This window comes from Rattus norvegicus, chromosome 10, assembly GCF_036323735.1.
Source record: "Rattus norvegicus strain BN/NHsdMcwi chromosome 10, GRCr8, whole genome shotgun sequence".
Taxonomy (NCBI): Eukaryota; Metazoa; Chordata; class Mammalia; order Rodentia; family Muridae; genus Rattus; species Rattus norvegicus.
In genome coordinates, this window is record NC_086028.1 from 6,715,528 (window position 1) to 6,787,616 (window position 72,089).

At 42.6% G+C, this 72,089-nt stretch overlaps 1 long non-coding RNA gene across 4 annotated transcripts; it reads right to left on the bottom strand.

The window, feature by feature from the left end:
- Positions 1-10,314: 10,314 nt before the first annotated feature.
- On the bottom strand, positions 10,315-41,188 carry LOC497861 (similar to 60S ribosomal protein L23a). 4 transcript variants are annotated; one of them, XR_005490002.2, is made up of 4 exons: positions 40,958-41,183; positions 39,606-39,696; positions 30,394-35,802; positions 10,315-12,270 (listed from the first exon to the last, which is right to left on the bottom strand). It is a non-coding gene; the product is annotated as a similar to 60S ribosomal protein L23a (long non-coding RNA). The 4 variants fall into 4 exon arrangements; XR_010055293.1 differs by lacking the exon at positions 40,958-41,183 and adding an exon at positions 40,751-40,949 and having other exon boundaries at positions 39,515-39,696; XR_005489999.2 differs by having other exon boundaries at positions 30,394-39,696; positions 40,958-41,188.
- Positions 41,189-72,089: the final 30,901 nt, after the last annotated feature.

The following is a 72,089-nucleotide window of genomic DNA, read 5'->3' on the forward strand; positions in this document are numbered from 1 at the left end:
TCCAGTTGAACCAGCACCATTTGCTGAAAATGCTATCTTTTTTCCATTGGATGGTTTTGGCTCCTTTGTCAAAAATCAAGTGACCATAGGTGTGTGGGTTCATTTCTGGGTCTTCAATTCTGTTCCATTGGTCTATCTGTCTGTCTCTGTACCAATACCAGGCAGTTTTTATCACTATTGCTCTGTAATACTGCTTGAGTTCAGGGATAGTGATTCCCCCTGAAGTCCTTTTATTGTTGAGCATAGTTTTAGCTATCCTGGGTTTTGTGTTATTCCAGATGAATTTGCAAATTGTTCTGTCTAACTCTTTGAAGAATTGGATTGGTATTTTGATGGGGATCGCATTGAATCTGTAGATCGCTTTTGTTAAAATGGCCATTTTTACTATATTAATCCTGCCAATCCATGAGCATGGGAGATCTTTCCATCTTCTGAGGTCTTCTTCAATTTCTTTCTTCAGAGTCTTGAAGTTCTTATTGTACAAATCTTTTACTTGCTGGGTTAAAGTCACACCAAGGTACTTTATATTATTTGGGTCTATTGTGAAGGGTGTCGTTTCCCTAATTTCTTTCTCGGCTTGTTGCTCTTTTGTGTAGAGGAAGGCTACTGATTTATTTGAGTTAATTTTATACCCAGCCACTTTGCTGAAGTTGTTTATCAGCTTCAGTAGTTCTCTGGTGGAACTTTTGGGATCACTTACATATACTATCATATCATCTGCAAATAGTGATATTTTGACTTCTTCTTTTCCGATCTGTATCCCCTTGACCTCCTTTTGTTGTCTGATTGCTATGGCTAGAATTTCAAGAACTATATTGAATAAGTAGGGAGAGAGTGGGCAGCCTTGTCTAGTCCCTGATTTTAGTGGGATTGCTTCAAGTTTCTCTCCATTTAGTTTAATGTTAGCAACTGGTTTGCTGTATATGGCTTTTACTATGTTTAGGTATGGGCCTTGAATTCCTATTCTTTCCAGGACTTTTATCATGAAGGGGTGTTGAATTTTGTCAAATGCTTTCTCAGCATCTAATGAAATGATCATGTGGTTTTGTTCTTTCAGTTTGTTTATATAATGGATCATGTTGATGGTTTTCCGTATATTAAACCATCCCTGCATGCCTGGGATGAAGCCTACTTGATCATGGTGGATGATTGTTTTGATGTGCTCTTGGATTCGGTTTGCCAGAATTTTATTGAGTATTTTTGCGTCGATATTCATAAGGGAAATTGGTCTGAAGTTCTCTTTCTTTGTTGGGTCTTTGTGTGGTTTAGGTATAAGAGTAATTGTGGCTTCATAGAAGGAATTCGGTAGTGCTCCATCTGTTCTAATTTTGTGGAATAGTTTGGATAATATTGGTATGAGGTCTTCTATGAAGGTCTGCTAGAATTCTGCACTAAACCCGTCTGGACCTGGGCTCTTTTTGGTTGGGAGACCTTTAATGACTGCTTCTATTTCCTTAGGAGTTATCGGGTTGTTTAACTGGTTTATCTGTTCCTGATTTAACTTCGGTACCTGGTATCTGTCTAGGAAATTGTCCATTTCCTGCAGATTTTCAAGTTTTGTTGAACATAGGCTTTTATAGTAAGATCTGATGATTTTTTGAATTTCCTCTGAATCTGTAGTTATGTCTCCCTTTTCATTTCTGATTTTGTTAATTTGGACACACTCTCTGGGTCCTCTCGTTAGTCTGGCTAAGGGTTTATCTATCTTGTTGATTTTCTCAAAGAACCAACTTTTGGTTCTGTTGATTCTTTCTATGGTCCTTTTTGTTTCTACTTGGTTGATTTCAGCTCTGAGTTTGATTATTTCCTGCCTTCTACTCCTCCTGGGTGTATTTGCTTCTTTTTGTTCTAGAGCTTTTAGGTGTGCTGTCAAGCAGGTGACATATGCTCTTTCCTGTTTCTTTCTGCAGGCACTCAGAACTATGAGTTTTCCTCTTAGCACAGCTTTCATTGTGTCCCATAAGTTAGGGTAGGTTGTACCTTCATTTTCATTAAATTCTAAAAAGTCTTTAATTTCTTTCTTTATTTCTTCCTTGACCAGGTTATCGTTGAGTAGAGCATTGTTCAATTTCCACGTATATGTGGGCATTCTTCCCTTATTGTTATTGAAGACCAGTTTTAGGCCGTGGTGGTCTGATAGCACACATGGGATTATTTCTATCTTTCTGTACCTGTTGAGGCCCGTTTTTTCACCAATTATATAGTCAATTTTGGAGAAAGTACCATGAGGAGCTGAGAAGAAGGTATATCCTTTTGCTTTAGGATAGAATGTTCTATAAATATCTGTTAAGTCCATTTGGCTCATGACTTCTCTTAGTCTGTCTACATCTCTGTTTAATTTCTGTTTCCATGATCTGTCCATTGATGAGAGTGGGGTGTTGAAATCTCCTACTATCATTGTGTGAGGTGCAATTTGTGTTTTGAGCTTTAGTAACGTTTCTTTTACGTATGTAGGTGCCCTTGTATTTGGGGCATAGATATTTAGGATTGAGAGTTCATCTTGGTGGATTTTTCCTTTGATGAATATGAAGTGTCCTTCCTTATCTTTTTTGATGACTTTTAGTTGAAAATTGATTTTATTTGATATTAGAATGGCTACTCCAGCTTGCTTCTTCTGACCATTTGCTTGAAAAGTTGTTTTCCAGCCTTTCACTCTGAGGTAGTGTCTGTCTTTGTCTCTGAGGTGTGTTTCCTGTAGGCAGCAGAATGCAGGGTCCTCGTTGCGTATCCAGTTTGTTAATCTATGTCTTTTTATTGGGGAGTTGAGGCCATTGATGTTGAGAGATATTAAGGAATAGTGATTCTTGCTTCCTGTTATATTCATATTTGGATATGAGGTTATGTTTGTGTGCTTTTCTTCTCTTTGTTTTGTTGCCAAGACCAGTAGTTTCTTGCTTCTTCTAGGGTATAGCTCGCCTCCTTATGTTGGGCTTTACTATTTATTATCCTTTGTAGGGCTGGATTTGTAGAAAGATATTGTGTAAATTTGGTTTTGTCATGGAATACCTTGGTTTCTCCATCTATGTTAATTGAGAGTTTTGCAGGATACAGTAACCTGGGCTGGCATTTGTGTTCTCTTAGGGTCTGTATGACATCTGTCCAGGATCTTCTGGCTTTCATAGTTTCTGGCGTAAAGTCTTGTGTGATTCTCATAGGTCTGCCTTTATATGTTACTTGACCTTTTCCCCTTACTGCTTTTAATATTCTTTCTTTATTTTGTGCGTTTGGTGTTTTGACTATTATGTGACGGGAGGTGTTTCTTTTCTGGTCCAATCTATTTGGAGTTCTGTAGGCTTCTTGTATGCCTATGGGTATCTCTTTTTTTAGGTTAGGGAAGTTTTCTTCTATGATTTTGTTGAAGATATTTACTGGTCCTTTGAGCTGGGAGTCTTCACTCTCTTCTATACCTATTATCCTTAGGTTTGATTTTCTCATTGAGTCCTGGATTTCCTATATGTTTTGGACCAGTAGCTTTTTCTGCTTTACATTATCTTTGACAGTTGAGTCAATGATTTCTATGGAATCTTCTGCTCCTGAGATTCTCTCTTCTATCTCTTGTATTCTGTTGGTGAAGCTCCTATCTACAGCTCCTTGTCTCTTCTTTTGGTTTTCTATATCCAGGGTTGTTTCCATGTGTTCTTTCTTGATTGCTTTTATTTCCATTTTTAATTCCTTCAACTGTTTGATTGTGTTTTCCTGGAATTCTTTCAGGGATTTTTGTGATTCCTCTCTGAAGGCTTCTACTTCTTTATTTATGTTTTCCTGTGTTTCTCTAAGGGAGTTCTTCATGTCTTTCTTGAAGTCCTCCAGCATCATGATCAAATATGATTTTGAAACTAGATCTTGCTTTTCTGGTGTGTTTGGATATTCCGTGTTTGGTTTGGTGGGAGAATTGGGCTCCGATGTTGCCATATAGTCTTGGTTTCTGTTGCTTGGGTTCCTGCGTTTGCATTTTGCCATCAGATTATCTCTAGTGTTCCTTTGTTCTTCTTTTTCTGACAGTGGCTAGACTGTCCTATAAGCCTGTGTGTCAGGAGTGCTGTAGATCTGTTTTCCTGTTTTCTTTCAGCCAGTTATGGGGACAGAGTGTTCTGCTTTCAGGTGTGTAGTTTTTCCTATCTACAGGTCTTCAGCTGTTCCTGTGGGCCTGTGTCTGGAGGCGTGTCTGCCTCTCTGAAGGTTTAGCTCTCCCTCCCACGGGATTTGGGTCCAGAGAAGTGTTTATCCGGTAGGTCCCTTCAGGTTCTGGCGGTGTCTCAGACGCAGTGGTCCTGCTGCTCCTGGACCCTCCTCTACGGGAACCCAGAGGCCGTATACAGTTTCCTCTTGGGCCAGGGATGTGGGCAGGGGTGGGCAGTGTTGGTGGTCTCTTCAGCTCTGCAGCCTCAGGAGTGTCCACCTGAACAGGTGGTGAGGTCTCTCTCCCACGGGGTTTGGGAGCAAAGGACTGCTACGGGCCGGGATCCGCGGGTTTGGGACTCCTGGTAAACACCGGAAGTGTCCGGTCCTAGAGGAATTTTGCCTCTGTGTGTCCCGAGTTCACCAGGCAGGTCTCTTGCAGCAGAAAAGTTGGTCTTACCTGTGGTCCCGAGGCTCAAGTTTGCTCATGGGGTGCTGCCTACGAGCTCTCCGCAGCGGCAGCAACCAGGAAGATCTGCGCCGCCCTCAAGAAGGTATATTCTTATGTATTTGACTGAAACTTTCTTTAAATAACTGTTAGGTCCATTTGATTTACAATATCCTTTAAACCCAGTATTTCTCTGTTTATTTCTTGTCTGTAAATCGGTCCATTGGTGAGAGTAGAGTACTAAAGTCTCCCACTATCAGTGTGTGAGGGTCAGTATGTGATTTAAGCTGTAGTAGTGTTTATTTTTTAAAAATCTGGTTATCTTTGTGTTTGTGGCATAGATGTTAAGGATTGAAAAAGTGTCTTGGTTGATTTTTTCCTTGGATGAGCATATAGTGTCCTTCCCTATCTCTTTTGATTAGTTTTACTTTGAAGTCTATTTTGTTAGATATTAGGATGACTATGCAAGTTTGCTTCTTAGCTTCATTTGCTTGAAAGATCTTTTTCTGACCCTTTTATCTGAGGTAATATCTATCCTTAATGTTGAAGTGTGTTTCTTGCATGCAGCAAAATGATGGATACTTTTTTCATATCCATTCTCTTAATCTTATTTTTTTATTGGGGAATTTAAGTCCATTGACATTGAGAGATGTCAATGACTAGTGATTTCTGATTCCTGTTATTTTATTATTAATGGTGATGGTAGTTGTGTGTGTGTGTGTGTGTGTGTGTGTGTGTGTGTGTGTGTGCGCGCGCGCATGTGTGTATGTGTGCATGTGTGTGTCCTATTTGTCTTTCCTTTTATTTGGTTTTGCTTGTGTGGGATTCTTGATTTCATATATTTTCATAGGCATAGTTAACCTCCTTGGATTGGAGTTTTCCTTGGCATATCTTCTTTAGAAGTGGATTTGTGAATAAATTTGTTGATTGATGTTTAAATATTACTTTGTAAAGGAATATTTTGTTTTCTTTATCTACGGTGATTGAAAAGTTTTGCTGGGTATATTAGTATATTAGTCTGGTTTGGCATCTGTGGTCCCTTAGAGTCTGTAGAACATCTGTTCAGACCCTTCTGGCTTTTAAAGTAACTGTTGAAAAGTCAGGTGTAATTTTAATATGTCTGCCTTTATATGTTACTTGACTATTTTTCTTTGAAGCCTTTAATATTCTTTCTTTAGTCTGTATGTTTCATGTTTTGGTTATTATGTGGTGAGAGAACTCTCTTTTCTGGTTCTTTATTTGGTGTTCTGCCTGCCAAGTACCAGCATCAGCTTGGAGAGAGGTTCTGAGAGAAGGAGTGTCTGGGAGTGATAAAAACAAATTTCTCAAGGGCTGGAGAGATGGTTCAGTGGTTAAGAGCAATGACTGCTCTTCCAGAGGTCCTGAGTTCACATGGTGACTCATAACTATCCATAATGGAATCCAATGTCCTTTTCTGGTGTGTCTGAAGACGGTTACACTGTACTCATAAATATAAAATAAATGTACTACAAAAACAAATGACTCAAAATCAAAATCATGGGTTACAAGCTAGCAGCCTATGTTCTGCTTGAAACACCTTTCCAGAATTCTTGAACCTTTATAGACATGTGATTCTTTATGCTAGAAAATTTTTCTTCTATAATTTTTATTAAAAATATTTTTGGGCCTGTGAGCTGGGATTCTTCTTCTATTCCTATTATTCTTAGGTTTGATTTTCTCATAGTGTCTTGGATTTCCTTTTTTGTGTCAGGAATGTTTTAGATTTAACATTTTCTTTGACCAATGTTTCAGTTTCTCCTATTATATCTTTTAAGCCTGAGAGCCTCTCTTTCATCTGTTGTTGATGCTTGTGTCTGTAGTTCCAATTCTCTTGCCTAAACTTTTTGTGGGGGGTTTTGTTTGTTTGGTTTTTTTGTTTGTTTGTTTTTATTGATTCTATCACTATTTTCAGGTCTTGAAGAGTTTTATTCATTTTCTTTACCTGTTTTTTTGTTTTTGTTTTTGTTTTTGTTTTTTTTTTGAATTGGCTTACTGTAAGAAATTTATCCATTTCTTCTTTGAGGACTTCTATCATATTCATCAATGTTGTTTTAAGATTTGTTTTTGTTTTTGTTTTTGTTTTTTTTTTTGTGCTTCTGCTATATTGAAATATTCAGAACCTGCTGTGTTAGGATAGCTGGGCTTTAGTGGAGACATATTACCTAAACTGTTATTTCTTGTGTTTTGATGCTGGCATCTGAGTTTGGAATAATTATAAGTCTATGTGCTAGTTTCTGGATTTGTCTTTGTTAGGTGAGTGTTTTGCTCTTTGACTTCTTTTTCCTCTCTGGACTTTTACAAAGTGGCATAGCTGTCTGTTTCCTGTTTTTCTGGTCTATTCAGCTGATTTGTTCACAAAGAATGCCTGCTGGTGCTCTCTGTGGTACTGGGATGAATTGGAGAAGAGATGTTTGTGATCCATTGTGGATGAAGTCAGAGAGGAAAGGGAAACCAAAGTGGGTTTCCAGCTACAGGGCTGGGAATAGGGCTAGAGGGATTCATCTTCAAACAGTAAGAGAGGTGTGGGTCCACCTTCAGCCTATTAGTTGTCCTGGGAGGAGCTGCCCCTGAGTTAGCAAATAGTGCCTGATATAGTTAGAGTCTGAGACAAAGAAACAAATCAGGGGTGTGGGAGAGGATGGTTAGAAGAGGGAAGATCTGTGGGATCCACAAGGGGGATGGAGCACAGAGTAGGGAGCAGGGAAGACTGCCACAGATATTTTGTCGCAGTGTTGAGTATAAGACTAGGGGATTGGATCTGGAGGAACAGAGAGAGAGAGAGGAGGTCTGTAGGTAGCTTACCTGTTTTTCTGGTATGTGTGACCTATGGTTTAGCAGGGGTGCCTGCTAGAGTTGGAGCTTTGAAACAGTGAAGAGTAGAGAGAGGGAATTTAGGAGGGAAAGGTCTGTGGGATCCATAGGAGATATGGGCATCAGGGAAGAAAAGCTACAGCTGATGTTCTGTTGCAGTTCTAGGGACAAAACTGGAGAATTTTGGTCTAGGGAACAAAAGAGTTTGTTTGCTTGTTTGTTTGTTTCAAACAATATGTGAATTAGAAATAAGGGAGTGGGGAGAATGAGGAAGAACAAATAACTAATATAAAACATCATGAAAGATCCACTGTATTTACTGACTGTGGTGGTTTGAATACACTTGGCACCAGGGAATGACACCATTGGGAGGTGTGGCCTTGTTGGAGCAAGTGTATCACTGTGGAGGTGGACTTTGAGACCTTTCTCCGGACTTCCTGGAAGACAGTCTTCTCCTGTTTGCCTTTGGAACAAGAACTCTCAGCTCCTCCAGTGCCTTGCCTGCCTGGTCAATGCCATGCTTCCTGCCATGATGATAATGGACTGATAATGGACACTTAGTCATAGTGTCTCTTTATAGCACTAAAACCCTAACTAATGTTCAATGTTCTTCATATACATATATATGAAGAATATATATATGAAGAATGTTATATATATGAATATTTTGCCTGAAATTACAGATCGTTAGTTGCCATGTAGGTGCATTGGTGCTGGTAACAGAGCAGGAAGCACTCTTAACTACTGAGTCATCTCTCCATCCTCTGTTAAGTATTTTTACCATACAAGGAAAAAGAACAAAGCAAGCAAGCAAGCTCCTCATGAAAGAGGGAACATGAAGGAAGACCAGGAAGACACATTTGGAGACAGTAGACATGTTATTCCGATTATAATGATGTTTCATGAGTATCTATGGATCTTCAAATATAGCAAGTCATACACCATGAACATTTAAATATGTCCAGTTACTTGCATGCCAACCATAACCACATCAAATGATTTTAAAAGAAAGAAAGTGTTGATTTGCCTCTGAGTAAAAGACCATGGTTCCCACAAAACTTTTCTGGAAACTTCAGGGACTGCTTTCTCAGGCAACATGTGGCTCACCTGCCCACTGCCTTCATTTTATCAATGAAGTGTTTCTCTATCTTCCAGTATCCTATACTATTATATAAATAAAGGTTTGGGGAAAACACGCAGGGTATGCTGGAGGTAACATGCATGCTATATAAGGAGAGTATGAAATTACACAAAGTACACACATCTTCTAGGGTAGCCATGGCTGTGTTAAAAAGCTGTAGGAGACTACATTGTCTACAAATGGGCATACCAATGGACATATTTAAACCCTACATTTTTCTGTATTGGTTAGTTCATTTTATTTCTTGAGACATGTAATGACTATGTCACCCAGGCTGACCTCAAACTCATAATCCCCTTTACTCAGACTCCACAGTGCTAGGATGAGAGACACATGCCACCATACCCAGCTACATGTTCTTATGATGGAATAGCAACATGCTTTCTTCAAGCAATAGAATCTGTATTTCATTTCTGTGAAATTTGCAAAGCTAATTTATCAAAGACAAAATGTTCCCCAACTGGTATGGGAAATAACTCAAATATGTAATTTCCTGGCAGGCTCCTGTGTTGAATGCTTGATCCCCAGCTGTTGACCTTATTCGGAAAAGTTCAGGAGGGACCTTCCTGGAAGAAATAGATCACTTGGGGAAGGTGCTTATTACCAAGTCTTTTCTGCTCTCTTTGCTCTTGGCAAACATGAAGTGATCAACTTAACCCCATCATGATGCTTGGCCTCATCATAGGCCAGAAGGCATGGGGGCCATAGTGGGATAAAATCTCTAAAATTGTGGGTCAAAATTAATAACTCCTCCGTTAAAGAAGTAATTTTCTATGTAAGTCACTCTTTTCAAATGTTTACCACAATGACAGAAAGTAACTATCGAATGGTGTGCATCTCCCCTTTCTGAACAAATGCGTGCACATACGCACACGTGCATACACACACACAAACACTCACTTCCTTTTTTCTATCTCTCCCTCTCTGTCTTTGGAAGACTATGACAACTAAGGATCCCATTTTTCCTGAATGTTGAAAAGCATCTAGATTGGTTATTTGCAATCTTCCTAATGCTAGAACCCTTTAATAAAGTGTTGCGCTAGCCACACAATCATAAAATTATTTCATTGCTACTTAATAACTATAATTAGTTACTGTTATGAATAGTAATATAAATATCTGATATGCAGGTGTTGTAGTCGGGGTTTCTATTCCTGCACAAACATCGTGACCAAGAAGCAAGTTGGGGAGGAAAGGGTTTACTCAGCTTACACTTCCACATTGCTGTTCATCACCAAAGGAAGTCAGGACTGGAACTCCAGCAGGTCAGGAAGCAGAAACTGATACAAAGGCCATGGAGGGATGTTACTTACTGGCTTGCTTCCCCTGGCTTGCTCAGCTTGCTCTCTTATAGAACCCAAGACCACCAGCCCAGGGATGACACCACCCACAATGGGCTGGGTCCTCCCAACTTGGTCGATAGTTGAGAAAATGCATTATAGCTCGTTCTCATGGAGGCATTTCTTCAACCAAGACTCCTTTCTCTATGATAACTCCAGCTTGTGTCAAGTTGACACACAAACCCAGTCAGCACAGTAGGATATCTGGTATGTAACCTCCAAATGGGTCACAACCCAGAGGTTGAGAACCACTGTTCTAGAAACAGAAAGTGATAACCAAGGAGCCTTAGTTGTGGAGAGCTTCCACCCATCAGCATAAGTTACTAGACATGAAGGGAATAGTCCCATGTCACTCACCCACTGACTCCAACTTCATGACAAAGCCAACCCATCTTGCACATCCAAACTGCCTCAAATTCCCAATCCACAGAAACCATGAGAATAATAAATTTAATCCACTAAAGTTTATATCAATTTGCTGTCCAGTCATAGGAATTAATACATGGTGATATGCCTAAGGATCACAAACGTTTGTTAAAAGCAAAGTAGGCTGTGGGTTTAATTATGAAGAAGCTGATTTTGATAGTTTTCCTGGGTTTTCTCCAATGTTCAGATGCTACATCTGAGGGAGGGTGAATGAATGAATGAGTGAATGAATGAATGAGTGAATGAATGAATGAGTCAATCAATCAACCAAGCAATCGGCACTCGATACTTACAGCCAAGCATGAGGAAGGGAATTACATCTGTTATCAGATAAATGAATCTAAGAATTGTTCAATCCCTTACTCACTCGCCACCTTTCAAGTGCTTGACAGCTTCCTGCGACTGATAGGAACAAGGCTGGAAAATGTCAGTTGACCACGTTGTGATCATCACAGAAGGACCTATTGGATAGAGCAAGCATAGGGTATTCTTGATCATCAGAACTTTTCAGTGTTCGCTGTACTGTGTATCTCCAAGGAGAACATGTTCAATGTACCATCTTCCTCATGATGGTTGGATTTAATTGTGCACTTGACAGAGTCTAGAATCACAGGGAGGAGAGTTTCAATGAGGGGTTGCCTAGATCAAGTTGGCCTGATGCATGTCTGTGGGAGATTGCCTTAACTGATGTGGGAAAATGCAGCCTGAAAGTAGGTGGTTCCAGTTTTCCCAGGTTTTGAACTTAGACTGCCTAAGAGTACAGAAATCTGGCTGCGAGCTAAGTATGCATTAAATCTATTTCTTTTTGCTCTTGTCTATGGGTGTGATGTGGCTAGTTGCTTCATGCTTCCACTGTTGTGACCTTGCTATAATGATAGAACTATAAGCAAAAATAACTCCTCCCTTTCTCCTCTAACTAGCTTTTTGTTTGGGTATGGTATCACATCAAGAAATGAAACTTGAATGTCCCTTGGTCCTCAAAATTCTGAAGGTAAGAATGACCACTACCCTAGAGGTGACCATCTTTAAGGTGAGCTTTGAAAAGACCAAGAGTTCCCCAATTCTTGGATGCTAAAATGTGGTCTGTAAGGGCTGAGATCTGAGACCCAGACTTTTAGACTCAACTCCCCAAGCTGCTTCTACTACCTTCATTTTCAAGTCTCTGAAGCAATGTCCCAAATAGATGAAACCATCCATAGCCATCTGAACTCTTCATGACAAAGGGGTGTTGTGTAGCTCCTTTCTCTACCTAAATTGAGCCAGTCACTCTTGGAAGGAGATCCCTTAAGACTAAAGAAGAAACTCCAACAAGTCTCAGGAAGCTCCTGGAGGTTACAAGATTCACAAGGTCCCTCCCAGAGAATACAAACAGTAAAAGTTGCTAGGGAGAGGAGAGTTTCCAGGCAGCTGAGCCACATGCAGGTGGCACAGGGAATTCCACAGATGCAGTTTCTGGGAGTCATCCCCCCCAGTGGGGTAATATTCTTGGCAATGCAGCTGCCTTTGAGTCATCCATCGTCCACTAGACTCATTGGGTCACTAAGGACTTCAATGAAATTCTTTCGTTAGTTCATTACTAGTGACTTCCCTGGGGTAAAGAGACCTTTACTCGCAACTCCCCAAAGAAAGTCACACAACAGGGGTCTTTGAGGTTGGACCTTGCCCTGGCATTTTGGTCTTCTAGGCTACATCTCAGATGAGAAGTGAGATATAGGAAAAGCCTCGCATACCGTGTGCCATTCTAAGACTTGGGTGCACCCCATATCTACAGATTAGTCTGCAAATGAGTTTTTCAATGCAAGAGATGGCAAAACGCTGTTTGTCTTCCAGACTACATCATGCGTCTAACTCACGAAGATACATAACACAAACGGAAGCAGACAGCTGTTAAATCTACACACAGCGAAGTCTGTTAGAGCGGGAACACTGACTGAGGAATCACAGCTTTTGGAAGACACCGAAATCTGCAAAGAGAAAAAAATTAACCGGAGGAAAAAATTAGATGTGGTAGAATAATTAGCAGAAAGTAAAAGTGACAGTAGCTAAAACTGTACGTGGTAACTTCCTGTTGGGCAACCATTGTTAGAGGAATAAATATTCTTGACAAACTTTAGGCCTACAAAATTTGATATGAGTTAAAAGAAAGATTTGGCGAAGGCCTTTAAATAACTCATACTAATTGGTTTCTATGAAGCAGCCAATATAGAATATTAATAAACATGTTTATTTTATTTGATTGTCAAATAATATTGGAATATTGGTATATTACCTTGAGAAGTGGTGTTTGTGGCCATGTGTGAATGTGTGCTTGTACATGCCTGTGGAAGCCAGAGACTGAATTCAGGTTTCTTCCTGAACCAATCTCTTCCTTATTTTCAGACAAGGTCTCTCACTGAACCTGGAGTTTGCTGATGTAGGTAGACTGGTTGACCAGCAAGCCCAGAGGTCCCCCCTCTTCCATCTTCCCAGTGCCAAGATTGCAGGGACATTTTATTGTTCCTGGCTTTTTTGTGGGTACTAGAATCAAGTGCCTGCATATCTAAGCACTTCACCAAGTGGCCAGCTTTTTACCCGGGGTTATAGCAGAGCAAGACCAAGGGATCTGTCAGATAGATCCTACATCCAGTAAAGACAAACGGTAGATCTGCACCCCCAAGGCAACATCAATATCAAAGCCCTTCTGGTTCACTTTATTTTTCTATGAGATCATATGCTTATTTTTATATGTTTATGATTTTCCTATAAAAGTATTTTCTATACTCTCTCACTAGTTATGTAATACTATAGGTAATATAAATTCTGAAGTTTTGTTTTATAGTAATTTCAAAGATGGAAAAATTAAAAAAATAAAATCAATATACTTGTGAATCCTTTGTGAATTAGATGGAGACAGGCTCTTAGCCAGCTCAGCACTTCCCACATGAATGCCTTCTTCTAAGTAGCTAAGCAGAGGAACCACAGTGACAGAAAACTGACACCAACAGCAGCCTGCTGTCCAGCCAACAAGGCAGGTCCAAGCTGTGCCAACTGTGGCAGCCATGGCTGTGGCCAGCATCCTGCCAGCCCTGTCTCCCATCAGCACTCTGAGCCTAGGAGGCTGCTGCTGCTGCCTCTTTCCTCCCGCACGTCTTCCTTGTCCTTTCCAGACTTCTGTCATAGGAAGGGTGAAAAGAGAGGTGCAAAGGAGGAGGAAAAACAACAGAAGAGGAAAGTAGGGCAGGAAGAAAGGAAGGAGAGAGAAAATATAATGCACAGAAAACTGACAGTGTATACTGACGTGCTGGGATGATGTCATCTCAAAAATGCTTTCCACATAACTGTCACTTAGAAATAATATTTTTGTAGATCTAGTTTTAAAATATGAAGTTAAACTTGGCTAAAGAGATTGCTCAGTGATGTGGAGCCCTTGCTGCTCTTTCGGAAGGCCCGAGTTTATTTTCCACCACTCAAATCAGGCTGTTCATAACCACCTGTAACTCCAGCTCCAGTGAAATGTTTACAGGATTTACAAATAGGAAAGGTGAATTTAAATATTTACTAGCTCAGAAATTTTCCTTTTGATGGACATTTTAAAGCAATGTGTATGCGAGGAAAAAAAGTGAATCTCAGTGGAAAGAAGCCTGGTAAAATTAAACTGAAATTGGAAGTGGAACTACTTAGAATAGGGCTGTAGGTGTGCAATTATAGCAACAAAACCATTACTGGTGATAGTTGTTGGTGGAAAGAGTTCAGGGTGTGTATTACTCTTCATGGCATGCCCCAAGAGTTCATCAGAGATGTAGAAGTTAACTTGAAGTAGCCTTGGACATGCAGAGGCAATTCTGACAATGGCTCCAGGTATTAGGGTGAAATCAGAACAGAATTTCAAGCACTCATTCTCCTGGGAGGGTGTGTTCCAATAGTCAGCCACTGTTGGGAGCCATAGGACCCTCTACAGAGGCAAATACCAGAGGCATCGTTTCACTTGAAGTGGAGAGGTGGTTGGGAGTGAATGGGCTATGACTAAATGATCTAAGCTGTCTAGTAATGAAAGTAAAGAAAGTGAGCACAGGCCTCACGTGGTCTGCGTTCAAGTCTTCTGCATGGATGACAAGCTTTGATGACATTTCTCCACCTGGAGGAGGAAAACTTCAGACCCATCACAGCAATTTCCAGAACAGGGTGTTTCAAGTGGAGATTATCAATGCATAAAGAATTTCTTGTGTGAGTGTGAGTGTGTGTGTGTGTGTGTGTGTGTTTCTCAATGAGGAAAGGCAATAACACAGAAATGACTCAAGAATACTAATGGTTGTATCAAGTCTGGAAAACAAAAATGCGAAAAATAAGACAGACAGACAGACTAGCAGAGAACTCCGAAATAATACATGGAAAAGTGCCCAAATGTAGATCACCTATTGATATTTGGAACGTTGTATCATGGAATAGGAGCTTAATATGTATTGGAATAAAAAGATAAGCAAATGTTCTCAGATGCTAAAATGGTTGTCTTTTCTTGGTACCTCTCCTATCTGTGGTCTAATTAAGTCATGCATGAGAAATAAATGATCCATAGCTAGGTAGAGACCATCACCAGTAAGGTCAAAGTAAGTTGGAGGAAAACAAAGCCATTTATGAATGAGACTGTGTTTCCTGTTTTTCCCCGGGAGTTGCTGAAGTTCATACCTGTAGTGTGGTTACTGGGTTGGGGACTTTAAAGACATCCTGCCCTCAGAAAGGGGATGAAGGGTATTTGCCAATCCACATAATAAAATATATGCATTGCTATATTTCAGAGGATAAGCACATGAACACAGTAAAGTGGCAGTCTATTGGGTGTTTGTGGTTTGCTTGCCAAAATGAAGAGAGACTTTTAAGTCATTGCAGCGAATGCTGAGCTATAAGGAGCAAGACAGGGCTGCCTCAAGCCCACAGGGATGGGGAAGTCAAGTAGGAAGCAAGAGAGGAAGATGAGTTACAGCTACTGGAGACTTCGCTTGGCAGATCCCTTCAAGGTAGGTCCTCCTCTATTTTTCCCAAACAGCTAACCAGCATTGTTCTGAATAATTCTTGGGCTCCAGAATGATTTGAAATTTACCATGCTCCATACTTTCATGGTATATTTGTCTTGCTCTCTGTGTGTAGTGTGTTTACATGTTATGGGTCCCTATATTCTGTTTTACTTACCTCTCTTTATTGTTTGAAAATATAATAGACACATAGCATGAGTTTAGGTTATATCCACTTGCCATCCCTCCCCTCCAACCTCTCCAGTGTCCCCCCATCACATTTCCCTCTCAACTTCATGTACTCTTTAAACCCACTTAATTCCATCTATGTGTACAAGGGCTATCTTGGTTAACACGCTTTCTAGGTCACATCCCTAAAGAAAATGAACTCTTCTCCTTGCATCAGCCATCAACTGCCAATAGGTCTCAGAAGGGGTTGGGGGACTTCATGACCCCCACACACTCCCATACTGAAATTCTCACTAGCTCAACCTATACCACACGTTCGGATTGGTTACAACTCTAGCACTCATGGATACTAGACACGTTACAACCTCACTTGGTTAACATCTCTACATTTTCTTCCCTTGGCTCTTTTCATTCATTTATTTGTCCAAAGGCATCTTAAAAACCACCCTGTCAAATTTCCCACAAAATGCTCTGCTGAGATTTATATTGTAATTGCATTAAGCCAGTAAATTAATTAAGGAGGGTGTCTGGCCCTTTTGGAACATGATATGTTTCTACATTAAATCAGGGGATTTCACAGTCATTTTCTTCAATGACTTACGTTGATTCCTTAAGGATTTTTTAAAAGTGTTTTTGCTGCCGTGAGGGAACAGGGTTGTCTTCCATTGCACATTCCGTTTGTTGCTAATGTATTAGGAGACTATTGATTTTTGTGTGTATTTTTTTCTCTTGTTGTTCTCTTACTGCCTTCCTCGATATTTCTGAGGCTTTTCCAGATAGCTATCCACAGTTTGATAATTATATTATCTGTAAACAATGGTACTTCTGTGTCTTTCTTCTTTCCAAATAATAGGATCCATCAAAATCATGAAACTAATGGTTTCCACTCCCTGCCCCCTCTGTCTGCAGCACAAGACCTAAACCTCACAAGAGAGGACCGGAAGCTTTGCAATCGCTCCCTGAGTATCTCCTGCACCCACATAGCATCCATCATGCTGTAATCTTCTCCCAGATCCGGCCACAGCCCAAACATGGGCTGCTCTACTGTGCTGTGTGTGATTTCAATGTTTGCCTCTCTAGCCTGGGTCACCTTCAAGACTCAGTTGAGATGTTTGGAACATCGTTTTAACAGCTTTCTCAAGCCCCATTTACCCCTGCTCCCAATGTGTCCAGTGGAAACAACCCATCACTGTTTATTTGGTTCACACTTCTGGGCCACGGTTCATTATCATGAAGAAGTTAAGGTGACAGGAACTCAGGGCAGCTAGTTGGAATGCATCCACAGTCGAGATCAGAAAGAAAACAATGCATGTGTGCTTGTTACTGCTTATACTGTCTCACAGGTGTACAGTTCAGGATCCACTGCCCAGGGGATGTCCATGGTACCCAGGGATACCCACACCAATAAGCGTAATCAAGACAGTAGCCCACAGATATGTTCCCAGGTCATTCTGGTCTAGACAACTCCTTGTGAAAACTCTCCTCCCAAGTGATTTTATGTTGTGTCAAGTTGACAATAAAAACTAGTCATCTTGGCCTCTGTATTGTATCCACAGTACAGGCTGCTGAAGTAGTTAAGGGCATAATGTTTGGTTCTAGAAACCTTGAGTTTGTGATGAGGTGCAACAGACATCAACAATGTCCCATAGGTATATTAAATTATTCTTCGTTTCTTAAATGGGAATAGTAACACCTAACTCAGAGAACATCTGCAAGGACTACATGGGATAATTAAAGTGTTTTGTGTAATCCCTGGTCTGTAGTAAGTCTTAAAGAGCATCATCATTTTATTAAATGTTTTCTGAATAGAGTTGTTTATATGACCCTCTAGAAGTGCTTGGAGGGAAGGTTCTGCTGTGTTGTTGACATTGTTTGTCAGCTGACTCAGTGTACTTTCTCAAGTGCACCTCAAGGCGACCTGTTGACCTGAGTCCTTGTTGAAAAGTGTGGTTCTTGTGGGTGTGGACAGCTGGGGACTAGGCTGTACTCATGTTCTGATGTCAATATCACGCTGTTTTGACCACTACAGCTTTGGAGTCCACTTTCAAGTCAGGCCACGTGATGTCTTCTCACTTTTGTGGCTTGTTTTTCATTCTGCTAAAGATGGTTTTGGCTATCCAGAGATTCCGTGAATCCATATAAAACTTGACCCTTCTTTTCTGATTCTCTGAGGAATGCCATTGGTATAGTGATGGGAATTGTATTAAATGTATGGATTGCTTTGGGCAGTATGAGCATTTAAACAACACTGATGCTTCCAATCCATGTGCATAGGATACTGTGTCCTCTTCAATTTTTAAAGTTTACCTTTCATTATAAAATTATTCATCTCAGGCCACGTGTGATTGTACATATCTTTAATCCTAGTATTCATGAGCCAAAACAGGTGGATTTCTGTGAGTGAGAAGCCAGTCTGATCTACTATGAGCTTCATGGCTGCCAGAACTACATTGAAAGACTTGGTTCCACCCCTCCCATAAAAAATATCATTCACCTTTTTCATCAAATTTATTCCTGAATTACTGAGGTCCGCCCAACCATTGTAAATAGCATTGCTTCTCAAGTTATTTTACTTTTTAAATTTTTTTATTAATTTATTTTCTCATATATTTCACTCCAAATACAGTTTCCCTCTGTATTAGTGTTTCATTGTTATGAAGAGACACCATGACCATGGCAATTCTTTTTATTTTTTCACTTTTTTATTGGATATTTTTTATTTACATTTCAAATGTTATCCCCTTTTCTGGTTTCCTGTTCATAAATTCCCTATCCCATTCCTACTCCCCCTTCTTCTATGAGGGTGATCCCCCACCCAACCACCCACCCCTTCCCGCCTCCCCACCCTAATATTTCCCTACACTGGGGGGGGTCCAGCCTTGGCAGGGTCAAGGGCTTCTCCACCCATTGGTGCTCAACAAGGCCATCCTCTGCTACATATGCAGCTGGAGACATGGGTCTGTCCATGTGTACTCTTTGGATAGTGGTTTAGTCCCTGAAAACTCTGTTTGGTTGATATTGTTGTTCTTAAAGGGTTACAAACCCCTTAGCTCCTTCAATCCTTTCTCTAACTCCTCCAATGGGGACCACATTTTTACTTCAATGTTTGGCTATGAGCATTCACCTCTGTATTTGTAAGGCTCTGGCAGAGCCTCTCAGGAGACAGCTATATCAGGCTCCTGTCAAAATGCACTTCTTCACATCAACAGTATGGTTTGGGTTTGGTGGCTGTATGTATATGGGCTGGATTCCCAGGTAGGACAGGCTCTGAATGGCCATCCTTCAGTCTCTGCTCTAAAGTTTGTCTCTATATCTCTTCCTATGAATCTTTATCTTCCCCCTTCTAAGAAAGACTGAAGTATCCACACTTCGGTCATCCTTCTTCTTGAGCTTCATAAGGTCTGTGGATTGTATCTTGGGTAATCCAAACATTTGGACTAATATCCACTTATCAGTAAGTACATACCATGGGTGATTTTTGTGATTGGGTTACATCTTCAGGGTGATATTTTTTAGCTCCATCCATTTACCTCTGAATTTCATGAAGTCATTGTTTTTGATAGCTGAGTAGTACTCTATTGTGAAGATGTACCACATTTTCTGTATCCATTCCTCTGTTGAAAGACATCTGGGTTCTTTCCAGCTTCTACCTATTATAAATAAGGCTGCTATGAACATAATGGAGCATGTGTCCTTGTTATATATTGGAGCATCAGTTGGGTTTATGCCCAGGAGAGGTATAGCTGAGTCCTCAGGTATGTCCAATTTTCTGAGAAACCTCCAGACTGATTTCCAGAGTGGCTGTACCAGCTTACAATTTCACGAACAGTGGAGAAGTGTTCCTCTTTTCCACATCTTCACCAGCATCTGTTGTCACCTGAGATTTTTATCTTAGGCATTCTGACTGGTGTGAGGTAGAATCTCAGTGTTGTTTTGATTTGCATTTCCCTGATGACTAAGGATGTTGAACATTTCTTTAGGTACTTCTCAGCCATTCAATATTCTTCAGCTGAGAATTCTTTGTTTAGCTCTGTACCCCATTTTTAATAGGGTTATTTGATTCTCCGGAGTCAAACTTATTGAGTTCTTTGTATATATTAAATAATAGTCCTCTATCGGATGTAAGATCTTTTCCCAATCTGTTGGTTGCTGTTTTGTCCTAATAACAGTGTCCTTTGCCTTACAGAAACTTTGCATTTTTATGAGGTACCATTTGTCGATTCTTGATCTTAGAGGATAAGCCATTGGTGTTCTGTTCAGGAAATTTTTCCCAGTGCTCATGTGTTCAAGGCTCTTCCCAACTTTTTCTTCTACCAGTTTGAGTGTATCTGGTTTTATGTGGAGGTCATTGATCCACTTGGACTTGAGCTATGGGGCAATAAGAATGGATCAACTTTGCATTCTTCTACATGCTGACCTCCAGTTGAACCAACACCATTTGGTGAAAATGCTATCTTTTTTCCATTGGATGGTTTCCGCTCCTTTGTCAAAGATCAAGTGACCATAGGTATGTGGGTTCATTTCTGGGTCTTCAGTTCTATTCCATTGATCTACCTGCCTGCCCATACAGTTTTTATCACTATTGCTCTGTAATACATCTTGAGGTCAGGAATAGTGATTCCCCCAGAAGTTCTTTTATTGTGAAGAATAGTTTCTGCTTTCCTGTGTTTTTGGTTATTCCAAATGAATTTACAAATTGCTCTTTTTAACTCTCTGAAGAATTGAGTTGGGATTTTGATGGGGATTGCATTGAATCTGTAGATTTCTTTCAGCAAGATGGTTATTTGTACTATATTAATCCTGCCAATCCATGAGCATAGAAGATCTTTCCATCATCTGAGATTTTTTTCAATTTCTTTCTTCAGAGACTTGAAGTTCTTGTCATACAGATCATTCACCTGCTTCATTAGAGTCACATTGAGGTATTTTATATTATTTATGACTATTGTGAAGGATGTAATTTCCCTAATTTATTTCTTTCTCAGCCTCTTTATTCTTTGAGTAGAGGAAGGCTACTGATTTGTTTGAGTTAATTTTATACCCAGCCACTTTGCTGAAGGTGTTTATCAGGCTTAGTAGTTCTCTGGTGAACTTTCGTGGTCAATTAAGTATACTATCATATCATCTGCAAATAGTGATGTTTTGACTTTTTCCTTTCCGATCTGTATCCCCTTGACCTCCTTTTGTTGTCTGATTGCTCTGGCTAGGATTTCGAGTATTATATTGAAGAAGTATGGAGAGACTGGGCAGCCTTGTCTAGACCCTGATTTTAGTGGGATTGCTTCAAGTTTCTCTCAATTTAGTTTGATGTTGGCTACTGGTTTTGCTATATATGGCTTCTACTATGTTTAGGTATGAGCCTTGAATTCCTGATCTTTCCAAGACTTAACATGAAGGGGTATTGAATTTTGTCAAATGTATTCTCAGCATCTAATAAGACAATCATGTGGTTTTTTTTCTTTGAGTTTGTTTATATAGTGGATTACGTTGGTAGATTTCCATATATTGAACCATCTCTGCATCACTGGAATGAAGCCTACTTGATCATGATGGATGATTGTTTTGATATATTCTTGGATTCAGTTTGCGAGAATTTTATTGAGTATTTTTGCATTGATATTTATAAGGAAAATTGGTCTGAAGTTTTCTTTCTTTGTTGGGTCTTTGTGTGGTTTAGGTATAAGTGTAATTGTGGCTTCATAGAAGGAATTTAGTAGATCTTCCTGGTTGCTGCCCCCACAGAGAGCTCATAAGCAACACCTCACGAGCAAACTTGAACCTTGGGACCACAGGTAAGACAAACCTTCCTGCTCCAATCGACCTGCCTAGTGAACTCAGGACACAGGCCCACAGGAACAGCTGAAGACCTGTAGGTAGGAAAAACTACACTCCCGAAAGCAGAACACTCTGTCCCCATAACTGACTGAAAGAAAACAGAAAAACAGGTCTACAGCACCCCTGACACACAGGCTTATAGGACAGTCTAGCCACTGTCAGCAATAGCAGAACAAAGTAACACTAGAGATAATCTGATGGCGAGAGGCAAGCACAGGAACCTAAGCAACAGAAACCAAGACTACATGGCATCATCGGAGCCCAATTCTCCCGCCAAAGCATACACGGAATATCCAAACACACCAGAAAAGCAAGATCTAGTTTCAAAATCATACTTGATCATGATGCTGGAGGACTTCAAGAAAGACATGAAGAACTCCCTTAGAGAAACACAGGAAAACATAAATAAACAAGTAGAAGCCTACAGAGAGGAATCACAAAAATCCCTGAAAGAATTCCAGGAAAACACAATCAAACAGTTGAAGGAATTAAAAATGGAAATAGAAGCAATCAAGAAAGAACACATGGAAACAACCCTGGATATAGAAAACCAAAAGAAGAGACAAGGAGCCGTAGATACAAGCTTCACCAACAGAATACAAGAGATAGAAGAGAGAATCTCAGGAGCAGAAGATGTCATAGAAATCATCGACTGAACAGTCAAAGATAATGTAAACCAGAAAAAGCTACTGGACCAAAACATACAGGAAATCCAGGACTGAATGAGAAGATCAAACCTAAGAGAGTTCAAACTTCAAAGAGAGTGAAGACTCCCAGCTCAAAGGAGCAGTAAATATCTTCAACAAAATCATAGAAGAGAACTTCCCTAACCTAAAGAAAGAGATACCCATAAGCATACAAGAAGCCTACAGAACTCCAAATAGATTGGACCAGAAAAGAAACTCCTCCTGTCACATAATAGTCAAAACACCAAATGCACAAAATAAAGACAGAATATTAAAAGCAGTAAGCGAAAAAGGTCAAGTAACATATAAAGGCAGACCTATGAGAATCACACCAGACTTTGCGCCAGAGACTACGAAAGCCAGAAGATCCTGGACAGATGTCATACAGACCCTAAGAGAACACAAATGCCAGCCCAGGTTACTGTATCCTGCAAAACTCTCAATTAACATAGATGGAGAAACCAAGATATTCCATGACAAAACCAAATTTACACAATATCTTTCTACAAATCCAGCACTACAAAGGATAATAAATGGTAAAGCCCAACATAAGGAGGCGAGCTATACCCTAGAAGAAGCAAAAAACTACTGGTCTTGGCAACAAAACAAAGAGAAGAAAAGCACACAAACATAACCTCATACCCAAATATGAATATAACAGGAAGCAAGAATCACTATTCCTTAATATCTCTCAACATCAATGGCCTCAACTCCCCAATAAAAAGACATAGATTAACAAACTGGATACGCAACGAGGACCCTGCATTCTGCTGCCTACAGGAAACACACCTCAGAGACAAAGACAGACACTACCTCAGAGTGAAAGGCTGGAAAACAACTTTTCAAGCAAATGGTCAGAAGAAGCAAGCTGGAGTAGCCATTGTAATATCAAATAAAATCAATTTTCAACTAAAAGTCATCAAAAAAGATAAGGAAGGACACTTCATATTCATCAAAGGAAAAATCCACCAAGATGAACTCTCAATCCTAAATATCTATGCCCCAAATACAAGGGCACCTACATACGTAAAAGAAGCTTTACTAAAGCTCAAAACACACATTGCACCTCACACAATAATAGTGGGAGATTTCAACACCCCACTCTCATCAATGGACAGATCATGGAAACAGAAATTAAACTGATGTAGACAGACTAAGAGAAGTCATGAACCAAATGGACTTAACAGATATTTATAGAACATTCTATCCTAAAGCAAAAGGATATGCCTTCTTCTCAGCTCCTCATAGTACTTTCTCCAAAATTGACCATATAATTGGTCAAAAAATGGGCCTCAACAGGTACAGAAAGATAGAAATAATCCCATGCATGCTATCGGACCATCACGGCCTAAAACTCGTCTTCAATAACAAGAAGGGAAGAATGCCCACATATACGTGGAAATTGAACAATGCTCTACTCAACGATAACCTGGTCAAGGAAGAAATAAAGAAAGAAATTGAAGACTTTTTAGAATTTAATGAAAATGAAGGTACAACCTACCCAAACTTATGGGACACAATGAAAGCTGTGCTAAGAGGAAAACTCATAGTTCTGAGTGCCTGCAGAAAGAAACAGGAAAGAGCATATGTCACCAGCTTGACAGCACACCTAAAAGCTCTAGAACAAAAAGAAGCAAATACACCCAGGAGGAGTAGAAGGCAGGAAATAATCAAACTCAGAGCTGAAATCAACCAAGTAGAAACAAAAAGGACCATAGAAAGAATCAACAGAACCAAAAGTTGGTTCTTTGAGAAAATCAACAAGATAGATAAACCCTTAGCCAGACTAACGAGAGGACACAGAGAGTGTGTCCAAATTAACAAAATCAGAAATGAAAAGGGAGACATAACTACAGATTCAGAGGAAATTCAAAAAATCATCAGATCTTACTATAAAAGCCTATATTCAACAAAACTTGAAAATCTGAAGGAAATGGACAATTTCCTAGACAGATACCAGGTACCGAAGTTAAATCAGGAACAGATAAACCAGTTAAACAACCCGATAACTCCTAAGGAAATAGAAGCAGTTATTAAAGGTCTCCCAACCAAAAAGAGCCCAGGTCCAGACAGGTTTAGTGCAGAATTCTAGCAGACCTTCATAGAAGACCTCATACCAATATTATCCAAACTATTCCACAAAATTGAAACAGATGGAGCACTACCGAATTCCTTCTATGAAGCCACAATTACTCTTATACCTAAACCACACAAAGACCCAACAAAGAAAGAGAACTTCAGACCAATTTCCCTTATGAATATCGACGCAAAAATACTCAATAAAATTCTGGCAAACCGAATCCAAGACCACATCAAAGCAATCATCCACCATGATCAAGTAGGCTTCATCCCAGGCATGCAGGGATGGTTTAATATACGGAAAACCATCAACGTGTTCCATTATATAAACAAACTGAAAGAACAAAACCACATGATCATTTCATTAGATGCTGAGAAAGCATTTGACCAAATTCAACACCCCTTCATGATAAAAGTCCTGGAAAGAATAGGAATTCAAGGCCTATACCTAAACATAGTAAAAGCCATATACAGCAAACCAGTTGCTAACATTAAACTAAATGGAGAGAAACTTGAAGCAATCCCATTAAAATCAGGGACTAGACAAGGCTACCCACTCTCTCCCTACTTATTCAATATAGTTCTTGACGTTCTAGCCAGAGCAATCAGACAACAAAAGGAGGTCAAGGGGATACAGATCGGAAAAGAAGAAGTAAAAATATCACTATTTGCTGATGATATGATAGTATATTTAAGTGATCCCAAAAGTTCCACCAGAGAACTACTAAAGCTGATAAACACCTTCAGCAAAGTGGCTGGGTATAAAATTAACTCAAATAAATCAGTAGCCTTCCTCTACACAAAAGAGAAACAAGCCGAGAAAGAAATTAGGGAAACGACACCCTTCATAATAGACCCAAATAATATAAAGTACCTTGGTGTGACTTTAACCAAGCAAGTAAAAGATTTGTACAATAAGAACTTCAAGACTCTGAAGAAAGAAATTGAAGAAGACCTCAGAAGATGGAAAGATCTCCCATGCTCATGGATTGGCAGGATTAATATAGTAAAAATGGCCATTTACCAAAAGCGATCTACAGATTCAATGCGATCCCCATCAAAATACCAATCCAATTCTTCAAAGAGTTAGACAGAACAATTTGCAAACTCATCCGGAATAACAAAAAACCCAGGAGAGCTAAAACTATGCTCAACAATAAAAGGACTTCAGGGGGAATTACTATCCCTGAACTCAAGCAGTATTACAGAACAATAGTGATAAAAGCTGCATGGTATTGGTACAGAGACAGACAGATAGACCAATGGAACAGAATTGAAGACCCAGAAATGAACCCACACACCCATGGGTACTTGATTTTTGACAAAGGAGCCAAAACCATCCAATGGAAAAAAGATAGCATTTTCAGCAAATGGTGCTGGTTCAACTGGAGGTCAACATGTAGAAGAATGCAGATCGATCCATCCTTATCACCCTGTACAAAGCTTAAGTCTAAGTGGATCAAGGACCTCCACATCAAACCAGACACACTCAAACTAATAGAAGAAAAAGTAGGGCAGCATCTCGAACACATGGGCACTGGAAAAAATTTCCTGAACAAAACACCAATGGCTTATCCTCTAAGATCAAGAATCGACAAATGGGATCTCATAAAACTGCAAAGCTTCTGTAAGGCAAAGGACACTGTGGTTAGGACAAAACGGCAACCAACAGATTGGGAAAAGATCTTTACCAATCCTACAACAGATAGAGGCCTTATATCCAAAATATACAAAGAACTCAAGAAGTTAGACCACAGGGAGACAAATAACCCTATTAAAAATGGGGTTCAGTAGGGCTGGGGATTTAGCTCAGTGGTAGAGCGCTTACCTAGGAAGAGCAAGGTCCTGGGTTCGGGACCCAGCTCCAAAAAAAAGAACCAAAAAAAAATGGGGTTCAGAGCTAAACAAAGAATTCACAGCTGAGGAATGCCGAATGGCTGAGAAACACCTAAAGAAATGTTCAACATCTTTAGTCATAAGGGAAATGCAAATCAAAACAACCCTGAGATTTCACCTCACACCAGTGAGAATGGCTAAGTTCAAAAACTCAGGTGACAGCAAATGCTGGCAAGGATGTGGAGAAAGAGGAACACTCCTCCATTGTTGGTGGGATTGCAGACTGGTACAACCATTCTGGAAATCAGTCTGGACGTTCCTCAGAAAATTGGACATTGAACTGCCTGAGGATCCAGCTATACCTCTCTTGGGCATATACCCAAAAGATGCCCCAACATATAAAAAAGACACGTGCTCCACTATGTTCATAGCAGCCTTATTTATAATAGCCAGAAGCTGGAAAGAACCCAGATGCCCTTCAACAGAGGAATGGATACAGAAAATGTGGTACATCTACACAATGGAATATTACTCAGCTATCAAAAACAATGACTTTATGAAATTCATAGGCAAATGGTTGGAACTGGAAAATATCATCCTGAGTGAGGTAACCCAATAACAGAAAAACACACATGGTATGCACTCATTGATAAGTGACTATTAGCCCAAATGCTTGAATTACCCTGGATGCCTAGAACACTTGAAACTCAAGACGGATGATCAAAATGTGAATGCTTCACTCCTTCTTTAAAAGGGGAACAAGAATATCCTTGGCAGGGAATAGAGAGGCAAAGATTAAAACAGAGACAGAAGGAACACCCATTCAGAGCCTGCCCCACATGTGGCCCATACATATACAGCCACCAAAGTAGACAAGATGGATGAAGCAAAGAAGTGCAGGCCAACAGGAACCGGATGTCGATCTCTCCTGAGAGACACAGCCAGAATACAGCAAATACATAGACGAATGCCAGCAGCAAACCACTGAACTGAGAACAGGACCCCTGTTGAAGGAATCAGAGAAAAAACTGGAAAGCTTGAAGGGACTCGAGATCCCATATGAACAACAATGCCAAGCAACCAGAGCTTCCAGGGACTAAGCCACTACCTAAAGACTATACATGGACTGACCCTGGACTCTGACCTCATAGGTAGCATTGAATATCCTAGTAAGAGCACCAGTGGAAGGGGAAGCCCTGGATCCTGCTAAGACTGAACCCCCAGTGAACGTGATTGTTGGGGGGAGGGTGGCAATGGGGGGAGGATGGGGAGGGGAACACCCATAAAAGAAGGGGAGGGGGGGTTAGGGGGATGTTGGCCCATAACCCAGGAAAGGGTATAACACTTGAAATGTAAATAAGAAATACTCAAGTTAATAAAAAAAAAAAGGAATTTAGTAGTCTTCCTTCTATTTCTATTTTGTGGAACAGTTTGGAGAGTATAGATATTAAGTCTTCTATGAAAGTCTGATAGAATTCTCCACTAGCACATCTGGTCCTGAGCTTTTCTTGGTTGAGAGACTTTTAATAACTGCTTCTATTTATTTAGGAGTTATGGGACTATTTAGATGGTTTATATGATCCTGATTTAACTTTTGTACCTGGTGTCTGTCTAGAAAATTTTCTGTTTCATCCAGATTTTCCAGTTTTGTTGAATATAGGCTTTTGTAGTAGGATCTGATGGTTTTTTTTTTTTTTTTTAATTTCCTCAGTTCTGTTCTTATGCCTCCCTTTTCATTTCTGATTTGTTAATTTGAATACTCTCTCTGTGCCTTCTGGTTAGTCTGGCTAAGGTTTTAACTATCCTGTTGATTTTCTCAAAGAACCACCTCCTGGTTTTGTTGATTCTTTGTATAGCTCTTTTTGTTTCTACTTGGTTGATTTCAGCCCTGAGTTTGATTATTCCTGCCATCTACTCTTGGGTGTACTTGCTTCTTTTTGTTCTAGAGTTTTCAGGCGTGCTGTTAAGCTGTTAGTGTATGCTCTCTCCAGTTTCTTTTTGGAGGCACTCAGAGCTATGCGTTTTTCTCTTAGCACTGCTTTCATTGTGTTCCATAAGTTTGGGTATGTTGGGCCTTCATTTTCATTAAATTCTAAAAAGTCTTTAATTTCTTTATTTCTTCTTTGACCAAGTTATCATTGAGTAGAGAACTGTTCAACTTTCATGTGTATGTGGGCTTTCTGTTGTTTTTGTTGTTAATGAAGACCAGTCTTATTCCGTGGTGATCTGATAGGATGCACGGGATTATTTCAGTCTTCTTGTATCTGTTGAGGCCTGATTTGTGGCCAATTATATGGTCAATTTTGGAGAGGGTACCATGAGGTGCTGAGAAGGTATATTCTTTTGTTTTAGGATGAAATATTCTATAGATATCGGTTAAATTCATTTGGTTCATAACGTCTGTTCGTTTCTCTATGTTTGTTTAGTTTCTGTTTCTGTGATCTGCTCATTGCTGAGAGTTGGGTGTTGAAGTCTATTATTGTGTGAGGTGCAATGTGTACTTTGAGCTTTAGTAAGGTTTCTTTTATGAATGGAGGTGCCCTTGCATTTGGAGCAGATATTCAGGATTAAGAGTTCATCTTGGTGGATTTTTCCTTTGATGAATATGAAGTGTCCTTCCTTATCTTTTTTGACAACTTTTGGTTGAAAGTAAATTTTGTTCAATATTAGAATGGCTACTCCAGCCTCTTTCTTTGGACCATTTGCTTGGAAAATTGTTTTCCAGCCTTTTACTCTGAGGTAGTAACTGTCTTTGTTACTGATGTGTGTTTCCTGTATGCAGCAAAATGCTGGGTCCTCTTTACATATCCAGTTTGTTAGTCAATGTCTTTTTATTAGGGAAATGAGTCCATTGTTATTAAGAGATATCAAGGAATAATGATTTTTGTTTCCTCTTATTTTTGTTGTTAGAGGCAGAATTAAGTTTGTGTGGCTATCTTCTTTTGTATTTGTTGCAAGAAGATTACTTTCCTGCTTTTTCTAGGGTTTAGTTTTCCTCCTTGTGTTGGAATTTTCCATCTATTACCCTTTGTAGGGCTGGATTTGTAGAAAGATATTGTGTAAATTTAGTTTTGTCATGGAATATCTTGGTTTTTCCATCTATGCTAATTGAGAGTTTTGCTGGATACAGTAGCCTGGGCTGGCATTTGTGTTCTCTTAGGGTCTGTATGACATCTGCCCAGGATCTTCTGGCTGTCATAGTCTCTGGTGAGAAGTTTGGTGTGATTCTCATAGGTCTGCCTTTATGTTACTTGACCTTTTCCCCTACTGCTTTTAGTATTCTTATTTTGTTTTGTGCATTTGGTGTTTTGACTATTATATGATAGGAGGAATTCCTTTTCTGATCCAATCTATTTGAAGTTCTGTAGGCTTCTTGTATGTTTATGGGCTTATTTTCCTTTAGGTTAGGTAAGTTTTCTTCTATAATTTTGTTGAGGATATTGGCCCTTTAAGTTGGGAATCTTCACTCTCTTCTATACCTATTATTCATAGGTTTGATCTTTTCATTGTGTCCTGGATTTCCTGGATGCTTTGTGGTTTGCATTTTACATTTTCTTTGATGGTTGCATCAATATTTTTATGGTATTTTCTGCCCCTGAAATTCTCTCGTCTATCTCTTGTATTTGGTTGGCGATGCTTGCATCTATGACTCCTGATCTCCTTCCTAGGTTTTCTATCTCTGGGGCTGTCTCCCTTTGTGCTTGCTTTATTATTTATATTTCCATTTTTAGATCCTGGATGGTTTCGTTCAATTCCTTCACCTGTTTGGTTGTGTTTTCCTGTAATCCTTTAAGGGATTTTGTGTTCCCTCTTTAAGGGCTTCTACTTGTTTTCCTTTGTTGTCCTGTATTTCTTTAGGGACTTACTTATGTCCTACTTGAAGTCCTCTATCATCATCATGAGATGTGATTTTAAATCCAAATCTTGCCTTCTGGTGTGTTGGGGTATCCAGTATTTGCTTTGGTGGGAGAACTGGGCTCTGATGATGCCAAGTAGCCTAGGTTTCTGTTGCTTAGGTTCCTGTGTTTGCCTCTTGCCATCTGATTGTCTCCAGTATTAGCTGGACTTGCTGTCTCTGACAGTGGCTTGACCTTTCTGTAAGCCTATGTGTCAGCACTCCTAGAGACCAGCTTTCTCCCAGCATGATCCAGGTGCAGAGAGCTGTTTCAGAGGGTCAGCTCCGGGCACAGGCAGAAACTGGAAGGATCCTATCCCAGACTGCTCCTCGGTTCTTGTGTCCAGAAGGCTCTAGGTGGTTCCTCTTGGGCCAGGAATGTGAGCAGAAGTGGTGGTCTCCCCTGAGCTCTCAGGATTATCTGCACTTCTGAGAGTCCAGCTCTGTCCCCCACAGGATTTAGGTACAGAGATCTGTATGCCCGGATTAGCTCTGGGCACAGGCAGAAACTGAAAGGATCCTGTCCCAGTGACCATGGTAATTCTTATTATAAAGGAAAATATTTCATTGGGGCTGACTTACTGTTTCAGAAGTTCAGTCCATTATCCTCATGATGGGAAACATGGATGTCTATAGGCAGACATGTTGCTGGAGAAGTTGCTGAGAGTTCTATATCTTGATCCATCTGCAGGCAGCAAGGAGAGACAGTGACACAATAGCCAGACTTCAGCTTATAATACCTCAAAGCCTGCCCCCAATGACACACCTCATTCAACAAGGACACACCTCCTAATAGTGCCATTCCCTATGGCCAAGCATTCATGCACATAAGTGTTTGGAGGTCATTTCTAAATAAACTACCACATTCCACTTCATTGCCCTCATAGGCTTGTAGCCGTACCACATTTTAGAAATGCATTCAGTCCAACTTCAAAAGAATCCATATTCTTTAGTAGTCTCAACCCTGTTTAAAAGTCTAAAGTTCAAAGTCTCTTCTGAGATTATATAATCTCTTAACTGTAATCTTCTGTAAAGTAAAAATGAAAAAGCAGATCATATATTTCCAACATACAGTGGTACAGGATATACATGACCATTCCAAAAGGGAGTAGAGTGAGAAATACTGAAAAAGCAAGACTAAAGACGACTGAGCAAACTCTAAACTATTTATCTCCGTGTCTGGTGTCAAAATGCTCTTCGGATCTCCAACTCTTTTCAGGTTTGTTGATTGCAACACACTTCTTTCTCTTCAACTGGCTCCACTTCATGTCAGCAGCTTTCCTCAATAGGTATCCCATGGCTCTGGCATCTCCAATATCTTGGGGTCACTAAGTCAATCCAGGCTTCACCTTCTCAGCTTCACACAATGGTTTCTCTGGGTCTCCATAAAAGGATACCCCTAACATATGCTTGGGCTCACTAGCTTTCCTCAGTTGTGAAGAGAGATCCCATAACTCTTTTCTTCTATCCTTGAGTCTAAAGCCAGAACCATGTGGCTGAAACTGTCAAGTTCTGCTGCTTGCCCAGGATGGAACATGGGCCCCTTGTTCAATTACATCATCACCAGCTTTCAGTTTTTGATGGTTTCTTACACTGTATAAGCTTAGGTACTCTGGAACTTGCTCTGTAGACCCTCAACTGAAGCCTTGCTCTGTAGGCTCTGTGGGCCTTGAACTCAGAGATCTGCTTGCCTCTGTCACCTGAGTGCTGGGATTAAAGATGTACACCACCATACCTGGACCAAAGCTTTTCATAAGTTGTAAGCTTAGTTGAGAAGGGTCTTTCCCTGAGGTCATCACTCCCCTTTTTCCATTTCTTAATCTGTTTTTCTACTTGAACACAGGACTTAACTCTGTTCTACTTTTTGGTATCCCTTTTCTCTTCAATCTGTATCTTTTGTGTTTTTACTTGTTCAACTTGCTCCTTTTCATTATAAATCTTCATAAGGCCAAACACAAATAACCACACAACAGAGTCAATACTAGGCTGTTTTGAAATTTCCTCTGCTAACAGAATTATTCCAAAACTCTTCACTTAAGCCTAAGACAGACTTTTTACACAGGAGCAAAAAGCAGTTACATTCTTTATCAAAATATCATGAAAATAGTCTCTAGGCAACATACTCAGATCCTTCTCTGAAACCATTTGAGTCAGGCCCCCACAGTTCAATCACCTTCAGCATTAATGTCTTCCATATTTCTACTAGGAAGTCCCATTAAGTCCCATTTAAAGCATCCATGGCTTTCCTAATCCAGAATTCCAAAATTCACATTGCTCCAAACAAAAACATGGTCAGGTCTATCACTGCAACCAATACCCCACTCCTGGTACTGGGCCAAGCATTCACACACATGAGTCTATAGGGCCATTCCTATTCAAACCACTAAATCCTTCCTCCTTAGGTTCCCCACCTCCTCCATCCCTTCTACCTTCTTTCTTCCCTCCATTCCTCCTCAATTTCTCCTCAAAAAAAGAACACGCCTCCCAGGGATATCAACCAAAGGTGGGGTATCAGGTTGCAATTAGATTAGGCACTACCCCTCATATTAAAGCTGCATGAGGTGACCGACCAAGAAGGAGGACAATGGTTGCAAAAGTAGACAAAAACACCATAAACAGTCCTTACTCCCACTATTAGGAGTCCTACCAAAACATCAAGGTTCACTACTATAACATATAAATAAAGAGGACATAGTTTAGACCTAGGTAGGCTCCCTAATTCAGTATCAGTGGGGTTTTTGCCTACTATGTAGTAGAGTAGTTGCCTACAATGTTCCATGGCCAGCATTTCAACAAAAGAAATAGAATTTGTCTTTTCAAGTTAAATATGTATTTTTAAGGTAGTATTAATTTTTGAGAATCTCAACATATACACCATATATTTGATCATATTGACGCCCTCTCCAGCCCTATGCCCTCAACTCTGTCCTCTTTTTCTTTATAGCCCATTAATTCAAATTTATACTACCAATATAAACCTGTATCAGGCATGTGCTGAAGCACTGTCAACCAAGCATGTGTCACACCCATAAATTAAACTGTCTCCCTCTTCCCCAGAAGCCATCAACTGCCAGTAGCTCCTCAGTTAGGAGTGGGGGCTCATGGGCTCCTTCCCCACACAAACTGGGGTGCTGACAGGCTTGAACTGATGCAGGTAGCCACAGCTGCTGTGCGTTCATGAATGTTTTGGTCCTGTTATAACCTTCACCTCTCAGTCTTCCTATCCCACCTCTCACTCTTCCTATCCCTGGGCCTTGGAGGGCGGAGATAGGTGCCATCTCAGTGGCTGAACAATGCAGATTCTTATTCTTTGCCCTTTGACTAGTAGTGAGCTACAGAGTTAATCACCTTCCACTGCACAAAGAAAGTTCCTGGCTGAGGCCTTTCAGATGTAATCTAGGCATGCAAATGTTGTGGTTTGCCCTGGAGTTATCTGTATTTTGATGCTAATTCCACTGCCCCAAGGATAGTTGCCTAGTCAGTACCCAGGAATCAGGTGACTTCACCAGAAACTTCTCCCCATTGAATTTGTAAAACACAGGTGAGGGGCAGGTACAGGATAGAAGGAGGCCTGTCATTAGAGGAAAAGGAAGGATGGGCAGGAGAGAAGTTTGAAGGAAGGGAGGAGACTGGAACAGAAAGGAGGAAGAGACAGGAGGAGAAGGAGAGAAGCCGTGGCCTGACAATATGGCAGGTCATGTTAAGATTCCACACTGTAGGGGTTGGGGATTTAGCTCAGCAGTAGAGTGCTTGCCTAGCATGCGCAAGGCCCTGGGTTCGGTCCCCAGCTCCGAAAAAAAGAAAAAAAAAGATTCCACACTGTACCTTTATAGGTTGTTACAAATGTTCTTAAGGGATGGATGGTACTTGGTTTTGTATATTTAGGTGGGCAATTATATCTTACCAATTGAGTCAAAGATTATTGTGTTGTGTGTTCTTTTATGTGACGGTTTGAGTGTAGGAAAGTATGTATCGGCAAGAGACACTGGGCCACCACGGAGTTGGGATGCGTTTCCAAGATGTCTAGCAGATATCTTGAGGCACTGCGGTGCGGACCTAAGGTAAAAGACAACTATACTTTTTTTATTTTTATATTTTTACAACAACATGCAAAGACACCTCCAAATAGGTATGGTTCTAACTTGCTCTTTGGTAAATTAGAAAAACAATATAGGCATATTGAAGAAAGCATTAATGACAAGGAATATATAAAGATATAAACACCAAGAGTAATCCTTCCAGTTTATTATGGTTTGAATGCTATTGTCACCGTATAGCATGTGTCTCTTTTACATAGCTCATAAGCTGCAGAGCTCAGCCAGCCTTGCCTGCTTCACAAAAAGGATCCAAAGCATTATTTTAACTAGCTGAATAGTATTGTCATATGGTTATACCATAATCACCTTTTTATTCTCCTATTGAACGTGTAGATTATTGCCAGAGTCTCATTATAACAAATAATGCCTTCTTGAGATTCCTTGTATATGTCTAATTTGTTCTCAGTGTGACTATTTCCTTGGGATAAATTTCTGAAGTGGAATTACTGCATCTATAGGAGAAGAATATTTCTTAATCTAGGAAAATACATTTCGAGCAGCTTTCTGGAAAGTTTGAAAAGTTACTGCCCTCTGGAGGTTACACTAGTATCTCAAATGGCGTTCTCTTATTTCCCCTTTCTTTTAATTTGAACCATTCAGAAATAAGGAAAGTTCTGAGAAATTAAAAAGGCAAAGGCGTTGTCAGTCTCCAGACAGAGAAAGCCCAGCTGGCATGTGTCCGTGTTCTTTGAAGACCAAGTCACCCGAAAGGGTTTTTAGAGGTTTCTTTGGTCCTTGTTCAAACTTCCAGAATTAAACTTTCTTTTTAATCACGTAGTTTCTCCCAATCCTGAAGGACACTTTCAGCTTCAGATAGGTTCTTTTGAATGAGGTGCCTACCCAAGTACAGGGTGGCCAGTCACTGATGACCGTGGGCTGAGCAGAGGGACATTCCCGTCTTCCAAACAGATTATGAAAAGAATCAAAATCCTTCTAGTTCCCAAAATGAGTGAGCAGTCGTCACTGATCTTAATTCCCGACAGATGCTTTTACCTCTCTGTCCATTTCCAAACTCAGTTTCTTACTCTGGCTCTCACTGTCCCAAGAGTTCTCAGAGATGAACTGAATGGTGCGTAGGGCAGAGAGGCATGCTTCAGTGACTCAGTCTGAGAGGAACCAGGCTCTAAGTAATGAACCAATGTAGGTATGCACCAACAGAGGAAGGGATAAAGAAAGCAGGTACACACATAGGCAATGAAACTTCACCCATAAACAAGAATGAAGGCAAATGATAAATCATGCCCACACAAGCGAAGTGAGCCAATTCAAACCAGATTAGATTCCATTGAATACAGGTTTATTGGGAAGTTGGTCTCGGGTGAGCGAGTTCATCGGCTTCTAGGACCAAGGTCAGGGAAGTCACCATGGGGAGGAGGGCAGAGAAAGGGGAGCATGGGGGAGAGTGGGGAAGAGAGGGGGAGAGAGAGAGAGAGAGAGAGAGAGAGAGAGAGAGAGAGAGAGAGAGAGAGAGAAACCTAATGAAAGGGAGCTCTGGGGGACGGGCAGCCCCGTCCCTGGGCTGGAACGTTCAAGGTTGGGGGCAGGGTATGCCAGATGGGGACTGAGGGATGCTGGGAGAACTTGGAAGCCAGGTCTGCTTAGATCTGAACTTCGGTCTCTTGTCCCAGGGTCTGAAACCAAACACTCTAACGTTTTATTGATAATAAATGAATAAGGAGAGACATAATCATCTATGACTACTTCCTGCTGACACTGAGGCACCGCTATGGGGTGGGGCGAAATCTGCAATGTTGGTCAAGTCCTGGAAGGGCTGGTGGTTTCACTGCTCTCCAAGTGGTGGGACATCTGAGGGTGGTAGTATGCAGGCCCAGGTGAAGCAGTCTGTTCGTCTAGACCGAGGCACCCGTGGGTAACTCAGACTTCAAGGAAACATCTGGATGTTAGGGGTAGAAGGTAAAGTTAAAGGAGTTTAGGGAGAAAACTTTTTTCTTGGGTATATATTTGAAACTCTTAGGCCCATGGTCTTAGGAGCTGAAGGAGGGGTTTGGTCCCAGGTCCAAGGAAAGGAGGATAGATGCCACCCTCAGGAACAGGCAGGGAGGGAGAGAAACAGGCAGCCAATTGACAGTACTCATCTGTAGTCCCTGTGAATGTGGGAGGCAAATTTAAGTGGATTCCCTGAAGCTTACAAGAATTAAGTTTACAAAAAGATTATCACTTTCCTACCACCATCTAAATTTTTCACATCCTCTAACCTTCATAACTTCCATTACCAAACACCTAAACCCTCCAACATTTTCTCAGAAGCTTTCATATCCTCAGATATAAACGTTAAACCTTACACCTTTTCCTATCCAAATTGTTCATCATGAGACACAGGTGGTGGATCACTGGGATCAGTCATTACAGACTGAGCTCTTTTATCTAAAGGAACTGAAAAATTCCCTTCTTTCACTTGCTTAGTATTCAAACTCTCCAGAGACCTCAGAAGGATATACTGTAATCTAAATGGCCTATGTGTCCATTAAAATGACAGACTTACCCATTCGGGACCATCTGATAGCTATTTCTCTGCTGCCGGTGAAATGAGTCAATTCAAGCTACATTAGAAAATATTAAATGCAGGTTTACTGGGAAGCTGCTTTAAGGCAGGTAAGTTCAATGACTCCAAGGGAGGAGGCCAGGAAGTCCACATGGGAAGAAAGAGAGAAGAGGGGGCAGAAAGAGAAAGATCACTGTGCACTTGGAGAGAGGAAAGAGGGAGCGTGAGAGAGGTAAGAGGAAGAGAAAGAGAGCGAGCCTAAAATGTCTAGATTATATAGGCAAAAGCCTCTCAGGGGAAGGGCAGCCCAGCCTCTGGGTTCAGGGTTGGAGGCAAGGTATGCCAGGTTGGGACTGAGGGATGCTGGGAGAACCTGGAATCGAGGTCTGCTTTGATATGTAAAATATGCCTCTTAGTCCCTTGTCCCGGGGTCTGAAATCAAACAGTAAATCATTTGTAAGAAAATCGGACAACTGGAGAGAATTAGCTCACAGAGAGCTAAGTAAGCCAATCTCTGACAAATATTCTTCATTTTTTTCTGATTTTGGGGCCCCAGATCTTATATAAATCATAGTAGTATTTATGAAGTGAAAGTAAAAATGGAGTTATCTGGGGAAACAAAGGGACATGTGGAAAAAGGAAAACTGGGATGGATGGGGTGGAAGGAAATTCCTCAACGTTCATTATAGTCCTATATGACAAAATAAGATTAAATTAGCAATTGAAAGGACAGTATAAACCCCCTTTGTCTGTCTCCATTTTAAGGGCAGGTCTGATTTCAAAAAGGCACCAGCTTCAAGAATAGACCATAAATCCCAGAAACTAAGTCATAAGGCACCAGCTCCAGGAACAGACCATAAAATCCAGAACAAGATCATAAAGCCCCCTCCCAAAGAACAGCCTGGGGATAAGCACAAAAATAGGGAAATATCTTATCTCGGGATGGACCATCTACAATGGGCAGCCCTATTTCATCACATGGTTGAATGCTCATGACATAGGAATGTAGACCACTGATCACCTGTGACTCCCCCAGCACCCACCAATGAAATTTTACATTACCTAATCCTTCAAGAGAGTTCCCCCTGTTCCCTATAAAGTAGTCTGCTTGCTTTTTTCTGGGGTCCCTATTTTAGAGAATGGTTGACCCCCGCATGCTGGCTGTTTCTGCGGAATGCTCTTTGTCTTTGGACTCTATCTGAGTCTGGGGTCTTCCTTTCACCATTTTCAGACCCTTACACAATCTCACTTAGAAAGAATATTCTCAACTGGAAATCTGTGCTTTTCCTACTCAGTTCTCTTTCTATCTGAGCTACCCTGGCATTACTCTACTTATTCAAGCCTTTGAAGGACATCTCAGCCTGGCTTCTCCATCAGCCCCCAGAGAACACAGAGTGCGTGAGGACCTGGACCTAATAAGGCAGGCTATGGCCAAACCTAGAATCCGTGCATTCTCCTGTGTCCCCAACCTCCCAGTAAGCTGAAGGGGGGCACATGACCAGTGGTGACTAATAAGATGGTAGGCTGAGGCATGTGAGAGTCTGGCTGATGTAGCCCTCCTTTCCTCTATCACAGGGACATGCTGGTGCCCCTTATTCGGTGAGTTAGACATCGTACGTGATTGTTTTAAGCTATTGAAGTCTCTGAGTTTTTCTGACACAGCAATTCGCGTTGCCTTCCGTCACTGTTGAAGAATAAACTAAATTGTCTAGACATGTCACTTACAAACAAAATCTGAGACCTCTTTATTGACTCCTAAATCTTAATCTTAAGGTGTGTGGGGTTTATCCTAGTTGATGGCTTGAGCTAACATTACAGTGTCTGCTTGGGTAACTGACAGGAGTCAGCACTTAGGAGCTACAGTGGGTAGAGGTGGGGATTATTGGGTCTTTGTTGGGATGACAGAATATCAAATGGTTCTGTGGCTGTGCCCTGTGTTCTCAATTGCTAATTGTTGTGCTGGCAGCACCCGGGGCTGGCAGGATATGTAAATGTTGGTTACTTCCTCACCTGCCCAAAAAAAGGATTCTCTGAGATTCCATGTTAAAAAGCAAGCTGCCCTGGGGAGCTCCCAGAAGGTCACACTGCTCTCAATCTGGCCAAAAGGTAACGCTAAGATCGTCCTGTTGTTGATTGGCTCCGAATGAGTGAACTGGGGAAGTTCTTCCAGGATGCTAACAGCCTTTTTGATTCAGAAAGGAACGTGGCTTTTCCTTTTAAAGAGCTGGCTGCTTCGGCTGGGGCAGAAGGATGGTAAGATAGAAGCAGAGCAGTGACAATGCAGAGATCTCGGTGTCTTATAAACGGAGAGGACTCCTGAAAGTCCTGCAATATAGGTCTTGAGTTTCAAAGACTTGGTTTCAAATGTTATAGACTTATTGTGTTTTATAATGTTGTATAATTACAGTGGAAGGGAGCCCCTCAGCAGGCCCTGCAAAATGTTTCCCCAAGGAATCTCACCATGGGCAACAAACCTAAAATAAAGATTTTTTTCAGGGGAAAGGAGCAGGGCCTAGAAAGGGACAGCGGCAGAGATGGGGAGACGGAGAAGGAAGGAGAGAGAAAAGGGAGAGAGGAAGAAGCTGACCAGAAACACATGAGAACAGAGAGAGAAGGAAGATGGAAAGAGAAAAGGGGGGAGGGAGGAAGCGATGGACAGGAGAGGAAGAGAGAGAAGGAGAGGAGACAGAGAATGGGAGATAAGGGGGAGAGAGAATTGGAGTAACCTAGCAGTCCCTCTTAGACACCTGGCTCACAGCGGGCAAGCCACTAGGCTAGCTGTCGCTAGGTAGCTGTCGGTCTGAGCCTAGTGGAATTGTCTGTAAGCCAACACTAGAACTATCTACGTGACTGTCAGTTGATGTCTTCATGTAGAAGCTAGGACTAAAGCGCCTACCTCATCACAGACTTGAGGGCAAATGAGATTCTCCAGATGGAGCATTTGATACAGTGCTAGGAACTATAATACTTTCCAGAGAAGGAAACTGAGTCTCAGAGAGGCAAAGGGAAGTTTCTAGGTGACAGTGCATGATGGCAGAAAGTGGATAGGGAGGTAGCACCAAATGGATTCCACGGATGGCAGTGTTTACTCCAAACCTTCTACCTCTGCTTCTTTTCCTGACAGGTTCTGCGCATGCGAGAGAGCTGATGTTCATGCCCCACACTGTGGCACAGGGATTGTGCGAGCTGTTCACCTGCTCTCAAGCTGAGCGCGTCTCTGTACCTCTTTGAAGCCAAGGCGAAGGGCATGGGGAGTTGATAGGCTTTGTTGTCATTGAGGAGGCTCTGGAAATAATCAACACAGAGAGTCTGTTAGAGACCATTTGTGTCAGTGAATGAGAAGCTTCGGAAGTGCTCCTGGGACCCAGTCGAGACAACAGAAACTCAGCGCACAGACAGACAACTCTCTGCCAAGTGTGGCTTCTCCCACTTAGGCTTCATTTGTGTGAGCCCAAACAGGCTGGGGAAGAGAACAATGTTTCTGTAGGAAGTACAGGTGGCATTTCTCAGAGGAGGCCTTTGTTGGATGAGTCCTCATTGAATGTGAAGAGAGGGATGGTGATAAGCAAATGGTTTCTGGGGACAGCTGTGTGGCATGCAGATAAAGAGGTAGCCCTCCTGAACAGCTTCCTGACATCCTGCTACACTGTGAGAATGGTCTCTGTAGTCCTTCGGAGATGAAGTAGGAGAATGGGGTTTCTTCTCAGGATGCAGCCTCATGGGAAACGCTCTCAAAGCACCACTCACACCTCCAGCTTCGCTGGGTTCTTGCCCATCATGCCATGGCCATCACCACCATCGTGGGTACCATGTAAGGAGCAGGCACCTTGCACTGGGATTTCACATTCCATATCAGGACAAAGAGCCCTCACCTGTCTTAAACACACAGAGTTTCTTCCCAAGCAATGCTGCGTATCCAGAACTTCCATAGCGTTTGCTTTATATCAGGGGTTATGGGTTATCTAGATACGATTCCCAGTATACGGAGGACATGTATGCATTCCAGGCAAATAGCTCATCATGTGTTGAGGACACACATTTAGTGCCCAGGAGATGGGATGTGTCTTGGAACCAAACTCCTACCAAGGTAGATTTGGATATGGCCACCAACCTTGGAATTTATGATCTTGGTGAATTAACATCAAGCAGACTCATGCAGATACTGACTGTGAAGTGGGGATGCTGCAGACGACGGGAAGCACAGTACCCCATCATTTCATCACTTCCAGGAACACGCCATTCTCTCTGCCTGCAAAGCTGTCTGCTTAGCTTAACTCTTACGCGTCCTTAGCATCTTAATTACTTGGCAAATAACTTCCAAACTCCCCCCATTACATACCTCCCAGTACAATGTCCGTTCTACCTGTAGAACTTAGCTCTAGTGTCATTTTATTCTGCACAGTAGTCACCATCTCCCTCGTCTAGCCACTGTCAGAGCAAGGAGGCTCCTTCAGGCACAGGTAGTTGCCAAATCATCTCTGCTCAGCAGGGGCCCTGGAACCAGACAGACCTCAATGAACATGCGCAAATGAATTAAAATACCCACCAAATTACAGAGAAAGCCCAGAGAAGACAAAAGACTCCTCCCATGTTTGCACAGCCAGGAAGAAGCCACGTTGGGGCTCAAGTCTTCAAGATACTGCTGTCTCCCTCTCTTCTCCTGCCCTCCTCACCCGGTATGGCAAAAAAAAAAAAAAAAAAAAAAAAAAAAAAGCAGGAAGCTTTGAACAGGTCCCAAAAGATTCAAGTCAGAGGTGGGCAGCCTCAGACTCACAGTGAGGAGGCAGAGCTCTGAGAAAAGAAGAAAGCAGAGTTATTACCCGTGTGCTTTGAGAGGAGAGATGTTTTATGAGGTCACTTCCTGGGGATCAAGGATTCTGACCTCCACATTGAGGAAAGTGTCCCACAGAACAATGATGCCTGTGAACTGCTTCTCTGGCCTTGGGGAGAGTGCAGAGTTGTAGGAGAGAGACTTTAAATGGGGTCACAAGGAGACATCGAAAATGGCATTCTCCTGAAAGCCAGGCCCTAACAGCCACACCTCCACTTCTAAGAAGAAAGGCTGTTATTCCATTCTGTAAAACCCATTTTACTTTCCTGATGCCTGCGAATACCATGCAAAACACAGTGGCTTGAAGGGAGGAAACCCTTAGGGTTGCTCTCAGATGTGATGCTTATGAATTGTGTGAACTTCTACAAGCTGTGAAACCTCTCTGTGGTCCACTTCCTTGGGGGCCACACGAGAAGAGTCATGCCTGCTAATCACAGTATTGGGGAATATCCAATGAGACTAAGAACTTTAATTCCTCTTTTTCGTGGTAATGAAACACTAGGCAAGTGTTTAGCACTGAACTATGTCTCTAGCCGGGAATGAAAAATGCCTTTCATTATGTATTTGTGGAAAGTACATTTTTTTTGTAAATATGAATGTCCACATGTGTGTATCTCAGAGTGTAGAAGGAGATCAGAGGTGACATGGAGGGCAGAGGGCAGAGGGCAGAGCTCAGGTCTTGCTCCTCATCTTGCTCTTTGAGACAGGCTCTCTCTTGTCATCCCCCACTTTGTACACAAGGTGGTCTAGCCTTTGAGCTTCTGTCGACTGTCCGGTTTCTGCCTCCCATCTAACCCAAGGAGTGCTCAGATTTCAGGCATATCTCCAACAGATCCAGCCTCTAATGTGTTCTGGGGACCCAAATTCAGACCTCGTAGTCCTCGTCTACTGGACTATGTCCTCCGCATAAGACAAATACCCAGTAGAAATCCTTTCAGAAAACCCTGTGCAAATCTGAGTCTTCACTGTGGGAAACACAGCCATCAGTGTGCACGGAGCCATATTGGATTTGGGCCTAGCCGCTTTTTGACTGCATGGTTCAAAGTGACTCTGGGCTGTTTGGCCACAGAGACTCACCCCGAAGATGACTGCCATAAATCTTAAGATTGTTGGATAAAGCCTCTCCCATGAATTTACGGCACAGGAGTATAACATTCAAGGGATGCCTCAGCTCGAGCAGATACCAGTTATCTCCTCAGACACCCAGTGTCTCCACCACCTGACCTCATCGCCTGACTTCTTTGCCTCCAGCTATCACTGCCTATACCCTCATCTCCCCCTCCTTCATATTTCACAAAGGTCACTCCCCCTACCTGAAAGCCTTAAAAGCTGCAATGTTCATCCCAATAAACGAGACCTTGACAACAGAACTTTTGCTTGGTCTCCTTCTTCTCTTCACCCCCATTTTGGCCCACAGGTAGAAAGCCTCTTCGGGACCCTGAATAACTGGGTCCCCGCTGGCGGGGACAAGTGGCGCCCGAACAGGGACCCCGAAGCAAGGCCGACTACAGGACGATGGAGATAAGAGAGCTGCAGCGGGAATCGAGGACTCTTCAGGCCGCATCGCTCGTGCGTCGCTGGAGAGGGAGGTAAGGACCGGTCGAATAATTGTCGTCTAATTGCCATGGGGAAGGTATGGATTTAGGAGGCTTGTTTCATAGGAGAGATCAAGCGCTCACTCAGGGAGAGAGGATTAAGAGTTAAGAAAAAGGATTTAATCAAGTTTTTTTGTTTTAAAGGTGTCCCTGGTTAATTTTAAGCAGTGTGGGGCTAGCTTAAGTAAAACTTGTAATAAAAAAGGGACAAGGTAATGGTAAAGTGTTTTTGCATATGCGTTCTTTTAGAGTTATATTTTAGTCTTTGGATCCTGACTAGAGATAGTTTACACCCTAGACATGAGAGAGAATGGGTTTGGGAAAAAACAGTCCTCCCGGACTCTCCACGGATGCTTTGGAGAAAGAGAAAAACTTTTCAGGGCTCTCCTGGGAACAGAAGAAAGGCAGGAGACGTCCTGCCTCTCTGCTGGCTCCTATTGGAGAAATGCTTATTTCTAGTTCTGGGTTCCATAGGTAGGATATGTGGGTCCCTATCGTGGGACACCATCTAGTTTTTTCCCTCTAGGTCTGTTGTGTGTCCTTGGTGCACCAAGCTATCCATGTCTGTCAGTTTATGTCTGTGGTCTTTGTTTCTCGTTGTTTAAATGTTTTATGTTTCGTGTTCAAAAGAAAAAATTATAAAAACTTTATCTGCCAGTCGTTCACACCTTGACTTGGTTTTAACTCGTTTCAAGAAGGGAACAATGCATAAAAAACAGTTTCAATTGGCTTTTGGAGCCTACATCTGTAGCTAGAAGCCTAAGTCTGCTGGACAAGCTCCCCAGGGGCTGGCTAAGTGTTTATACTAGCTGATCCTAAAGACACCAGGAGCTTCACAGCTTAAAAGGTGGAACATTGGTAACAGAAACTTGGCTTAAAACTGTAATTTGGATATGAGCCAACCTAGGGAAACAGGTCCAAATTGAGGTAATATTTTTATGGAATTCTTATTCTAGAAACCAGGCTTCTAAAAGATTTTAGGGCAGTGTCTCTTTGTTGAGGTATTGGAGACCGCACCATCGTGCGTTCACATGTAGGAATTGGCAATCATAGCCAAAGGTGTGGTTTGCCCTAAAGTTACTGTATTTTGATGCTAATTCCACTGTCCCAAGAACAGCTGCCTAGTCACATACTCAGAACTCAGGTGACTTTCCAAAGTTGTGGCTGTGCTCTGGTGTTACAAAGAGATCTTAAAGATTGTGATTAAAGATTGTCAGTGTTACATTGACTAACTCAAACTTATTTATAATTAAGAAAAAAATCAAACAGGTAGAGATTGTAACAGGATTTAAAAAGGATTGATGAGGTTTTAAAACTTGTGAGAGCATTACAGCTTGTTTGCTTATCCAACTGCCATTTCAAGATAGATTTAGAGGATTGTTTTTATGCAGTTTGTTTACATCCTGGCGATTGTGAGTTTTTATTTTGTGAGCTTGCTTATAATTTTAGAGAGCCCATGAAGTGATATCATTAAAAATTTTTTACAAAAGAGTGGCTACTAGCCTTATATTATGTAATTTTGTTGCTTCTTCAATGTAAGAAGTTAGAACTTTGAATCTTTCAGTGTATATGGAAATTTTTACTACAAACCTTTGCTCTCAAAATGAGCTTTAACATTTGGGGAGTAACTATTGCTCCAGAGAAGATTCAATATTCATTTTTAATATTTAAAACTAATTTTAAGCTTCTAAGGATATGTTAATTGCCAAAGTACCTCACCTTACCAGAGGACTTAGGTCTTTGTTTGTTATCCTCATTGGAGATAAAGCTTCAGTTGTTTTAATACAGAATTGTAGGCTAGAGTCATGGAAGTATTTTAAAAAGCCAAACAACAGTTAATTGGTTATTACAAAATACTGATATTTGGCCTATTACATATACAAATTTTTCAGGCAAAATTGATAATTTTACTCTTTACATGTTTTTGTATTTCCTGTATATTTGTGCATACAACCCATAGGAAATGCGCTTACTGTATTTATAGGTGGTTCATCTAATGAAAAGGCTACATGTATGATTGGATCACTTGTTTATTCTCTTGAGTTTCTGCTGTTTCAGCACAGATTATTAAATTCCTGGCTTTAGCCACTGTTTTTATAATGTTAAAAAAAAACAAGCTTTCAATTCATATACTGATAGCCAATGTGCTGCTTGTGGTTTACAATTGATTTCAATTACTTAATGCTTTATTAAAGGCAGGTTTTCTACATAAAATCAGTGAGTGATTTCAGTGTGACTGTCTGACAACTCACTGTCCTTTCAGTGCTCTGGCTCAGACAACTAAACAAAACCATAGACCCAGCTCTTTGAAAATGATAATGGAGTTGATAACACTCCCTCACAAATAGAGGAAGACTCCATTTGCTTACTTTCAACTCCCAGCCTCACCTTGCCGGCTCAGGGATTTCTAGTACAGTATTTATAGGATTTGGCATCTCTAATTAATGCTTATGTTTAGGTAAATAAAGCTGGTAAGGGGCTGGAGAGATGGCTTAGTGGTTAAGAGCACTAAGTACTGTTCCTTTATAGGCCATTTAAGAACTCAAACTGGATTGCCTGGACACCTTACTTAGCAAGGGAGGACAATGATACCAGGCAGATTATAGGCCTTATATAGAAACAGTTAGTCAAAAAATCTCATTCTTTATATATCCAAAACAATAATGCTGGAGACAATAATTTGGTATAAAAGTAAATTTATACATACAAGTGCTCAGTGTCCTCAATTTAATCCTTAAGGACTTATCTTAATAAATAATATTTTAACAACATTTTAATAAATAAAAAGGGGAGTTATCCCTGTATGCTAAAATATGCTCCTTTTATTTCAATTTTAAAATTTGGATGCCAAGGAACACTCTGAGTTTATGGCACCCTACAGCTAGGCATACTTCTGCCTAGGTGAAATAGAAAGATCCACATATTGGCATGATCCTGTTCAGATATTTTATATGGGGAAGAGGGAATCTTTGTGTTTTTTCTACAGGATGCTACAGGAGTGTGCCAGCTGCCCGAGTGGCTGGTGAGACTTGCTGATCCTGGGAGCATGAAGATTCAGCTCTCCTGGTTCGGGTCCCTGGAGTCATTCCTGTGTCCTTGGAGGAATATGGAGGATTCCCACTCATCTTTTGTCATCACAGAAATTCTGGCGTTGCTGCAGTCATTGTGTCCCGTCCCACCACGGCCTATGCTCCGACCCTCTGTGCACTGTTGCTTGGTGGAAGCTGCTGTGGACTGGGGAACTCTGCCCTGTTTTGCAGATCTCAGACATGGTTCCATTGCCTGCTGGTTGTTCCAGAGAAGAATGACCGATCCTGAACTGTCCTGGGAAAGACCTTGGCATTTTCGCTGCTATTGTAGCAGCCATTACTGCTGCAGCCATTGTGTCTGCAGTGTCTGGAGCTACCCTCCCCCAATCTATTGTTAAGCAAGCACAGTGGGTGAACTTTCTGGAGTAGTTGCTAACAATTGGGAATTCTAAATTTTATTACAGGAGAGGCTTGACTAGGCCCTTGGTGGTATGGCCATAACAGCTGAGGAGAACCAGATGAGGTGCCTACAACTTATCGGGAGAGGCTCAATTTCCACAATCTCTTATATTAATGCCATCTGGCCCTTGCTCTTTCGCCCCTGGGCTCAAGTGAGAGGAATGAGAAGATGACCTGATGTAGCTATCCTCAGGGACGGGCAACTTCCTCTGACCCTTGACCAATCTAAGACAGGAACCTTGGGGGCGACAAGGTGATCCTATGACAGATAAGGCTGGGGTTTGAGAGGTCGATCCTAAGACAGAGGTGGCTACACCCCGTTTAAACGTGCGGGCCGGTCAAATGCTCCTCTGCCCAGTTTCTCCCCCAATAACACACACGTATAGCCCAGAACGGTGTGTTACAGCATAAGTTCATTCCTAGCCATTGGGGTGCAGTCCTAACTGCAAGAGTGGCTTGCCATGGCCGAGCTGGGCACTCTGTGAGGCATGTCTAATCTCTCTCAGACCACTACTTCCACCTAATGGTTTTTTTTTTTTAAAGAAAAATGGGGGAGATGCACGGAGCCATATTGGATTTGGGCCTAGCCGCTTTTTGACTGCATGGTTCAAAGTGACTCTGGGCTGTTTGGCCACAGAGACTCACCCCGAAGATGACTGCCATAAATCTTAAGATTGTTGGATAAAGCCTCTCCCATGAATTTACGGCACAGGAGTATAACATTCAAGGGATGCCTCAGCTCGAGCAGATACCAGTTATCTCCTCAGACACCCAGTGTCTCCACCACCTGACCTCATCGCCTGACTTCTTTGCCTCCAGCTATCACTGCCTATACCCTCATCTCCCCCTCCTTCATATTTCACAAAGGTCACTCCCCCTACCTGAAAGCCTTAAAAGCTGCAATGTTCATCCCAATAAACGAGACCTTGACAACAGAACTTTTGCTTGGTCTCCTTCTTCTCTTCACCCCCATTTTGGCCCACAGGTAGAAAGCCTCTTCGGGACCCTGAATAACTGGGTCCCCGCTGGCGGGGACATCAGTGCTAAGGTGTCTTTCAGGATACACACGAATGATGACAGCAGGATACAAAGAAAAGAGGAGACAAATCAAGAACAAGGGACTTGGGTGCCCCAAAGATTGATTCTCTTGCGTGCTTGTTGAATGTTCCCCAGTTGTTGTATATCATGGGATTGACATTTAGGAACAACTATTCCATATCACAGTGTGAATGAATTGGAAACTTGGCCATGAGACACTTTGCAGGACTTCTCAGTAAAGATGATTGATTGGTATCTCCAGACTCCTGGCTTGGGTTAGAGAAAAGCTAATTACTCAGATAAATTATGTGGTGGCCCATCATATCAGCTCTGCGGGACTGAGAAGCACTCAGGATATTAGTTGTTGGCTTACGGACAATTCTGCTGGGCTCCTCCCAACAAAGACCTAGCAACAGCTTGCGTCATCCCACACAGCCATTATTACCTGCATCTCTGCCAGGGGCGGGTGGCCTGGGACATACAACACATATAAAAGACTCCACTTCTTTCTTTCTTTCTTTCTTTCTTTCTTTCTTTCTTTCTTTCTTTCCTTCTTTTTTCTTTTTCTTTCTTTCTTTTTTCTTTTTCTTCCTTCCTTCATTCTTCTCCTCTTTCTCCTTCTTCTTTTCCTTCTTCTCCTCCTCCTCTCCCTCTCTCTACCCCCTTCTCTCTCTCTCATGCTCTCCCTCCCTTGTCAATCTTTTTCTTTCTGTGTTGCTATGTGTTCCCAGCCAGCTTCTCTTTCTCTCTTTCTGTCCTTCTATGCCTCCCTGCCTACCTCTATTTCTTTTCCAAGTTCTCACCACCCTTCTCCCACAATAAACATACTTTTTATCAGGTCTGTCACATGGCATGATTTCTCAGGGAAACAGCTTGACAGGGACCTGCCAGGTATTCCCCTACTCCCACGCCTGTCACCGCTGCCCTCTGAGTATGTCTGTAAGGGCATGTCTGAGAATTACATGAGAACATTCTCCCTAAATGGCTACCAGAGGACACAGTTTTGCCTTATACAAGAGCATCCACAACAAGTTCAGTCCAGACTGTCTGTGTAATTTTCATACCCAGATATGTGGTGAGTGCCCATGAATAGAGATTGTCAGGCAGAAGTTTGATCATTAGCAGGGACAGGAAAATGCTCAAGACAGGAATAAGTGCAGCCTGATAGATACAGTCAAGGGGAAAGGAGTTCTGATGCTGTTAGGTGCATAATTTGGAGGGGGGTGTGTGTGTGTGTGTGTGTGTGTGTGTGTGTGTGTGTGTGTGTGTGTCTAGTAATTCAGGTCAAGGAAGTAGGCTGCCAAGTGCATGATTATAAGAGGAGAGAGAGGAGTGCAGAACACAAAATAAAATGAGGGTCCCAGACTGCTAAATTGTCTGCTGTGCCTGTCTGCCACATGGCCTCATCAAAGATTTAATCCACGGAAGGGTTTAGATTGTGAACAGACTGTTGCAAGGCGCTGGCACTGCAGAAAGTGAAGTCTCGCTGGAAGAAGGAAGTCAATGAGAATGTGACTGTGTCTTGCCTTGGCTCTTTCTTCTTGCTGCTCTCTGCTTCCTGTCCATCACGAACTAAACAGATCCGCTCCGCCATGACCTCACTGCCACAGCGAACGAAGCAGAAAGCAAACATAAACCTTTCTCCTTTAAATTGTTTCTGTCAGGAACTTTGCACCAGTGTCGAAAGTACAGTTGCTCCATGGGAGTGGTGGTGGGAAAAAGTCAATATTTAAGGACTGCTTCGTGCTCACCATAAGTCAGATACTGGTTAATATATAAAGACTGAAGGTCCTGAGCTCAGTCCTCAGCAGCACAGAAAAAGCCAAGCACGATGGGATATGCTTGCAATCCCAGGTCTGGGAGTGCAGAGACAGTTAGATCCCTGGGACTCACAGGCAGCCGTCCTATCCTAACCAGTGAGTTCCACTCAGGTCAGTAAGAGCTCTTGTCTCAAAACCAAACAAGTAAACAAGGTGAGCAGCTCCAGAGAATTGATACCTAACATTGACTCCTAGCCTCTATGTGCACATGCAAAAAACAATTTTTTTTTCTAGAATTGTCATCTTATCTTCTCAGACAAAACAGAAAGCACTCCTTCCCACCTCTACTTAGCAAGTGGGAAGAGTGAGGTTCAGAGAGGTTAGGCAGCTTGCCTAAGGTCACCCAGCTGAAACTAAGATTGGAGCCAGGCAGTCTAATCGCACATTCTTTGCTCAAAGGTACAAGGCTCTGTTCCCAGGCTTCTGCCGCTGAGGGCCCAGAGGTACAGGCTAGACACTCGACCACGGAGCAGAGCTGTGAGAGCAGCTAAGATAAATTACTCTCAGTAAAGCAATTAGTTCAGGATCTGCACAGAGGTTCGCAGCAGCATAGCTCTGAGCCTGCGGATGCTTTCTATCCCCAGCACCCTGATGAGATGCTTTCCATAAATGATGGGTGGTCCCCGGCGACCAGAGTTGGGGCCCTTGCTCCTGGATGTTCCAGGAAGCAGAACACATCCCATGGCTTCACTTGCGCAGCTTCAGAGAACACAAATGTCGTTTGTCAGGTGGAACAGACCCTTAGGTGTCCCCGTCCCACGCTGAGGCTGTGAGGTGTGTAAGTCCTAGGCTACAATGGAAAAATCTCTGGCAACTGGAATAACAGCTTTTTAATTCTACTTCCTGCACCCTGGAACAAAGAACGTGAGGTAACAGGCTTCAAAGTCATGTGCTCCGGTGACCTTCGCTCGTCGTGTAACTGTTTTGAAGATCGGAGAGGTCTTTGAAGAGGTCAATTATTTTACATTTACCAATTAGTGGACTGGTCCATTCAGGAGTACACTTGTCACAACAGGGCATCCTACATCGATTACTGTGGGCAGAAGAAGGAGTAAAGAAACCCGTGTCCCACAAATGCACAAATATTTAACTCCCAATGGCAGACAGTACTCATGATCTCATGATCTCATGATGCCCTATGGGAGCAGGATTGAGGAAGGAGGAAAAGGGGAGATAAAGTCATGTGACAAATCCCAGGGATCAGACTCCGGAGACCAACATCAGGGCGCAAATCTGCGTTTATTGTAAAGCGCATAAACTTATATACAGTGTTCGAGCCAATCCCAAGCCCCTAAATCCTTGGCCAATCGTATCTCACCCAATGAAAGCCCTGCCTGATAATGTAACTCAGAAGGAGAAACAGGGGCACGGGCACCTATTAGGACTTCCATGAAGGGGGTTGGGGATTTAGCTCAGTGGTAGAGCGCTTGCCTAGCAAGCGCAAGGCCCTGGGTTTGGTCCTCAGCTTGGGGTGGGTGCGGGGGGGGAGCGGGGGAGACTTCCATGAAGACTGGAAGACAGCCACCACCCTGGCCTCGGGAACCGTCTTAGATCTAATGCTGTTGTACGGCCGACAAGGACTCTGAGGAGCTGTAGGAGCCTGTGGCGCTTCGCTCTCCATCCCACTTTTTCTTTCACAAAGTTGACCTCCACGTCTCCCACACACTACGGCTACAGCAGATCTATCATGATGGACCATAGGGCTACAGCGATCTCGATCTCGTGAGGGACAGTATAGTTACGGCAGATCTCGTAATGGTCAATACAGCTACAGAGATCTCATGTTGAACAGTATGGCCACAGCAGGTTTCATTTTCTCTCGGCTCATTTCTAATTCTGTTTCTCTAAGTTTGGCGTTTAATTGACACAGCACTCTGCTTTAAGCAGATTTCTGATTTCTTTCATGCCTGGTCTGTCGCAGGGCTTCATTGCCTGGGAGGGTGTTCTATGCCAGCACGTTCCTCTCTGAATTACAAGAAGAGGCCCGGGCCCGTGAAGGAGTGGGGGCCTAGCTAACAGTAGTATGTGCACTGCTCAGGGAGCTGCAAGATAACTATTTAGTGTTCCTGCCTTTATTTTTCAGCTGGTCCAGATTGCATCCCACCCCCACCATTGTTAAAGCACTTTTGTGTGGACCAGGCATGAGGTAGGAGAAAATAATACAGGGTAAGTACAAATATGTATGCTCTTCTTGCAAAGCTATGCCAGGAAAACGTCTTTCTATATGTGTTCTTCATATGTGTACAGGTACATGTATGTGTGAGTGTGTATATGTCTCTCTCTCTCTCTCTCTCTCTGTGTGTGTGTGTGTGTGTGTGTGTGTGTGTGTGTGTGTGTGTGTAAGAGGCAAAAGGACAACTTCAGGTGTCATTCCTCGGGTGCTGTCCATGTTTATCTTGAGACAACATCTCTCACTGGTCTGGAACTGGTAACTAGGCTGGACTGGCTGGCCAGTGATTTGCCTGCCTCTGCTTCCCCAGGACTGGAATAACGAGCATACACCACCATACCAAGATGTTTTTTATAGCGTTCTGGGCAATGAACTCAGGTTAATCTAACCAATTGTGCTATCTCCCTGGCCTCAGGAATACAGGAAGGAACAACCTTTTCCCACTACATCACACTGTCAAGGGCTGGGCGTTAGAGACAAGGCATTCACAGAGCAGAGACAAGGAGGTTCCATTTCTCTTTTCTTTTGAAAAATAATGCATTTATTTGTATTTTATGAGCACTGGTGTTTTGCCTGCATCTGTAAGGGTATCTGGTCCCCTAGAAATCGAGTTACAGACAGCTGTGAGCTGCCATGTGGGTGTTGGAATCAAACTCAGGACCTCTTGAAGAGCAGCCATTGCTCTTTTTTTTTTTTTTTTGGTTCTTTTTTCGGAGCTGGGGACCGAACCCAGGGCCTTGCGCTTCCTAGGCAAGCGCTCTACCACTGAGCTAAATCCCCAACCCCGCAGTCATTGCTCTTAACCACAGAGCCACCTCTCCATCCCCTCAGTTCTATTTCCACCAGAGTCTGATAGGTGCTCATGTTGTTGCTAAGAGTAAATTACCACCCCTCAGTAATTACCTGCCCAGCTCTGGACTGGTCTTCAGCCTACCCTCATAGGTACAGCAATGACCACCTTTCTGGGTTCTCACTGCTCCCCAAAATGGGTGTTGATCCATAAACCTGGGCTGATAATCACAGTTTAAATCCAGAGCTATTAGAACCCACGATTCAAGAGCTTTACACAGATCATAATAGGTCAGAAACTGAATTTCTCAATCTCCCTTCTCCTCCAGGAATTACAGCTGAAGTGTGTGGCTGAGCCCTGAAGTCTTTGAGCCCTGATGTCTCTCCATCATCAGTACTCAAAACCAGATTTTGGTTTCTGGACATCACTAAAAAAAAAAAAATTCACCAAGGATAGCTGGTCCTTCCAGGAAGCTGAGGAACCGGATTTTGACTGCTTACTGGGGATCCTGGGATGGGGGTGGGGCTGTTTTCAGAGAGGACTTCAGAGGCTAGGAAAGGGAGGCTGGCTGCAGAAGAGAAGGAGTGGGCTTCCCTGTGGCAAAGGCTGAGGTGGGTCCATCAATCATATTTCTTCTTCCTGAATCTAGTCTATCTCAAGCCTCTTACACGTGGACAGTGTTGCCATGACATTGAGGTCTGACTGGAGCAATGATGTAAGCCAGTTGGAGTGACAGGCATCACTTCCAGACCAATCATCTTCATGCATTATTTCTCCACCGTCTTCCCCTTCATCCAACTGAGCTGCACTATTGAGTTATGACTTTGAAATACCATGTGGAAGGCAAGATTGATCGCACCAGCTTAGATCTCTTCTTAGGACCTGGGCTTTCTTTAGACTGTCAAATGGGACAAAATAAACTTCTTCTCAGGTCCATCTAATAGAGAGTTGGATCCACTTGTGATTTAGCTTGCACTGCCCTCAGTAGTATGTTGTAAATGAACAAAGGTAGCAATGACCTCTTGAATGGTAGCTTGGAGAATAGGCCACATCTGTGTAAAGCCCCAGAAAATGTAGAGATTTGATGCAGTGGGGAAAGTTTTATAAACTGAGTCAGGCTGACAAACAGGAGCCTATGAAGCTGAGGTCTGCCCTATCAGGGCATAGAGAGGGTGACTCACAGAAAGAAGGGTGTTCAGTGTGCTCTGTGGAACATTCTACATGACACAGGTGGCCAGCAGAAGGTGCGTTGCCTTGGAAGTTGATTATAGAAGATACTTTGAGGAGGAAAGGACGGTGAGACATTGCTTCTACTCCCATGTCTCTCTGTCTAATTCTCCACCACACAGGCAGCTCCTGTTTCCTCTTGAAACGTTGTTGTCTCTTTCTCAGGAGAGAGGGTTGAATAAAAAGACTATTATATAAGACTATTATATAAGGCAGGTTTTAAAGGCAGTTTCACTGAGGTGCAATTGGCAGGCCAAAACCTACTGGTTATATTTAAAAATGCACAAGTTGAAAGTTTGCATGGAGGTGTCCACTTAGGCTGTGATTGCCACAGCACTGTACTGCCGAGCCTCTCGTCTCTAAAAGTTCCCTAGTGGGGCTGAGAAAATGGCTCAGTCAGGAAAGTACTTGTGTCGCACGCATAAGCACCTATGTTCAGAATCTCAATATACAAATGCATTCCTGTACATGGTGGCCCAAATCCATAACCCCAGCATTGGGGGTGCAGAGACATGAGGGTCCCTAAACTCATGACCAGCCAGCCAGTGAGCTCCCTGTTTAGAGACCTTGTCTCAAAAGATTCACTGGAGAGTGATTGAAAGGAGCACCAAATATCAGCTGGTGGCTTCCACACAAGCATACACAGGAACACACACACAAACACACACACACACACACACACACACACACACACACACACACCACTCACGGCCACAAATTTTCCCCACCCCCCACAACCACAAACTGTAAAAGATTTCCACGTATCCCTTTGTGTGCAGGGCATTCCAAACTCTGCCCTCTTAATGGCAGTAATTCTAACTACAGGTGAGCATTGCACAATAGACTGGCAGCTCTCACTCCCTTTACACAACAGAAGCTTTAGACCCCTTGAATTTACTCCTTTCTCCCTGCTCTAGTCCCGGACAAGCACGCATCTGCTCTCTGCTCCTCTGTGCTACATTAGATAGTATCAGGGTTATATCCTCCCAGCTATTATCAAAACAAAGGAGAACAAGTGTTGGTGGGGGTGAGAAGCTGGAACACGGACACCGCTCAGAATATTAATGACTCGGCTGCTGCGAAAACAATGTGAAGGTTTCCCACGAAGTTTAAAATAAAGCTACCCTGTGATCCAGCCATTTCCCTTCTGGGTACACATCTGGAAACACTGGAAGAGTAAGCTGCTCATCACACCCATTTTGGCATTGTTCTGAAGAGCCAGCATGTAGAAATGACCCAATGTCCGTTAACAGATGACGGACAGTGAAGATATAGTAAATAGATAAACCAAAACATTGTTCAAATTAAAGCATACCGTTTGGATGACACCAGTGAGCTTGGAAGGTGTTGTGCATCCTCGGAAGGACGGAAACTGTTAGAAGAGGCTGGCACGGCAGTTATGTACTTGGGATACGAGTGAAATGCCCAGGTTCAAACCCAACTGAACACTCCTGTGATATTCGGATCTATTTATTCTTTGAACTAAAGTAGTTTATCAGCGTTAAAGACTAGACACTGCAAGAAAAGACCTCTCTGGACACTGCACGATTATTTTGTTCGCATGAACTCAAGAACCAAGAGTGACCTGCGTAAGACCAAACCAATTAAACGTTTCTGCCCGGAGGTAGGAGGAGCTCCAGAGGCCACACCCCTAGCTGAGGAGTTATTGGCAGCTGACTGCTGCCTGCCGGGGGACGGAGGTGCAGTTTAGAGATAGACTGTCCATTGTAGATCGCCCTGCCCTGGTGAATTGCCCCGCAGCCATGCTCATGGGGCAGCATTCACTTGATTCCGTTAAAAATAAATCAATAAATAATAAAAGGACATGTGAGGTTTAGAGGGATACATGATGGGTGGTTTCAAGAGACTTAGAAAGGGAAGCAAGGGGTGGATTGGATCATGTATACATGCATAAAATTTTCAAAGAAAACAAGTAAAATTAAAACACAAAAAGAGGATTAATAAGCACCCCAGGGGGCAGATATGTGAGTTGGACAAGACACAAAAGTAAAGCATCTGTGTAACCTCTGCCTCACTGTACGTTCACATCTGTTGCTAGAACTCACAAGTGCTCTTTCACGGCAGACAGAAATCTGTCCGAAGCCTGGAGTTAGGATTCACACACACACACACACACACACACACGTACACTCATATCCTGGTGGTAGGTGGGAGGTAAGGAAAAGCTTGGAATGCATCTCAGTTGACAGAATACCTACGAAGCACGCCTGAGACCTGAGTTCCGTCCCAGCACTGCAAACCCAGTGCGGTGGTACAAGACCAGAATTCCCATGCTGTGAGGTGTGATAGTGCCTTCCCTACTCCTTCAGCCAGTTAACTGGGAACCAGAACACACACGGGTGATCCCAGACTAACTGGCTGAAGGAGAAGAACAGAAACTATCGTTCACCAGTAGCCACTCTGTGTTAAATGCTTCATAAATTCATCAGTTCCTTTGTGCAGGCACTAACGAGGAGGAAGCCAAGATGTGGGAGGGTCTAATTAATTAACTACTTGGTTAGTTAACCTTTTACAAAACATACCTGGGTCTGAGTGAGGAGCCCCAGGAAGTCACAGCCAAGCTTCAGGAAGAAAGTCACAGCCAAGCTTCAGGAAGAAAGCTCACAGGATTACTCAAATAAGTCAGCGAGACAAAGGCTGATAAGAAAGCAGAGGTGGAGGAAACAAAAAGAATAAACCAAAGCCTTCGGGTCAGCTTGATTATCAGGCCCCTGCCAGGGACTGCAGGAAGGGAGGCTTGCTGAAAGGCCACAAATTACAAGAAGCCCCTTGGAGGACAGGGTTAACAAGACAGAGTGACCAATCTCCTCAGAGTGACCAATCTCCTCAGAGTGTCCAATCTCCTCAGAGTGTCCAATCTCCTCAGAGTGACCAATCTCCTCAGAGTGACCGGTCTCCTCAGTGTCAGAGATGCCAAAGAATCCCAAGAAGCCTCTGCAACTCATTTATCTCCAAAGACACAAAAGAAAGTCTTGTGGTCCTTTCGGAATGAGAAGCTACTTTTTAAAAATGTTTAAGAGGAACTTTCATGTATAATCTTGACACATGTAATTTAGACATGGCTATACATACTGGCACATAAAGAACAGAGTTACCTAGGCAACTTCCTGTTCTGACTTCTTCCTATCCTCCCACCCCAGACTCAGTGTCTTAGAGTAATGGTTTCTAAACACTGATTACCATATAACTGAATAGCTTTTATTTTTTCTTGATTTTTTTTGGCTAATTACATTTGTTCTTTGATATTTTCACACACATCAACCTTCTCTTCTCCCTACAAACCCTCTTCCCTATTCATGCCTTTACTGTTCTGTGATCTACTGGGTTTAACCAGGGTCAGCTGTGCAACCATGAGTTTACTAGGCTCAACAGTGGGTACCAGACACAGCATGATGGCTCCCTGCCCCAAAGTCTGTCAGCAGTTAATGGTTCAGCTGGGGGAAGTGGGACCCTCAAAAGCTCTCCCCCAGCCATAAGTGATTATTGATAGGACCAGTCTTGTGTAGGCCTGGTGCTCAGGAAAATCCCCCTGCCTCAGACTCCCGAGTGTTGAGGTTACAGGCATGCAGCACCACATCTATCTCAGTAGCACTCAGATGCGGTGTGCCCCAAACCACTCTGCTCAGAATCTTTCCCAGTCTTTCCCTGGGCAAACTCCATAAATAGTTTTTGAAATTTAAACTGGGTTAGGTCTCTTCCGATTCTCTGTATTTGTTGCAATTGCACCCATGGTAAAAGTTCAGGCAGATGGTCCAAGGTCTCGGTGATGTTTGTGCTAAGAACAGAGTGATGCTGGGTTCCTTGGCCTTTGTGTCTCACAGCATTTATTTTGTATCCCGGTTGGCAAATAGAAGCCCTTAAGCTCATCATTTGCCATTGGAAACTCAACCTCATCCTTCCATCCACATTCATTTCTTAGCAGGGATCCAGGACTCTTGTTTCCAAACTATCTGCAACCTGCAACCTGCCACAGAGAAGAGCAAGAGAAACATCGAGAAAACAATGTAACAGTTAAAAGCGTAACAAAAACAAGACATGCCTCCAATGCACAAATCCATCGCAGTGTGATAAGGGAAGGACTAGAGCCTGCCTGGCATGTGGAGCAGAGCTTCTTCCGATTCAGGATGAACGTGCTCACCTGAGCCTTGCTAATGTGCAGGCTCTGATGGCAGACCAGGTGGAGCTGAGATGCGAGCTGGTTTCAAGTGCATTTGGTCTGAGGACCATACTTTCAGTAAGTGGTGTGAGAGCAGGATCCTGTAGAAGGGATCGTGTGTTCTCCTTCCCTGAGTGGTCACTTCTGCACTGCCTTTGAAGAGAATCCATTACCGACATTTTAGTCTTATACCCAAGCTGGGCAGATGATGGTGAAATGGCTAGAGGTTCATGGTAGGATGGGCAAGCAAGGAAGATAGACTTTCCACCTCTTACAAATACTCCACAGGGTTCTTATGCTAAGAGACCCCTATGCTATACAATTTGTGGAGCCAGGAAGAACTAGCCTTCATTTTAAACTAGAACCTCAGTATCTGTTGATGTTTATCAGGTACCTACTGTTTGACACATCTTGCATGTTGGACACACACACACACACACACACACACACACACACACACACACACACACTGTTTACATGCACTCTTTAAATTTTCCAACCAACCCAGATGAGGTGGAGTTAGTATCCACCATATATAAAAGATAAAATCAACAAAACAAGGACAATGCCACAGGTGTAGTACATGGCATATCTGGTACTCAACCATCTGCCTCATACTACCTGACTACGAAGCTGTACTCTGCGTGTGGCATCCACTGACCAGTATCTTCATTCATGTAACTGCTTAACTCCAAGATGCTAAATGGTTAAGAGCCAATGCTGAGATAGATACAGGCAAACAAGGAGCTAGCTTCAGCCCAGTAGCTGAGAAGTGCTGCTTCTACCAGTTCTCACGCTGGACAAATCTTCCCACACCAATCACTTACTGGAAGCTTCATCTGGGATTTTCCAGTAGCAAATCAGGAAAGAAAGAATTTATGAAATTAGCTTAAGCAGGGTCACACTGTCCCTTCTCCTATCCCTTTCTCATCGTTCTTCGCATCTGTTGGCTGTCCCCTTTACTGTTGATGCTTGTTGTCATGGAATCCATTCTCAGAAGCCCACTCTGGCTTAGTATGAATGTGAGACCCATTTCAGAATGTCCACATCACCCCAGTGCTGGGATGTTTATTGGAAATTGAGTAAAATAGCTCATTTATTAAGAGGCTCATGACAGCATATCACACTGTTGGAACTGATTCAAAAGAGCAGAGTCCAGGCTGAAATTGACCCTTCATCAGAAAGAATCCCTTACTAAAGCCAATGCTTTCTGGGCCAGCCTTGGGCAAAGGAAGCTGGTAATTTAATAAGAAGCTCTTTGGACTGTGAAAAAATGATCATTTTTCATCATGCCTTCAAGGACACCATTTTTCTGGCAGGTGTCCAACTGCCTCCATCAGTGGTCAAGAACCTCCAAGGAGCACACTGCACACTTCTATGGGAGTGCATGGCGTGTGCAGTCAGACAGAACACTCTCCCCTTCATCACCACCTCCTCCACGTCAGGTAATCACCCTGAAGTTCACCTTCCCAGTCCTTCAAGCAAGGTGAAGTGTAGCTCCTCTCTTCTGTCGATGTCTCGGAGGTTCTGAGTGCTGCAAGTGTGAAGGGTCTCATGACTTCCCTGACATACCGAAGGGTCAGCAGAGAGTAGCAGGCAGAGGCTGTGAGCATCTACACTTGGCAGAGGAAACACAGGTGCCTTGCTGCCAGTGACCTTGGCACTCACCTCAAGCCAGGCATTGCTGTGGGCACTTGGCATGTGTTCACTAATTTTCTGAAGTGCAACGTTCCTTTAATACAGTCATATTGTCATCTACGTTTTTCATGGGAAGAAACTGAGGGTCACAGAACTTATCCAAGGCTCCAGAGACATTCCTAGGAAATTGAACTTGGATGACCCAAAATTTATGGCCATAAATATAGTAGAATTCTAACTCTGCTGTTAATCGCAGGTGCTCTGAGTCCAGCATACTAAACAGTGGGATGAGTAAACTTTCACTCAAAACTTGAGGTCAATGAGATAACTTAAATACCCATCTCGTTAATACCTGGTGTAAGACTCTCAGAGAGAATCTTCCCTCAGGAGGGAGATCCTCGAGCCCAATGACCAGTCCGAGTCCACAGGCTGCAATCTGCAAGAGGATTTTTTATTGATCAGGATACACAGGTATCTGTGGGCATCCCAGTCAATTCGGAAGACTGGCGCGCCTAACAGAACCAGGGGCGGGTTTTTATAGGGTATTGGGGAGCAGAAGCAGGCTTACAGAAGCAGATGTATGGTTGGTGGATTCAAGTGAGGCGCAGATGTATGGTTACACCCAATTGGCTATTCAAATGAGGTTGTCACACAGCAAGAGAATACGTGCAGGTTGGGGCGTCCAGAATGTCAGGGGCTAGGGGCTTATCTCGTTAGGTGGCCCATAAAGCAATAGCAATAATTTAGACTGGTTTCTGTATTTTGTTTTCTTTTATGGTCTGTTTCGTCTAAATGATGTGTCAGCTTGTCCCACAAAGCTTGGACACATCTGAACTTTCCCAGGCTTATTTTAGTTCTGAGTCTGTGGTATCTAAAAACTTACTTTTTACTTCTATAGTTGAGGGCCTTGGGCTTGTACAATTCCCTTTCTGGGAGGGGGTCTTTCACTGGTACATCTGGTATACCCTGCCATCATGAGCAAGTGAGAAAACTGACATGCCAAGAAGATCTGATAGATTGCTTCAGATTCATGTTGTCTGAAGTTAGAGGCCATGTTCTCAGTTGCTCTACTACTTCTAAGCCTAGATAGGGTATGTGCACTAGCGCCCTCTATGAGCAAGGAAGAGGGCCAGCAGGAAAAAACTCACCAGTCTTCTGGGTCTACTGATAGAGCAGCTGCCTGTGCTCAAATGTCTGGAAAGATTAGAGATTGTTAGTAGCAGATAATGTTCTGAGTCTATTGTGTTCAGAAGCCGCCCTGAGTCAAATAAATTGTCCATGGCTGGAAGAGGAGAAACAAAACCAGCAAGTCTCCATTTCAGATGGTTCTTTAAGCAGCTGTCTGGCATTCTGTGAGAATTACTCTCCAGAAAGAGCCTAATATACAACTTTAATAAAAATTGCTAATGGCAAAGACACAGGACTGTGATCCTAGGTCTCCAGCCATAAGGATTGTTTTGACAACCAATGCATGCATTCATGCCATCCCAAGCTTGGAGATGCACAAGAAAGCTCATAAGGAGACAGTCAAGGTGTGCAAAATATGTGGGATGCAATGTTATCAGAAAACATTGGGAAGCAAGAATGCTGGCCCGAGTTGGGTGAGTGGTCTGCCCGGCTTCTTAGTTAATTTCCATAGTATTCACCACTCAATTACTCACCCAACACAGAGGCTCTTACTCCAGTCAGTCCATCTCAAACTTGGCAGTTGGATCCTTTTATTTCAGCCTTAGCACCAGTGTACTCAGTAGGCACACAATAAATATTTCCTGAGCTGGGGCACCAAATAGACAAATAAGAAGTTGGTTTGATGAAAATGGATGTCTAAATTGTCCCATTGTGTGGAATGGAGATTGATCTTTGATGGAGGAAAATGTGTCTATTAAGTAAAAGAACACTCCCCCAGAAAAATCATATAGTTTTCTCCTGTGCTGTAAGACGTAGCCCTTCTCTACCCTGAAGTGCAGAGAGCTCTAAAACAAATATGCACTGGGTATGAAAATGTCAAAACAAAAACCACTGCGATTCTAAGTCTAGTGAGGCCAGAAAGCCATGTTTGGAAAATGCTTATGGGGAACTTGAACATGTACCATGCAATGTGACTGAACGGGCAAGATCCCAGGGTACTGCTCAGCATAAAGCTGGGCTTCTAGAAATACCAATTCTCTATTAATCTGTTTCCCAGCCTTTTCCTAATCCTCTGCTTCTAGAACCCTCCACCATCTCCTTCTTACCACATCTGACAATAGACCCCAGACCCTACTTGGGGACAGAAACACTCATTCCTCCAACAGACTAAGGGCCAACCACCCTCCCTGCTTATTAACGATATTATAGAGGCAGCTGGCCGACCACCTTAGGATGACAGGTCTATTTTCATACAGAAAAGAAAATTACAGAGCAGCACAAACATTTGCTAACGAGAACGATGTTATTATAGCTTGCAAATTGCATTCAGATGTTCAGTAATACTGGAGTTAATGGATTCCCAAGAGTTTGTCAGCAAGTGAACCCATCTCGAAAAGACCTTGTTTTATCCATTTTTATGCAAGAGGGGTTGCCCAGCCTTCTTGATCCAGCAGGAGAATGTGGAGGGGGAATCCTGGGGCTGCAAGAGAACACTGATCCTTCTGCTTCCCCTGTCCCTATGCTCTAAGTGTTTACAGGGATTAAAGAGAAATTAAAAGGAAAAAGTCTAGCCACTGTGGGGCTGAGACTTACTGTGTGCCAGGCACTATACCAAGCACTCGTTCTTTTCCTCTCCTTTTATCTTCTCTGTACCTCACGGAGTACTGCAGTCAGGTAGTAGTTTTGTAAGTAAGGAAACTGAGACAGAGAAGGATCTAGGAGTCATTCAAAGACCTCAAGAAAGACAGTGAGGGAGAGGGGGCGCGCTAATGGCCTTGACCTGAACTGAGTACCTGTGCTGCAGTGGTGTTAGGCTCCATCATCATGTGCAATCAATACACGTTAAACAAAAAATAAGGAAAGGCATTAGACTTCCAGAAGTCCTATTTGAAATCCAACAACTACTAAGTCTTGATACAAGAAGTGGGGTGGCTCGTCCCGTCCTGATTATTCACTTGACTGGGTTAAGCAGTGTCGAGCAGATAAGTAGAGCGTGCCTCAGGAAGTGTCTGTGAGGGTGTTTTACCCTGTTCAATCTGGTGCCTCCGACCTAAGGAATGCTGTAATGTGTTGGGAGAACTGCACTGGCTGGAGGCTGGGGGAGGTGGGGCACAGCTGGGGCAGGCGGCCGCTGGCATGTGTCTTTGAAGGGTGTGTCCCCTCTGCTTCTCACCATGAATGAGCAGCTCCTCCTCCAGGTCCTTCTGCCTCCCAACAGACCTGTGACCGTGGCCAGAGCACCACAGGCTGAAAACTATGAAATGGAGAGCTGAAGTAAATCTTCCTTCTTTAAATTGCTTCTCTTGGCTATCTCTTACAACCATGGGAAATCTAACGCAAGCCCAATCTCTACATCCAAACTTTCCACTAGCAAATTCCATGCATGAGGCTCACACAGCCACACAAGGAAACAATCCTAGTCCCTCTTGGCAAAGTGTCACTGGAATCTGACATAGTTCCTTACCACTCCCAGAAATCTGCCCAGACTGACATGCACTTTGCCCAGTCAGCCCTCAAAAGTTGTCTGAACATATGTTCCTTGCCATATTCTAGATGCGTGTGTGTTATATGTGAGTTTGTGTGCTGTGTATGTGTGTATATGTGTTTGTGTGATGTGTATGGTGTATGTATGTATGGTATGTGTGTGTTTGTGTAGTATGTGTGTATATGTGGTGTATGTGTGTATATGTGTTGTGTGTGTGGTATGTCTGTGTGTGTGATATGTGTGTGATGTATATATGTATATGTGTATGTGGTGTGCATGTGTTCTGTGTGGTATATGTATGTGTTGTATGTGTGTGTATATGTGTATGTATGTGTGAATGTGTGTGTATGTTTCTGTGGTATGTGGTGTGAGTGTGTAGTGTATATGTGTGTGTATGTGTGATGTGTATATATGTATGTGTGTGGTGTATATGTATATGTGTGTGCATGTGTAGTATGTGGTGTGTGGTGTGTGTGTGTGATATAGATATGTACACGTGTATGTGTGTGCATCTGTGTATATTTGTGTGTGGTGTGGTGTGTATGTGTATAAGTGTTTGTGGTGTGTGTGTGTGTGTGTGTGTGTGTGTGTGTGTGTGTGTGTGTGTTAGGGAATAGTCCCTATCCCAGCTCTCATGAATTCTATGTTCTGTGCTTCTCTGGAACTCCCTGACTTGAAAAACCTTAAGAGAGTTAAGGTCGTGGTCACTGATGACCGTTTTATGAATTCCTTTCAATCTCTATATTGACCTCTTCTGTCATTCACCGGGATAACTCACCTTGATGTAGACCCAGAATGCGTCCTCGCTAGCCCACTTTTAGGGGCATTTTCCAAAATACAATCCGTCATAGCATATGGTTCTCAGTATATGAGGCCATTTGGGATACCAGAGCAAAATGCTCTACTGTGAGCTTAAATGGCAGAAATTTACTGTCTCATAGTCTCAGATGCCAGAATTGTGATCTTCTGTAACCTTAATACTATCCTTACAAGCTCTGGATCCAAGTACAACCTTGTGCATCCTTGGCTACACGGGGAGTGTAAGGCCAGGACTGTGACAGAAGGAGCACAGCCACAGGATAGTCAAGCAATTCGAGCTATGGATTTAAAGAGACAATTCGGATCATATTGTCACCAACATTTCCCCATGTTGGAAGCTCTGAAGTGTTAGAGCCAGAATATTCTGGGTGATCGTACCATTCTCACTTACACATAGAAAAACTGAAGCTAAGACAGAAGGAATATTTATATGGGGTCAAAAGTCTGGGCAGAGCCGGAACCAGGTCTAAGAACCAGAACAGGTTTCATGCTTAAGACTTCACACTTTCTATAAAAGACTGAATGCCTCCAAGTCGCAGTGTCCAAGGTCATCCTTATCAACACAGTAAGCCCAAGGCCAACCTGGGCTTCAAGGGATGGTGGGGGATGTGGATGAGGAGGGAAGAAGGCAGGAAGGAAAGAAGGAAGGAAGGAAGGGAGGAAGGAAGGAAGGAAGGAAGGAAGAAAGGAAGAAAGGAAGGAAGGAATAATCCACACAGAATGAACACTCAGACCTGTAGAGAATGGCATATCCTTAAAGAGAGAAACGTTCTGTTGAAATTTGTTCAATAGCATTCTTAATAAAAGTGTCCAGTAAAGATCTGGTAAAAGAAAAGAGACTTTTCCTCAAGTGGGAGAGTGCATCGGTGTGCAGACAAGCCCTTCGGGACTCGGGAGATATCAGGAATGATGGACAGAGTGCCTCCTGGAGACATATTTTAAACATACACACTATTTTAAATATCCAGCTGCTCTCCTGGGGATTCATTGTCTGCTGTTTCCTGGTCCACAGCCTGGATGAATCCTGGGTACGATCACTCATCTACGATCCTCACCGGTGCCAGCATCAGAGAAGCTGCATCTCAAGCCCACACTCAACAGCTCACCATGGGTGCTGTGGCTCTCCCAGAGCATGTCCTCCCCTGGCTATACTTTTTCTCCCTTGACAGAAGCATCTGTGTGCTTCCTTCCTTCCTTCCTTCCTTCCTTCCTTCCTTCCTTCCTTCCTTTATTCATTCATCCAACCATGCTCTCAGCTCTGCAGACACAACCTCTGGTCTCAGGACCAGGAGCTGAGTAGCACTGGACCAGAGAATGTGTAGTTAGTTTTGCAGCTGACAAACAGAAGAGGCTCAAAGGATATCAGCCTTTCATCTCTCCTGTAGCTGATGTGGGGAGATGCTAGGTCTGCAGCACCGCTGTGGCTGGGATCACTGTAAAGAACAAAATAACCTTATACAGCTCAAGGGGCAAATAATGGGGCATGCTTGACAGGAAGGCCCTCAAATGACATGTAGACGTGTTCCGTAAGGACTCAAGAGAACAGCAGAACTCAAGAAACCATTGATCATTTATAAATGAGCTTCTTGTATTCTTACAAAACACCATTTTAGCTTAAAATTAGTATATATTTGTGTGGTAGGAATTTGAGCAGTGAAGTGTATGCAAAGAAAATAAAATATAAAAACCATCTCTGGGTTCTATTTAGAAGTAACCATTCTTGCAAGTGCACATGTGTGTATGTATATGCATGTATGCATGTGTGTGCGTGTGTATGTGTGTGTGTGTGTCCTTCCAGAGTCTATCAAACATCTATATGTTGTTTTCATCCAGAAGAACACCATAAACACCATTTAACAAGCTGTTTCTTTCCATAAATATGTGCATATATATACACATGCATATATGACATAAATACACACATGACACATGCCCAGCTGTTTTCTTATTCCCCAAAGCTGTAGTGTGTTACACTATGTGATCATAGTCATTCTTTAGCCCATCCTTTATTCCTGAATACTCAAACTGTTTCCAGTCTCTTCTACTGGGGACAGTAAGCATCTTCTTAGCACATTTATAGGCGGCATCTGCACATACCTGAGCTAAGTGACACATATCCTGGTTCCATTTGTTCTGATGGATAGTATAACTAGTTTTTCAAAGTATTGTAAAGTTTCCTTCCATGCTTCTCAACAATGTGTACAAATGTTTACTTCCTGAACCCCAGCCAAATCACCCAACCATAGGCTCTACCTACACCACACAGTCTCCCCAAGGACTTGACAGTTATTCATCCTGCTCCTGTGCAAACACTTCTGTACAGGAGAAACGCTCTAAGCTGTACTAATGAAATTAAACACCCTTCGTTAAGTGCCAGGTTCAGGATAAATTGAATTTTAACTGGGTTCCACCTTAGCTATTAATGATTTTCTCTGATGCGGCCTGCCCCCTCTAGATTGGAATTTAGCGAGCCCTGCCCGGAACTGAGCTGTGTGTCATTTGCATAGCATATAGCACCCAAGAAGCAAGGCAAAGGGCTTGGCACCACCATTAATCAAGGTGTCCCAACATAGTGCCCTGTTTATTTACCCAGGCACGGATCATGGTTTACACACTCCTATTCTCCTCCTGTTAGGTTTTTTGGGGGGAAGATAAATGTGTCCTAATGAATACAGGAAAATAGGAAGTGTCTAGAAAGAGTATGTCATCGGTAGGGTTGAGTTCTGAGCCTATACTGTGAAGAGGTCAGGGTTTTCTAGATACGTGAGATTTTAAGGAAGTGGCTGGCCCTCACCCCATTCCTCAAGCAAGGAATGTCAGCTCAACAGAAATCCAGCTCTGTTCAGTAGACACGTGTGACATCCTAACTTAACTTCCTCTCTCTGTGATGCTAAACACTGTGACAAAGGAAAGATTTGTTTGACTCAGGTTTAAGGAGATGCTGTCCTCTTGGTGGTTTTTCTTACCTTTAGGTAGATAAGTAAGCAGAGAAAGGTCCAGAAGCAAGGCCAGTCTATAAACCTCAAGGCCTATTTCTCAGTAACCTACTTCTTCAATTTAGGCCCCACCCCCTAAGGGCTCCATGGCCTTCCAAACAGCACTAAGTTTTCAAACACAGGAACCTGTGGGAGACAGTTTACATCCAAAGCCTATGGTTGTACATGCTTTCTTAGGAGAAGGCCTGAGACTATCCCATCGTCTAAGATGCCACATACCCCTTCCCCCAAAATGAAGAATTCTAGCAGATTAACGCATTTATCTTCAGTTTGGAAACTCCTACAACTGTTTCTAAGACCGTTGTCATCTTGGCATCATCAATGTTCCTGCTCATCTCAACCACACAGTCCTCCGATCCTTAGAGAAGGTGGTAGGTCTCTGCCTTTATTATGCTGAGCCATCCAGGGCTACTGAGAAAAGACCAGCTGCTGAGAATGACTGCTCACTTTCTCTCTGCCCTTCATTCACACTCATGATTCATCTCGTCCGCAACCAACATACGCTCACTCACACACGTGTCTTATTCACTCGCCATTTGGCACCCGTAATCACCCCCTCTACAAATACCATGATAGATCCATTCTTCAACCTTCCCAGATGCACATCGATGGCCCCACACTATGGTACTACTCAGACGGATGACTGTGAGGCTCCTTTAACGAAGTTCATGGTCTAGAGGAGAATCTGACGCTAAGAGAAGGGCCATAATACAGTATGCGCAGTGTCACAAGGAAACGGGAGTGGCCTTGAATTCACTCAGTAGCCCAGACTGGCCTTGAACTTGCCATGCTTCTGCATCAGCTTCCCAATTAGCTTCAATTATAGGCTTGTGCCGTCAGGCCCAAGTGGGTGAGACCGGGTGAGGTTTTAAGACCCACACATATTGAATAATGCCTAAATCAGATCGAACGTATGTTGTTTATGGCCTCTCAGCATTTCATAGTGAAAATATGGCTTTTTGAGACAGACAATTCATAATTCCACTCAACTTGTTGGAGGCCAACATTTTAGATTCTATGTGATGAGATCACCTGGTATTTATTTTTCTATACCTGATTTATTTCAATAAATTGATCTTTTTCTATATAGCTATATTTCAAAACTCCAGTGAAGCTTCAATTAACACACCAACATTGATATGTTGATGTTAATAATATATCATTAAATGAATAAATTTAAAATGCTATCATTTTAACAGTAATACTATAAAGATATATTAGCGAAGGGACTGGGAATATGGCTCCATTGATAGAGCACTTGCCTTACATACACAAAGCCCTGAGTTCAGTCCCCAGCACTGTACAAAATGCAGTGTGTGGTGCACACACATAGCCCCAGCCTATGGGAAATGAAGGCAGGAGAATCAGAAGTTCAAGGTTATCCTGGGCTACTTAGGGAGTTTAAGGATATGGTTACATGATATTCTATTCCAGAAAAAAAAGTTTTAATGAATGGAGTAGCATTTTCCATTCTCTCTTCACATATCCCAAACACTGGGATATACATCCAGGATGCTTTGTACCCATATTAGATCTGTCTTCTAAACAACTGTATTTTAGGCTCCTCGGAATCACACGTGGACAGCCCAGGCTGAGATCAGATTTGACTTCACTTCCAAGTTAGGTATTTTGTTGTTATTTGTTTGTGTTGGGGGGGATGTTTTAATTCTTTCTTTTATTTTTAAATGAAAAATATTTTAATTCTCGCTGCAACACACACAACCTCCACCTTTAAGAGGGGAAACCAGGAAAGGGGGTAACGTTTAAAATATAAATAAATAAAATATTCAATAAAATAAATAAATAAAAACATACACATGTGAAAAGGCTAAACCCAGTAAAAGAGACAGTATAATTTTTCAGTGCCCAAAGGTAAAGAAATACTGAGAACAACAACCTAATTGTGCTTTATTCTTAATAAAATAAGAAGCCACCACAGAGAACAGCAGTATGGCTGTGTCCCTGTTGGCTTTAAATGGGTTGCTGTGGCTTTTTTTTGTGTGTGTGTGTGTTTTTTATTTATTTATTTTTATTAACTTGAGTATTTCTTATATACATTTCAAGTGTTATTCCCTTTCCCGATTTCCGGACAAACATCACCCTCCCCCTCCCCTTCCTTATGGGTGTTCCCCTCCCAAACCTCCCCCCATTGCCACCCTCCCCCCATAGTCTAGTTCACTGGGGGTTCAGTCTTAGCAGGACCCAGGGCTTCCCCTTCCACTGGTGCTCTTACTAGGATATTCATTGCTACCTATGGGGTCAGAGTCCAGGGTCAGTCCATGTATAGTCTTTAGGTAGTGCCTTAGTCCCTGGAAGCTCTGGTTGCTTGACATTGTTGTACTTTTGGGGTCTCGAGCACCGTCAAGCTCTTCCAGTTCTTTCTCTGATTCCTTCAACGGGGGTCCTATTCTCAGTTCAGTGGTTTGCTGCTGGCATTCGCCTCTGTATTTGCTGTATTCTGGCTGTGTCTCTCAGGAGCGATCTACATCCCGCTCCTGTCGGTCTGCACTTCTTTGCTTCATCCATCTTGTCTAATTGGATGGCTGTATATGTATGGGCCACATGTGGGGCAGGCTCTGAATGGGTGTTCCTTCAGTCTCTGTTTTAATCTTTGCCTCTCCCTTCCCTGCCAAGGGTATTCTTTTTCCTCATTTAAAGAAGGAGTGAAGCATTCACATTTTGATCATCCGTCTTGAGTTTCCTTTGTTCTAGGGATCTAGGGTAATTCCAGCATTTGGGCTAATAGTCACTTATCAATGAGTGCATACCATGTATGTCTTTCTGTGATTGGGTTAGCTCACTCAGGATGATATTTTCCAGTTCCAACCATTTGCCTACGAATTTCATAAACTCGTTGTTTTTGATAGCTGAGTAATATTCCATTGTGTAGATGTACCACATTTTCTGTATCCATTCTTCTGTTGAAGGGCATCTGGGTTCTTTCCAGTTTCTGGCTATTATAAATAAGGCTGCGATGAACATAGTGGAGCACGTGTCTCTTTTATATGTTGAGGCATCTTTTGGGTATATGCCCAAGAGAGGTATAGCTGGATCCTCAGGCAGTTCAATGTCCAATTTTCTGAGGAACCTCCAGACTGATTTCCAGAATGGTTTTACCAGTCTGCAATCCCACCAACAATGGAGGAGTGTTCCTCTTTCTCCACATCCTTGCCAGCATCTGCTGTCACCTGAGTTTTTGATCTTAGCCATTCTCACTGGTGTGAGGTGAAATCTCAGGGTTGTTTTGATTTGCCATGTATAGTCTTTAGGTAGTGGCTTAGTCCCTGGACGCTCTGGTTGCTTGGCATTGTTGTACATATGGGGTCCCAAGCCCCTTCAAGCTCTTCCAGTTCTTTCTCTGATTCCTTCAACGGGGGTCCTATTCTCAGTTCAGTGGTTTGCTGCTGGCATTCGCCTCTGTATTTGCTGTATTCTGGATGTGTCTCTCAGGAGCGATCTACATCCGGATCCTGTCAGTCTGCACTTCTTTGCTTTATCCATCTTGTCTAATTGGGTGGCTGTATATGTATGGGCCATATGTGGGGCAGGCTCTGAATGGGTGTTCCTTCAGTCTCTGTTTTAATCTTTGCCTCTCCCTTCCCTGCCAAGGGTATTCTTTTTCCTCATTTAAAGAAGGAGTGAAGCATTCACATTTTGATCATCCGTCTTGAGTTTCCTTTGTTCTAGGCATCTAGGGTAATTCAAGCATTTGGGCTAATAGCCACTTATCAGTGAGTGCATACCATGTATGTCTTTCTGTGATTGGGTTAGCTCACTCAGGATGATATTTTCCAGTTCCAACCATTTGCCTACGAATTTCATAAACTCGTTGTTTTTGATAGCTGAGTAATATTCCATTGTGTAGATGTACCACATTTTCTGTATCCATTCTTCTGTTGAAGGGCATCTGGGTTCTTTCCAGTTTCTGGCTATTATAAATAAGGCTGCGATGAACATAGTGGAGCACGTGTCTCTTTTATATGTTGAGGCATCTTTTGGGTATATGCCCAAGAGAGGTATAGCTAGATCCTCAGGCAGTTCAATGTCCAATTTTCTGAGGAACCTCCAGACTGATTTCCAGAATGGTTTTACCAGTCTGCAATCCCACCAACAATGGAGGAGTGTTCCTCTTTCTCCACATCCTCGCCAGCATCTGCTGTCACCTGAGTTTTTGATCTTAGCCATTCTCACTAGTGTGAGGTGAAATCTCAGGGTTGTTTTGATTTGCATTTCCCTTATGACTAAAGATGTTGAACATTTCTTTAGGTGTTTCTCAGCCATTCGGCATTCCTCAGCTGTGAATTCTTTGTTTAGCTCTGAACCCCATTTTTTCTTTATTATTTCTTTTATTTATTTATTTTTATTAACTTGAGTATTTCTTATATACATTTCGAGTGTTATTCCCTTTCCCGGTTTCCGGGCAAACATCCCCCTCCCCCCTCCCCTTCCTTATGGGTGCCCCCCTCCCAACCCTCCCCCCATTGCCGCCCTCCCCCCATAGACTACTTCACTGGGGGTTCAGTCTTAGCAGGACCCAGGGCTTCCCCTTCCACTGGTGCTCTTACTAGGATATTCATTGCTACCTATGGGGTCAGAGTCCAGGGTCAGTCCATGTATAGTCTTTAGGTAGTGGCTTAGTCCCTGGAAGCTCTGGTTGCTTGACATTGTTGTACTTTTGGGGTCTCGAGCCCCTTCAAGCTCTTCCAGTTCTTTCTCTGATTCCTTCAATAGGGGACCTATTCTCAGTTCAGTGGTTTGCTGCTGGCATTCGCCTCTGTATTTGCTGTATTCTGGCTGTGTCTCTCAGGAGCGATCTACATCCGGCTCCTGTCGGTCTGCACTTCTTTGCTTCATCCATCTTGTCTAATTGGATGGCTGTATATGTATGGGCCACATGTGGGGCAGGCTCTGGATGGGTGTTCCTTCAGTCTCTGTTTTAATCTTTGCCTCTCCCTTCCCTGCCAAGGGTATTCTTTTTCCTCATTTAAAGAAGGAGTGAAGCATTCACATTTTGATCATCCGTCTTGAGTTTCCTTTGTTCTAGGGATCTAGGGTAATTCAAGCATTTGGACTAATAGCCACTTATCAATGAGTGCATACCATGTATGTCTTTCTGTGATTGGGTTAGCTCACTCAGGATGATATTTTCCAGTTCCAACCATTTGCCTACGAATTTCATAAACTCGTTGTTTTTGATAGCTGAGTAATATTCCATTGTGTAGATGTACCACATTTTCTGTATCCATTCCTCTGTTGAAGGGCATCTGGGTTCTTTCCATTTTCTGGCTATTATAAATAAGGCTGCGATGAACATAGTGGAGCACGTGTCTCCTTTATATGTTGAGGCATCTTTTGGGTATATGCCCAAGAGAGGTATAGCTGGATCCTCAGGCAGTTCAATGTCCAATTTTCTGAGGAACCTCCAGACTGATTTCCAGAATGGTTTTACCAGTCTGCAATCCCACCAACAATGGAG